General features: G+C 38.6%; 1 long non-coding RNA gene across 2 annotated transcripts; it reads right to left on the bottom strand.

Moving 5' to 3' along the window:
- Nucleotides 1-26,524: 26,524 nt before the first annotated feature.
- Nucleotides 26,525-62,642, bottom strand: LOC110742654. Of its 2 annotated transcripts, none has more exons than XR_002520569.2 (3): nucleotides 59,747-62,642; nucleotides 37,210-37,307; nucleotides 26,525-29,371 (listed from the first exon to the last, which is right to left on the bottom strand). It is a non-coding gene; the product is annotated as an uncharacterized LOC110742654 (long non-coding RNA). The 2 variants fall into 2 exon arrangements; XR_002520568.2 differs by lacking the exon at nucleotides 26,525-29,371 and adding an exon at nucleotides 31,176-31,214.
- Between the last annotated feature and the right edge of the window lie 9,447 nt (nucleotides 62,643-72,089).

The following is a 72,089-nucleotide window of genomic DNA, read 5'->3' as shown; positions in this document are numbered from 1 at the left end:
GGGGAAAGTCAGCAGTCACAGGCCTCACCCAGCTCCCACATAAACTGAAGGGCTGGTCTCACTCCCACTGTGCCCCCCTCCCCCACTCAACAGCCCCAAGTCTATTTCCAGGTGGAGGGTGTGATGGGCTTGAAAACTTGTCCTGGGCTACCTGACTCCCAGCTTCAAAAGAAAATGGCTTGTTTCTTCCCCCTGCCTGTGGAGTGTGCACACTGGATCTGCACCCTCCCCCGAGTCTAGCCAGGAGGCGTCTTGCCCTGTTCAAATTGTTACAAAGGTCAGCTACAGATTTCCTTCCCCTTGTTTTATCCCCTGCTCCTTTGGTCACCCTCCCAATGGATTCCTATAATGTCAGACGGGAATGGCCTGCTAGGGGGCACAGTGAGCTCCCAGGGCCTTTCTGTGGCTTTCTCTACCTCTGTATTTGGCTTGGCGTAAATTGAGTCAGCTCCAGGTAAAGTCAGAAACTTCTCAAGCAAACAGACCTTCAGCTTCTCCAGTGTGGGTGTGTGTTTGGGAGAGGAGGATTTCCTTTTCCCACTTCCACAGTTGGGGCACTCACAGTATCTGGGGTGTCTCCCAGGTCCTGCAAGAGCAGTTTACTTCCTTCAGAGGGTCTGTGGGTCCTCTCAGGATTGCTAGTTTGTTCTTACCACGGATCTGGAGCTAAAATTCACAATGCGAGCTTCTGCATGCTGCTCTGTCCAGAGTTGCAGAGTTGCAATCTAGTCCTGTCTCCCAACCACCGTGATGATCAAAAGCCTCCTTCTGCTTTTTGTACATTGATTTTGTACCCTGAATCTTTGCTGAAGTTATCAAATCCAGGATCCTTTGGACAGAGACTATGTGGTTTTCTAAGTATAGTATTATATCATCTGCTAAGAGAGATAGTTTAAATTCCTCTCTTCCTATTTAGATTTTATTTATCTTTCCTGATTGCTCTGGCTAGGACTTCCAGTACTATGTTGAATAGGAGTGGTGAGATTTGGCATCCTTGTCTTGTTCCGGGGCTCAAGGAGAATGCCTCCAGTTGTTGCCCATTGAGTATGATGCGTACTGTGGGTTTGTCACAGATGGCCCTTATTATCATGAGGTATGTTCCTTTAATGACTAGGTTGTTGTGACTGATTTTGCTTATCTGTGTTCTCTCAGAGCTCGGTGATCATCTTTAGGATGATTATTTTAACTTCCCTGTCAGGTAGTTTATAGATTTCCAAGTCCTTCGTGTCAGTTACCAGAGCTTTATTTTATTCCTTTCGTGTTGTCATTTTCTCCTGATTGATGATCTTTGAATCCTCACATTGTTGTCTGTACTTTTGGAGAAGCATTTACATATTCCAGTCTTTATAGACTGGCTTCAGCAGTAAAAGTCCTTCATCATTAAATCCAAAGACTCTGGGAGAGCCAATTGGCAAGGTCTACAGGCTAGCCATTTGGCAGGGTCCTTTAATGGTCCCAGTGCTAGGATCCACAGTGGGGCAAGCCCACCACTAGTGTTTGCAAGCTGACTACTGGGATCTGTGCTGTGGTTGTTGAGAGCCTGCACATTTTTTTGTTGTTGTTCTTAGCTACTTCCATGTGATTTAGATGTGTTGATTACCTCAGTGTTCTGGGTGAGGGATTACTTGTGTGTCTCTCAAGTAATGCGTCTAAATGCTGGGGATGTCCCAAACACACTTTCATCTATCTCCCATGGGAGAGCTCACAGGCCAAGATGATCTCTCTTGACATCGGGCTGTGCCAGCTTGGGAGAGGTGTAATGCAGGTAAAGTAAAACTGTTCTTCTTAGCTTTTCAATGCATTTCAACCATTTCTGTGGTCCACTCTGCTGCAACCTCTACCCTGAATTCCAGAGCTTTTATAAAAGTATTGTATCTATGGATGGTTATTAAATCATTGTTTCTGTTGCTGAAAAAGGTTAGGACCTCTTTAGTTCCCCCCCTTTCTTACTTCTTTCCTGTTTTGTTCATTTGTTTTGTAATCTGTGTATTTGCTTATTTATTATTTATCAATAATTCTTACTTATTACCTCCCCAAATTTTACCTCCAGTCCAGTCTTTCTTTTCTTCTCTTAAACATATGCATTTCTTAGATTTAAACATAAAATCACTTTCACACTCCAAATTTGATGTCTTTTTTCTTTCCTTGTTGTTCTTTTCATCAGTTCTTTTTCACATACTACAGTATGGACAAATCTTTCTAGACCATCTTCTAATTTACAAAAAGTCTTCCAGCAGTGTGTAGTCCACTATCAAAACCAGTCATTGAGATCTCATTTTCATTTTTTTATGTCTACAAGTTCTAATTGAATTTACATTTTTTATTTTAAATTTCTGAATATATTTCAACCTTAATTTTATTCCTTTAAACATACTAAGCATAGTTTCACAATTTTTGTCTATTAATACCAATATAAAATGTCTTTGTGCTTTTTTTTCTGTCTATTGCTTTTATTGTTTTGTTTGTTTATGGTATCTTATTTGAGTGCCTTACCATGTTTTATTGGGTAAAAATATTTTTACTTCAAAATTACTTGTATAGCTCACTTGAAGCACAGGACAAACGTACTGTTCTTTACAAAATAAATGCATTTGCTTCTGCCACATGTGTTGGTCAATACAGTCAGCAATCATTTTAAATTGAGGTTAACTCACAGGTTTTCAGGATCATGAAGACTATATGAACTTAGGCTGTAGAACCTCACATGGTAGAGTTTACTCTTACCCTGAGGGTGTATTAATGACATCCACAATTTAGGAAGAATCTTCTATTTCATTCCTCTAACTATGCAAGCTTGTTTATCCCTCTTATTCAACAAGGTCATTGAAAATAAAGTTCCAATTTCCCCAAATCAGCATATGCTCTCAAAGCAAAAGCAGTATTTCACTCTCATTTAACTTTCTGGATTTCTATTTTTACATTAATTTTGACCTAGTAATTTTTTACCATCTTGTTAGTTCTTCCATGTAGACATATCCATGAAATGCATATGTTTAAATCTAAGACAAGAAAAGAAAGACTGGACTGGAGGTAAAATTTGGGGAGGTAATAAGAATTATTGATAAATAATAAATAAGCAAATACACAGATTACAAAACAAATGAACAAAACAGAGAGGAAGTAAGAAAGAAGGGGAACTAAAGAGGTCTCAACCTTTGAAAGATTTTACCTTTTACAGTTTATCAAAAAATTTTGGCTGTTTTCAAAGTTAGAGTTTGTCAAAATTATATAAACAGCCATTATCAGAAACCAGAAGCCTAGGCTGGCAGATTTCTGTGGGGTATTTGTTAATGTATTCATGAAACAAACGTTTATCGAGCACCAGGGATCTACTATGCATTCTGTTGGTCATGGAGAAATTAGACTGTGGCTCTAGCAAAATTAAGTTTATAATCAAGGGCTTACTGTGCAATTCAAACCCCTCTGACCTCCTGTTATAATACATGATATCAAGAAAGATAAGACAAAATAGAAAAAGATCAGAGGAGCAGTAGAGTTGTGTTTAAGACCATAGACTATGAAATCCTGTCACTACTCTTACTAGCTATCTAACTTTGGGCAACTTGCCAATTCTCTCTATGCCTCAGAATCCTCACTTATAAAATTGAGATAATTATAGTAACCAACTTATTAGGTTTCGGTGGAGATTAAATTAATTAATACATATAAAGCTCTTGGAATACACAATCTACTCAAGCAGTCAAAAATGTTAGTTATTTTTATTATATTCTGTGCAGTACAGTGCCAACTAATTCTACAGTACTTTCTATTTAAGCTTTTCAAACACTACTTTTTAAAAAATCATTGACTTTAGCCTCTATCTAGACATACACTCCAGGCATTAATCAACATGTATTTTGTTTATTGCCCCCTATTTGGCATCAGGCAGTGGGGTTCACCTGGTTCTAAACTAAATATGCCAAATGTATTTTATTATCCTCTTGTTTGGACCTCAGGTGGAGAGGGCTGAATAGTCATACTAATTAGTTCACAATACAGGTGTCGAGGGTTGACTAATTATACTAATTAGCTCATACACACCATCCTTATTGGTCTATGCAAGGTCTCTCCTGTGTTATTTATTTACATATTCCCTTTTACCACCCTTCGTCATTTCTAGTCTCCCTTCCCCAAGCAACTAATCTAGTGCTTTTTTGTATCTCCTTGAATTTATGTGAACATTTGTGAATGCTTATTGGTATATGTGAAATGTGTCAAATTTATAGCAATTTAAGTAAACTCCAAAATGCACATTCAAATCCTTTTCCAATGCCATGCACAACAAACACTTCACAATAGCCTCACAAACACAAATACTAAGTTTGAGTTATTTACCCAATCAAGCCAGAAAATTCAGAATGTTATTTCCTCAACTCTCTCCACTCACTCAACCAAACCCTACCAATTTTACCTTAGAAATATCTGCCAAATTCATGTCCTTCTCTCATTTCCACAGCTATTGAATTATTTCAAGCCCTCATCAATTTATTTCCTTACAACTGCATCAGTATCATGTCTCCCTTGCCAAAGCTAACCTTCACATTGCCACCAGAGTAATTTTGTCAAGTAAAATTAACTAAAAACAGATCGTGATTCTGACTTAATCAATAATGTCCAGTAACCCCCCATTGCCCACAGGAAAAATTCTAAGCTCTGGGTAGGGCTTTAAAAATAATTTACATATTTTGGTGCCAAGATGGCTGACTAGAAACAGCTAGTTAGTGTGTGCTACTCTCTCAGAGAGGACACAGAACAACAAGTAAACAATAGCTCCTCAAGTGGATCATTCAGGAGGCCATGTTGTGATTCATCAAGGAAGCAATGGTGATCCATGGAGAGCAGAGGAACAAGGCAGGGCAGTCGTTCACCCATCACTGGCATGAAGCCAAAGGAGGCTCCTCAACACAAGAAACAGGTAAGTGAATGAGAGACCCCAAGGACTCACATCTCCCCAGTGGACCTTGCAATCCTGGACATGGGAGATTCCCCTGCCCTGCTTCCCCCTGGGGTATTCAGAATGACATAAAGAGTTGCATGGGGCCTGGGCAGAGCCAGTGCTCAGGACCACATGGAGCCCCAAAGCCCTTGGATCCCTGAGCATCCTGGCACCAGCAGCCCCCACTGGCTACAAACAAAGACAGGCTTTATTGCACATCCTCAGGATAAGGGCTGCATCCATGGTGGTGCAGATAGACTGTAAGCCTTGCCTCCTCTGCACCTCACACCAAGCAAATGCCACGGGCCTGGGGCCCAAGTGTAGCCACTGCACCCCTGCCTGAGCACTCTAGCCAGCTGAGACTCTCCATTTCTCTGGAATGGAGCTCCAAAGGTTGACAGGCCCACTGCAATTTCCACTGCTGCAGCCTCTGCCCCTACTGCCCTCAGGCTGCAGAGGGACTGAAGAGCCCAAGAAGGGTCTCAGACCTCCAGGACACTGCATTACCTTATAGAAAACTGGCCAGACTCTTTTCCACATGGGTCCTTGCCGCTGCTGCTCCTCACTGGACAGGTCCTCCTGACCTGGGTCCCTAGTGCAGCTGCCCTGCCTCTACCTGATTATTTAAGTGGTGGTGGCTCTGCCTTTCTCTCAGGTGGAATTTCCAGAGACAACAGATGATCTCTGCCATTGTCACTGCAGCCGCACCTGCCCTTGTCGTCTTTGTGCTGGGGAGCAAACAAAGACCCTGATCACTTCACTCACACTCCATCACCATGCAGCCACCCTATGGAAAGGAGGCCACTCTCTCTTCTTGTGAGCCCCTGATTCCCTGCTCTTTACCAAGCAGGGTATATTAGTCCATCTTCACACTGCTATAAGAAACTTCCCTGAGACTGGGTAATTTATAAAGAAAACAGTTTTAATTGACTCACAGTTCCACATGGCTGGGGAGGTACAATTATGGCAGAAGGTAGAGGGGAGGCAAGTACCTTCTTCACAAAGTGGCAGGAAAGAAAGAAGAGTGAAGGAGGAACTTCCAAACACTTATAAAACCGTAAGATTTCATGAGAACTCACTATTAACAGAACAGCATGGGGCAAATTTTCCCCCATGATCTAATCATCTCCCTCCTTCAACACATGGGGATTACAGCTCCCTCTCCACACACATGGAGATTGTAATTCGAGATGTGATTTGGGTGGGGACACAGAGCCAAACCATATCACAGGGCCTCAGTTTAGGCCCACAGTGCAGCCACCCCAACTCCAGCTGAACATTCCCATTGGCAATGGCTCTGTATCTTTCTGGGGTGGAGTTGTCAGAGGTAACTGGCAGCCCCTTTGTTACTGCTGCTGCAATGGTAACTGGCCCTGTTGCCACCAGGCTGGAGAAGAAACACAAAGCCTGAGTGTTCTACTGGCACTTCCAGCATGCCGTAGCCACCATCCAGAGAGGAAGCCAGACTATCTTCCCTGACAGCTCCCTGACTCTCCCACCCCACCCTACGCTCTCCCCGCCAGGCAGGGCTCCCTGGCTTGGACCTGCAATGTGCCTGCCCCACCCATGGGAGATTATTCTAATTAGCAGAAGCTCCTTTTCTCTGAGGTGGAGGTCCCAGAGACCAATGACAAGCCCTCTGCCATTGCCACTGCCAAGGTCCCTGCCCCTATTACTCTAAAGCTGTGGAGCTAACAGAAATCCAAAGTTCACTCAAGGTCTGCAGTGCACAGCTCAGGAAGACCAAGCTGAGATCTGCGGCCAGCACTCAAGCAGGAGAGGAGCCCACACGCTCAGAGCACTGAAAGGGAGCATGGCCTCAAATGCAAGAAAAGATGGAGTCGCATGGCTAAGTAGGAGCCTATCTACTGAACATTATGCTTAAGCATCTCTACTGGATTCGAGCCAAAACTACAACAACCAAAAATACTGTGCTAATATACCCAGCCTGTGAAAACAAGGGCAAGAATCCAGCCAAAAATAAAGACCCTATACAAAGTTTCAGTCTTCTAAAACCATCCAGAAATGAAGTAAACTAACTATACTCAAATTACATCACAGGTAAAGGAACATCAGCCCACACTGATGAGAAAGAACTAGCACAAGAACTCTGGCAACTCTAAAAGCCAGATTGTCTTCTTTCCTCCAAATGGTCACATTAGCTCCCCAACAAGGGTTCTCAACCAAGCGAAATGGCGAAAATGATAGGTGTAGAATTTAGAATCCGGATGGTAACAAAGGTCACTAAGATTCAGGAAAAAATTGAGCCCAATCCAAGGAACCTATAGAATTCACAAAAATAACTGAAAAGCTAAAAAGACAAAATAGCCATTTAAGAAATAACTAAACTGATCTGATAAAGCTGAAACATACACTATAAGAACTTTCAGGCACGGTGGCTCATCCAAGGGCCTATTTGCAGCATCCTTGAAGAAAAAAAATTCCAACCAAGAATTTCTTATTCAGTCAAATTAAGCTCCGTGGGTGAAGAAGAAATATTTTCAGACAAGCAAATGCTAAGAGGATTTCTCATGGCCATATCTGCCTTATGAGAGTCCTCAAGGGTGTGCAAAACATGGAAATGAAAGAACATTAATGGCTACCACAAAAACACACTTAAGTACCTAGATTACTGACCCTATAAAGCAACTACACAATCAATCTACATAACAACCAGCTAACAACATGATGAAAAGATCAAATCTACACATATCAATATTAATCTTTAGTGAAAACAGGCTGAATTCCCCCATTTAAAAGGAGCAGAGTGGCAAGTTGTATAGAAAAGACCCAACTGTATACTGCCTTCAAGATATCTATCTCACACGCAATGACACCCGTAGTCTCAAAATAAAAAGATGGATAAAGATTTATCTAGCAAATAAAAAAGAAAGAAAAAGTAGAGGCCGCTATTCTTATTTCAGACAAAACAGACTTTAAACCAGCAATGATCAGAAAGGACAAAGAGAGGCATTACATAATAATAAAGGGTTCAATTCAGCAACAAAACTTAACAATTCTAAGTATATATGTACCCAACACAGGAGCATAAAACAAGTTCATAAATTCATAAAACAAGTTCTTAGAGATTCATAAACAAGTTCTTAGAGAACTACAGATTCATAAAACAAGTTCTTAGAGAACTACAAAGAGACTTAAATAGCCACACAATAATAGTGGGAGACTTCAACACCCCACTGACAGTATTAGACAAATCACTGAGGCAGAATTCTGAAAAAGATATTCAGGACCTAAATCCAGCACTTGACTCAATACACCAAACCGACATCAATAGAACACTCCACTCAAAAACAACATAATACACATTATTCTCATCTGCAGATGACATATACTCCAAAATTGACCACACACTCAGGCATGAAGCAATTCTCAACAAATACAAAACACCCAAGATTATACCAACCACACTTTCAAACCACAGTGCCATGAAAACAGAAATCAATACCAAGAAAATCCCTCAAAACCATACAATTACATGGAAATTAAGAAATCTGCTCCTGAATGACTTTGGGGTAAACAATAAAATTAAGGAAGAAATACAAAAATACTTTGAAACTAATGAAAACAAAGAAACAACTTACCAGAATCTTTGGGACACAGCTAAAACAGTGTGAACAGGAAAGCTCATAGTGCTAAGTGCCCATATCAGAAAATTAGAAAAATACCAAATTAACCACCTAACATCACATCTAAAGGAACTAGAAAAACAAGAGCAAATCAACCTCAAAGCTAGATGAAGAAAATAACCAAAATCAGAGCTGAACTTAATGAAATGGAGATGAGAATAACCATATAAAAGACAAAAAAAAACAGAAGTTGGTTTTTAAATAATACTTCTGAAGTAATAAATACATTAGTGGACCATTAGCTAGACTGATAGAAAAAAAAAAAGAGAAGATCCAAATAAACACAATCAGATATGAAAAAGGAAACACTTCCACTGGCACCACAGAAATATAAAAAACCCTCAGGGGCTATTATGAACATCTCTATACACACAAACTAGAAAACCTAGAAAAAATGGACAAATTCTTGGAAGCATACAACCTCCCAAAATTAAACCAAGAAGAAATTGAATGCATGAACAGATCAATAACGGGTTCTGAAATTAACTTAGTAATAACAGACCTACTAACAAAAAAATAAAGACCTAGCTAGGCCAGATGAATTCTCAGCCAAATTTAGCCAGACATACAAAGAAGAGTTTGTACAGATCCTACTGAAACTATTTTTAAAAATCAATGAGGAGATCGGAGAGAAGGAAAATGGTGGATAGGAGGCAGGACTGAATTGTAGCTCCCACTAGGAGGGGGAGAACAGCATGTGGAGACTCACGTGAACTTTTGCTCCAAGAACTACCACAGGAACATGCCAGGAAAGCTGAGAGAATCCACAGACCCTTCGAAGGAAGCAGATTGCTCCTGCAGGCCCCAGGAGACAGCTGAAAAACTGAGTGCCCAAAGTGTGAAAGGGGGATCATGCTCCCCCAAACACACACCCTCACTGTGGAATCTGAAGGTTCACATCACAGGAGAAGGATTTGACCTTACCTGAAGCCGAGACAAATTTAGAAAGCTGACCAAAATACACAGATAGAAGCAGCAGCAGGAAGAGCCCCTGAGCTCTCCCGGTCCCCAGGTAAGCCATTTCTAACTTTGTCTGACAGAGGTCCTTGTAGAGGACTGCCAGAGGAACTGGGGAAAGACCACAGGGAGAAGGAAACTTCCAGCTGAACTTTGCAACAATTTCAAACGTGAAGTTTCCTGGAGAGAACTCAGGGGAGGGGGCGAATCCGGAGTGCAGACAGCACCTGAAGCCATAGCAGGCGGGGAGAGAGGAAACCTGAAAGCCCTGCTTGCTTTCTCAGCATGGAGTCTGGTAGCCTGGGGCAAGTTCTCAGCCCTGCTCACCTGCTGCCTGGAAATAAACTTGGTGCTGGTGGGGGACACTGTGAGAATGAGAGGGGCCTATTGGGCTGCATGGGAGCTGGATGAGACCTGTAACTGCCACTTCTCCCCCACTTCTCCCGTGACCTGCATGACACAGCAGAGGCAGCCATAATCCCGCTGGGAACATAATTCCATTGGACTGAGAACCACACCACCACCCCCACAATATCAGCAGCAAGCCCCACCCAAGGAGATTTGAGCTCAGACATGCCTAACTCTGCCCCCACCTGATGGTCCTTCTCTACCTGTCCCAGTAGCTGAAGACAAAAGACATAATGTCTTGGGAGCTCTAGCACCCTGTCCACTGCCTGATCCTACCTGTACTACTGTAGTTGCTGCTCTCTTGAAAGTACTGCCACCTGGCAGGAAGCCAACCAACACAAAATTAGTGCAATAAACAAAACTACCTCTAAGAACCCTCACAGAGTCCATTTCAGTCTTCTGCCACCACCACTGGAGAAGGTGCTGCTATCTACAGCTGACACACCTGAAGATGGTTCACACCACAAGGGGTGCAGACACCTCCCCATTACCAGGCCAGAGCTCAGCAGCTTCTCTGGGTGGCTAGATCCAGAAGAGAAACAATAATCACTACAGTTTGGCTCTCAGGAAGCCACATCACTAGGGGAAGGGCGAGAGCACTACATCAAGGGAGCACCCCTTGGGACAAAAGAAACTGAACAGCAGCCCATAAGCTCCAGAACTTCCTTCTGACATAGTCTACCCAAATGAGAAGGAATCAGGAAAACAATTCTGGTAATACGACAAAACAAGATTCTTTAACACCAACAAACGACCACACTAGTTCATTAGCAATGGATTCAAACTAGCACGGAATCTCTGAATTGCCAGAAAAAGAATTCAGAAGGTTGATTATTAAGATAATCAAGGAGGCACCAGAGAAAGGTGACTCCAACTTAATGAAATTTTATAAATGATACAAGACATGAAGAAAAAAATCAGTGAAATAGCATAAGTAAAAAACTATCACAACTTACGGAAATCAAGAACACACTTAGAGAAATGCAAAATGCACTGGTAAGTCTGGGCAAAACAACAGAAGAAAGAACTTCGGAACTCAAAGACAAGGTTTTTGAATTGACTCAACTCGACAAAGACAAAAAAAAAATTAATGAACAAAGCATCCAAAAAGTATAGTATTATGTTACATGACCAAACCTAAGAATAACTGTTCCTGAGGTAGAAGAGAAATCTAAAAGTTTGGAAATATACTTGAAGGAATAATTGAGGAAAACTTTCCTGGCCTTGCTAGAGATCTAGACAAACAAATACAAGGAGCTCAGAGCACACCTGGGAAATTTATTGAAAAAAGATCATTACCTAGGCACATAGTCATCAGGTTATCTAAGGTCAAGACAAAGGAAAGAATCTTAAGAGCTATGAGGCAAAAGTATCAGGTAACCTATAAAGGAAAACCTATCAGAATAACAGCACATTTCTTGGCAGAAACTCTTCAAATTGGAAAGGACTGGGGTCCTATCTTCAGCCTCCTTAAACAAAACAATTATCAGCCAAGAGTTTTGTATCCCACAAAACCAAGCTTCATAAATGAAGGAAAGATACAATCTTCTTCAGACAAACAAATACTAAGAAAATTCACCACTACCAAACCAGCACTACAAGAACTACTAAAAGAAGCTCTAAATATTGAAACAATTCCTCAAAATACACCAAAATAGAACCTCCTTAAAGCAGAAATCTCACAGGACTTATAAAACAAAAACAATTAAAAAAAAAAACAACAAGGTATTCAGGCAACAAATAGCATGATGAATAGAGTAGTACTTCACATCTTAATACTAATACTGAACGTAAATGACCTAAATGCTCCACTGAAAAGATACGGAATGGCAGAATGAGTAAGAATTCACCAACCAAGTAATTTGCTGCCTTTAAGAGGTTCGCCTAACACATAAGTTTTCACAGAAACTTAAGGTAAAGATATTCCATGCAAATGGACACCAAAAGCAAGCAGAAGTAGCTATTCTTATATCAGACAAAACAAATGTTAAGGCAACAGCAGTTAAAAAAAGACAAACAGAGACATGATATAATGATAAAAGGACTTGTCCAAGGGGAAAATATTACAATCCTAAATATATATATGCACCTAACACTGGAGCTCCCTAACTGATAAAACAATTACTACTAGACCAAAGAAATGAGATAGCAATACAATAATAGTGGGGGACTTCACTGAAAGCACTAGACAGAAAGTATAGTCTTCCAAACAGAAAGTCAACAAAGTAACAATAGATTTAAACTATACCCTAGAACAAATGGAGTTAACAGATATTTACAGAACATTCTAGCCAATAACAGCAGAAAATACATTCTATTCATCAGCACATGGAACATTCTCCAAGACAGATCATATGATAGGCCACAAAACAGGTCTCAATAAACTTAAGAAAATCAAAATTATATCAAGTACTCTCTCAAACCACAGTGGAATAAAATTGGAAATCAACTGCAAAAGGAACCCTCAAAACCATGCAAATACACGGAAATTAAATAATCTTCTCCTAAATGATCTGTGGGTCAACAATGAAATCAAAATGGAAATTAAAAAATACTTTGAACAATAATAGTGACACAATCTATCAAAACCTCTGGGATATGGCAAAGGTGGTGCTAACAGGAAAGTTCATAGCATTAAATGCCTACATCAAAGAGTCTGAAAGAGCAGAAATGGACAATCTAAGGTCACACCTCAAGGAACTAGAGAAATAAAAACAAATCAAACCCAAACCCAGCAGAAGAAAAGAAATAACAAAGATCAGAGCAGAACTAAATGAAATTGAAACAAAAAATCAAATACAAAAAATAAATGAAACAAAAAGTTGGTTCTTTTAAAAGACAAATAAAATTGATAGACCATTAGTGAGATTAACCAAGAAAAGAAGAGAGAAGATCCAAATAAGCTCAATTAGAAATAAAATGGGAAATGTTACAACTAATACCACAGAAATATTATACAAAAGGTCATTCAAGGCTATTATGAACACCTTTACAGGCATAAACTAGAAAACCCAGAGAAGATGGATAAATTCCTGGACATATACAACCCTGCTAGATTAAATCAGGAAGAAATAAGAACTCTAAACAGACCAACAAGCAGCAAGATTGAAATGTCAATAAAAACAATTGCCAACAAAAAAAAAGTCCAGAACCAGACAGATTCACAGTTGAATTTTATCAGACATTCAAAAAAGAATTGGTACCAGCCCTAATGACACTATTCTACAAAGAAAGAGGGAATCCTCCCTAAATCATTCTGTGAAGACAGTATCACTTTAATATCAAAACCAGGAAAGAACATAACAAAAAAAGAAAACTACAGACCAATAACTCTGGTGAATATAAATGCAAAACTTCTTAGCAAAATACTGGCTAACTATATCCAACAGCGTATCAAAAAGATAATCCACCATGATCAAGTGGTTTTATACTAGGAATGCAGGAATGTTTTATCAAACACAAGTCAATAAGTGTGATACACCACATAAACAGAATTAAAAACGAAAATTACATGATCATCTCAATAGATGCAGAACAAGCATTTGACAAAATCCAGCGTCGCTTTATGATTAAAACCCTCGGCAAAATCGGCATAGAAGGGCCATTCCTTAAGGTAATAAAGGCCATCTATGGCAAACTCACAGCCAATATTATACTGACCAGGGAAAAGGTCAAAGCATTCCCCCTGAGAACTGGAACAAGACAAGAATGCCCACTTTCACCATTTCCATTCAGCCTGGTACTGGAAGTCCTAGCTGGAGCAATCAGACAAAAGAAAGAAAGAAAGGGCAGCTAAGTCAGTAAAGAGGAAGTCAAAGTGTCACTGTTTGCTGATGATATGATTGTATACCTGCAAACTCGCAATTCTCATCAAAATACCACCATCATTCTTCACAGAACTAGGAAAAACAATCCTAAAATTCATATGAAACCAAAAATAAGCCCACATAGCCAAAGCAAAACTAAGCAAAAAGAACAAGTCTGGAGGCATCGCATTACCTTACTTCAAACTATACAACAGTCACTGGTATTTTTATACCAGCACTATGCTGTTTCGGTATAAAAATAGGCACATACAACAATGGAACAGAATAGAGAACCCCGAAATAAAGCCAAATACTTACAGCCAATTGATGTTTGACAAAGCAAACAAAAACAAAGTGGAGAAAAGACATCCTTTTAAACAAATGGTGCTTGTGCTATTTGGCAAGCCACATGTAGAAGAATGAAACTGGATCCTCATCTCTCACTTTACACAAAAATCAACTCAAGGTGGATCAAGGACTTAAACCTAAGACCTAAAACCATAAATAATCTAGAGGATAGCATCAGAAAAAATATTCTAGACACTGGCTTAGGCAAGGAGTTCATGATCAAGAACCCAAAAATAAATGCAACAAAAACAAAAATAAATACATGAGACTTAATTAAACTAAAAATGCTCCTGCACAGTAAAAGAACAATCAGCAGAGTAAACAGACAATCCAAAGAATGGGAGAAAATCTTCACAATCTACACATCTGACAAAGGACTAATATCCAGAATCTACAAGGAACTCAAATAAGGAGGAAAGAAACAACCTGGTATTGGAAGTCCTAACTGGAGCAATCAGACAAAAGAAATCCCAAAAGCAATCCCATCAAAAAGCATCATACTAAGGACATAAATAGACAATTCTCTAAAGACATACAAATAGCCAACAAATATATGAAAAAAATGTTCAACATCATTAATGATCAGGGAAATGCAAATAAAACCACAATGTGATACCACCTTACTCCTGCAATAATGGCCATAATCAAAAAACAATACATGTTGGCATGGATATGGTGAAAAGTGAATACTTGTACATTGCTGATGGGAATGTAAGCTAGTACAACCACTATGGAAAACAGTATGGAGATTCCTCAAAGAACTAAAAGTAGAACTAGCACTTGATCCAGCAATCCCACTACTGAGTATCTACCCAGAGGAAAAGAAATCATCATATGAAAAAGATACTTGTACACACGTTTATAGCAGCACAATTTGCAATTGCAAAAATACGGAACCAGTCCAAATGCCCATCAATGAATGAGTGGATAAAGAAAATGTGTCTTATATATACCATGGACTACTACTCGACCATAAAAGTGAATTAAATAATGGCATTTGCAGCAACCTGGATGGAACTGGAGACCATTATTCTAAGTGAAGTAACTCAGGATTAGAAAACCAAACATTGTATGTTCTCCCTCATTAGCGAGAGCTAAGTTATAAGGACAGAAAGGCATAAGAATGATTTAGCGGACTTCAAGGACTTGGGGGAAAGGGTGGGAAGGTGGTGAGTGATAAAAGACTACACGTTGGTTACAGTGTACACTGCTCAGGTTATGTGTTCACCAAAATCTCAGAAAGCATCATTAAATAACTTACTTATGTAATCAAACACTACTTGTTCTCCAAAACCCTATTGAAATTAGAAAAGTAAATGTTTATAATGCTAAACTTATTAGACATAAAAAAAATCAATGGGGAAGGATTCCATCCTACTCATTCTATAAGGTCAACATCATGCTGATAGCAAAACCTGGCAGAGACAGAATGATAAAAGACAACTTTTGGCCAATATCTCTGATGAACATAGATGCAAAATCCTCAACAAAATATTAGTAAACCAAATCCAGCAGCCCATGAAAAGGTGAATCCAATATAATCAAGTAGGTTTATTCCTAGGATGTAACGTTGGTTTGACATACACAAATCAATAAATGTGGTTCATTACATAAACAAAACTAAAAACAAAAACTACACGATCATCTCAATAGATGCAGAAAAGGGTTTTGATAAAACTCAATCTCTCTTCATGTAAAAAACCCACTACAAACTTGGCATTGAATAAACATATTCCAAAACAACAAAAGCCACCTATGACAGATCTACAGCCAACATAATACTGAACAGTCAAAATCTAGGAACATTCCCCCTTGAAACCCAGCACAAGACAAGGATGCTCATTTTCACCACTTCTATTCAGCATAGTACTGAAGTTCTAGCCAGAGCAAGTAGGCAAGATAAAGTAATAAGGGACATCAAAATAGGAAGAGAGGAAGTCAAACTATTTCTCTTTCCAGATGATATACTTCTATACCAAAAAATGCTATAGTCACTGGCTCCTAGATCAGATAACTTCAGAAAAGGCTTAGCATACAAATTTTATGAGCAAATATTAGTAAAATTACTTTTTTTTTTTTTTTTTTTTGAGACCGAGTCTTGCTCTGTCACCCAGGCTGGAGTGCAGTGGTGCGATCTCAGCTCACTACAAGCTCCACCTCCTGGGTTCACACCATTCTCCTGCCTCAGCCTCCCGAGTAGCTGGGACTACAGGCACCCACCACCATGCCCTGGGACTACAGGCACCCACCACCATGCCTAGCTAATTTCTTCTTGTATTTTGAGTAGAGACAAGGTTTCACTGTGTTAACCAAGAAGGTCTCGATCTCCTGACCTGGTGATCCACTTGCCTTGGCCTCCCAAACTGCTGGAATTACAGGAGTGAGCCACCACACCTGGCCAATATTAGTTAAATTTCTATACACAAATAACATCCAAGCTGAGAACCAAATCAATAACATAATCTCATTCACAGTAACCACAAAAAGAATCAAATATCTACAAATACAGGTAACCAGCAAGGTGAAAGACGTCTACAAGAATTACAAACACTGCTGGAAGAAATCAGAAATGACACAAATAGAAAAACATTTTATGCTCATGGATAGGAAGACTCAACATTGTTAAAATGGCCATACTGCCCAAAGCAATTTACAGATTCAATACTATTCCTATCAAACTACCAGAGACAATTTTTTACAGACTTAGAAATAATCATTATAAAACTCATATGGAACTACAAAAAGATCCTGAGTAGCCAAAACAGTCCAAAGCAAAAACACAACAAAACAAAAATAAAGCCAGAGGCATCACACGACCTGATGTCAAACTACACTATGAGGCTACAGTAACTAAAACAGCATGGTACTGATACTAAAACAGCCATATAACACAATGGAACATGTTAGACAACATAAAAATAAAACCACACACGTACAACCATCTAATCTTCAACAAAGCCAACAATAACACACACACAAAATGGGGGAAAGGACTCCCTATTCAGTAAATGGTGTGAGGATAACTTGGTAGTCATATGTAGAAGACCGAAATTTGACTCTTACCATTCACCATGTACAAACATCAACTCAAGATGGATTAAACACTTTAATGTAAAACCTAATACTCTAAAAACTCTAGAAGAAAATGTAGGAAGTAACATTTGGACTTCTGACTCCAAAAGCAATCGCAACCAAAACAAAAATTGGCAAGTGTGACCTCATTAAACTAAAAAGTCTATGCACAGCAACAGAAATGATCAACAGACAGCCTACAGAATGGGAGAAAATATTCACAATCTATGCATCCAACAAAGTCTAACATCCAGAAACTGTCAGGTCTCCAAGCCAAAGCTAAGCCATCACATCCCCTGTGACCTGCACGTACACATCCAGATGGCTGGTTCCTGCCTTAACTGATGACATTCTACCACAAAAAAAAAGTGAAAATGGCCTGTTCCTGCCTTAACTGATGACATTACCTTGTGAAATTCCTTTTCCTGGCTCATCCTGGCTCAAAAGCTCCCCCACTGAGCACCTGGTGACCCCCCAACCCCTGCCCGCCAGAGAACAAGCCCCTTTGTAATTTTCCTTTACCTACCCAAATCCTATAAAACGGCCCCACTCCATCTCCCTTCACTGACTCTCTTTTCAGACTCAGCCCGCCTGCACCCAGGTGATTAAAAAGCTTTATTGCTTACACAAAGCCTGTTTGGTAGTCTCTTTACATGGACATGCATGACATTTTGGTGCCGTGACTCGGATCAGGGGACCTCCCTTGGGAAATCAATCCCCTGTCCTCCTGCTCTTTGCTCCATGAGAAAGATCCACCTATGACCTCGGGTCCTCAGACCGACCAGCCCAAGGAACATCTCAGCAATTTTAAATCCAGTAATTGGCCTCTTTTTACTCTCTTCTCCAACCTCTCTCACTATCCCTCAACCTGTTGCTCCTTTCAATCTTGACACCACACTTCAATCTTTCCCTTCTCTTAATTTCAGTTCCTTTTCCTTTTCTGGTAGAGACAAAGGAGACGCGTTTTATCCGTGGACCCAAAACTCCGGCGCCAGTCACAGACTCGGGAAGACAGTCTTCCCTTTGTGTTTAATCACGCAGGGACACCTGCCTGATTATTTATCAATGTTTCAGAGGCGTCTGACCACACAGGGACATCTGCCTTGGTCCTTCACCCTTAGTGGCAAGTACCACTTTTCAGGGGGGGGCAGGAACCCCCGACCCCTTCTCTGTCTGTCTCTACCCCTTCTCTGCTTTTCTGGGGGCAAGAACCCCTCAACCCCTTCTCCACTTTTCTGGGGGGCCAGAACACCCCGACATCTTATTTCTGCACCCAGACCACTTATCTTTGTATCTCTACCCCTTTCCCGCTTTTCTGGAGGGCAAGAACCCCCTGACCCCTTATCTCCTGTCTCTACCTTCTCTTTTCTCTGGGCTTGCCTCCTTCACTATGGGCAACCTTCCACCCTCCATTCCTCCTTCTTCTCCCTTAACCTGTGTTCTCAAGAACTTTAAGCCTCTTCAACTCACACCTGACCTAAAATCTAATGCCTTATTTTCTTCTACAATGCCGCTTGAGCCCAATACAAACTTGACAGTAGTTCCAAATAGCCAGAAAATGGCACTTCCGATTTTTCCATCCTACAAAATCTAAATAATTCTTGTCTGAGGTGCCTGATGTCCAGGCATTCTTTTACACATTGGTCCCTCCCTAGTTTCTGTTCCCAATGCAACTCGTCTCAAATCTTCCTTCTTTCCCTACTCCAAGTGTCCCTGAGTCTTTCTAATCTACCTTTTCTACAGACCCATCTGACTTCTCCCCTGCTCGCCAGGCTGAGCTAGGTCCCAAATTTTCCTCAGCCTCTGCTCCCCCACCCTATAATCCTTTTATCACCTCCCCTCCTCACACCCAGTCAGGCTTACAGTTTCGTTCCGCAACTAGCCCTCCACGACCTGCCCAGCTATTTCCTCTTAAAAAGGTGACTGGAGCTAAAGACACAGTCAAGATTAATACTCCTTTTTCTTTATCTGACCTTTCCCAAATCGGTCAGCATTTAGGCTCTTTTCCATCAAATATGAAAAACCCAGCCCAGTTCATGGCTCATTTGGCAGCAACCCTGAGACACTTTACAGCTCTAGACCCTAAAAGGTCAAAAGGCCGTCTTATTCTCAATATACATTTTATTACCCAATCCACTCCCAACATTAAATAAAACCCCAAAAATTAAATTCCAGCCCTCAAACCCCACAACAGGACTTAATTAACCTCACCTTCAAGGTGTACAATAATAAAGAGGCAGTTGAGTAGCAATGTATTTCTGAGTTGCAATTCCTTGCCTCCACTGTGAGAGAAACCCAGCCACATCTCCAGCACACAAGAACTCCAAATGCCTGAAGCGCAGCTGCCAGGGGTTCATCCAGAACCTCCTCCCCCAGAAGCTTGCTACAAGTGCTGGAAATCTGGCCACTAGGCCAGGGAATGTCCACAGCCCACGATTCCTCCTAAGGCATGTCCCATCTGTGCGAGACCCCACTGAAAATCGAACTGTTCAACTCACCTGGCAGCCACTTCAAGAGCCCCTGGAACTCTAGCCCAAGGCTCCCTGACTGACTCCTTCCCAGATCTTCTCGGCTGAGCAGCTGAAGACTGATACTGCCTGATTGCCTCGGAAGTCTACAGGACCATCACAGACGCTCTAGGTAACTCACAGCGGAAGGTAAGTCCATTCCCTTCTTAATCAATACGGAGGCTACCCACTCCACATTACCTTCTTTTCAAAGGCCTGTTCCCCCAGCCTTCATAACTGTTGTAGGTATTGATGGCCAGGTTTCTAAACCTCTTAAAACTCCCCAACTCTGGTGCCAACTTTGACAACATTCTTTAATGCACTCCTTTTTAGTTATCCCCACCTGCCCAGTTCCCTTACTAGGCCAAGACATTTTAACTAAATTATCTGCTTCCCTGATTATTCCGGGGCTACAGCCACACCTCATTGCTGCCTTTTCCCCCAGTTCAAAGCCTCCTTCGCATCCTCCCCTTGTATCTCCCCAACTTAACCCACAAGTATAGGATACCTCTACTCCCTCCATGGCGACTGATCATGCACCCCTTACCATCTCATTAAAACTTAATCACCCTTACCCCGCTCAATGCCAACATCCCATCCCACAGCACACTTTAAAAGGATTAAAGCCTATAATCACTCACCTGTTAGAGTATGGCCTTTTAAAGCTTGTAAATGCCCCTTACAATTCCCCCATTTTACCTGTCCTAAAACCAGACAAGACTTGCAAGTTAGTTCAGGATCCGTGCCCTTACCAACCAAACTGTTTTGCCTATCCACCCCGTGGTGTCAAACCCATATACTCTCCTACCCTCAATACCTCCCTCCACAGCCCATTATTCTGTTCTGGATCTCAAACATGCTTTCTTTACTATTCCTTTACAGCCTTCATCCCAGCCTCTCTTCGCTTTTACTTGGACTGACCCTGACACTCATCAGGCTCAGCAAATTACCTAAGCTGTACGGCCATAGGGCTTCACAGACAGCCCCCATTACTTCAGTCAAGCCCAGATTTCTTCCTCATCTGTTACCTATCTCGACATAATTCTCACAAAAACACACGTGTTCTCCCGTGCTCTCCCTGCTGATCATGTCTGGCTAATCTCCCAAATCCCAATCCCTTCTACAAAACAACTCCTTTCCTTCCTAGGCATGGTTAGTGCGGTCAAAATTCTTACACAAGAGCCCGGACCACGTCCTGTAGCCTTTCTGTTCAAACAACTTGGCCTTACTGTTTTAGCCTAGCCCTCATGTCTGTGTGCAGCGGCTGCTGTTGCTTTAAAACTGTTAAGAGGTCCTACAAATCACAAACTATGCTCAAATCACTCTCTATAGTTCTCATAACTTCCAAAATCTATTTTCTTCCCCCCATCATCGCTCAAGACAACGCTTATGCTGATAAGGTAGCTAAAAAAGCAGCCATCAAAAGGCATCAGATCCCATCGCTCAGGACAATGCTTACGCTGATAAGTTAGCTAAAAAAGCAGCTAGCGTTCCAACTTCTATCCCTCACGGCAGTTTTCCTTCTTCACATGGTCACTCCCACCTAACTCCCCTGCTGAAACTTCCACCTATCCATCTCTTCCCACACAAGGCAAATGGTTCTTAGACCAAGGAAAATATCTCCTTCCAGACTCACAGGCCCATTCTATTCATAACCTCTTCCATCTAGGTTACAAGCCACTAGCCTGTCTCTTAGAACTTCTCATTTCCTTTCCATCCTAGAAATCTATCCTCAAGGAAATCACTTCTCAGCGTTCCATCTGCTATTCTACTACTCCTCAGGAATTTCTCAGGCCCCCTCCCTTCTCTACACATCAGGCTCGGGGATTTGCCCCTGCCCAGGATGGGCAAATTGGCTTTACTCACATACCTCAAATCAGGAAACTAAAATACCTCTTGGTCTAGTTAGATGCTTTCACTGGATAGGTAAACGTCTTTCCTACAGGGTCTGAGAAGCTCACTGCGGTCATTTCTTCCCTTCCCACAATTCCTCGGTTTAGCCTTCCCACCTCTATACAGTCCAATAGCAGACCAGCCTTTATTAGTCAAATCACCCAAGCAGTTTTTCAGGCTCTTGGTATTCAGTGAAACCTTTATATCCTTTACTGTCCTCAATCTTCAGGAAAAGTAGAACGAACTAATAGTCTTTTAAAAACACACCTCACCAAGCTCAGTCACTAACTTAAAAAAGACTAGACAATACTTTTACCACTTTCCCTTCTCAGAATTCAGGCCTGTGCTCAGAATGCTACAGCTTCCAGCCCATTTGAGCTCCTGTGTGGACACTCCTTTTTATTAGGTCCCAATCTCATTCCAGACACCAGCCCAACTTGAACTGCACCCCAAAAACTTAGAGCCTAAAAACTCACCAAGCAAGTAATTATGCTGAACCCCCTTAGGCTCTCTCTAATTAGATGTCCTAGGTCCTCCCAATTCTTAGTCCTTTAATACCTGTTTTTTCTCCTTCTCTTATTCAGACCTTGTGTCTTCCTTCAATTCATACAAAACCGCATCCAGGCCATCATCAATCATTCTATACGACAAATGCTCCTTCTAACAATCCCACAATATCGCCTCTTGCCACAAAAGCTTCCTTCAGCTTAATCTCTCCCACTCTAGGTTCCCATGCCGCCCCTAATCCCACTTGAAGCACCCCTGAGAAACATCACCTGTTATCTCTCCATATCACCCCCCAAAAATGTTCACTGCCCCAACACTTCAACACTATTTTATTTTTCTTATTAATATAAGAAGACAGGAATGTCAGGCCTCTGAGCCAAAGCTAAACCATCATGTCCTCTGTGACCTGCATGTACACATCCAGATGGCCGGTTCCTGCCTTAACTGATGACATTCCACCACAAAAGAAGTGAAAATGGCTGTTCCTGCCTTAACTGATGACATTACCTTGTGAAATTCCTTTTCCTGGCTCATCCTGGCTCAAAAGCTCCCCCACTGAGCACCATGTGACCCCCCACCCCTGCCCTCCAGAGAACAACCCCCTTTGACTGTAATTTTCCTTTACCTACCCAAATCCTCTAAAACGGTTCCACCCCTATCTCCCTTCACTGACTCTTTTCGGACTCAGCCCACTTGCACCCAGGTGATTAAAAAGCTTTATTGCTCACACAAAGCCTGTTTGGTAGTCTCTTCACACGGACACGCATGACAGAACCTACAGGAAATTTAAATTTACAAGCAAAAAAACCCCAATAAAAAATGGACAAAGGACATGAACAGACACTTCTCAAAAAGAAGACATACATGTAGCCACCATGCACATGAGAAAATGCTCATTAATCATTAGAGAAATGAAAATCAACACAATAAGACACCACACCAGTCAGAATGGTAATTATTAAAAAGTCAAAAAATAATAGATACTGATGAGGTTATGGAGAAAAAGGAATACTTATTCAGTGCTGGTGGGAATGTCAATTAGTGCAGCCACTGTGTAAAGTAGTTTGGAGATTTCTCAAAGGATATAAAACAGAACTGCCATTTTACCCAGCAATCCCATTGCTGGATACATACCCAAAGGAATATAAATTGTTCTACCATAAAGAAACATTCATGCCTTTGTTCTTCACAGCACTGCTCACAATAACAAATAATGGAATAAACCTAGATGCCCATTCATAGTAGACTAGATCAAGAAAATATGGTACATTTAAAAAAAGAAAAGAAAATATGGTACATATACACCATGGAATACCATGCAGCTGCAAAAAAAAAAAAATAATAATCAAATGTTGGGATCCACTCAGGATGGTGGCAGAAATATTAAAGGGAAATATTAGGGAAAGTTATAGGGAATAGTCACAAACCTTTTTGGAAGGCCAAAAGGTTACATAGCTTATAATAACTGAACAGGATGAAGGCAGTGGTTCTTACCTTAGAGCATTAGGTCATAGGGTAAATATTAGGGACATCAGAGGCTCCTCCAGTTAAGTCTGACTTACCCTACCTCCAATAACTAACCTTTGAGCCAGATGGCCCTCTCGCGGAGGGGAGGTCGACCAGGGATATTGCCCCCTAATAGTACTTACTTTAGACCACAGTACCTGAGTCACTCACAGAACTACTCTCTTACCCATGTTAAATTACCTCTATTTGTGCTGACTCAAGCTTTTGTTAACTAATCTTAATGAATAAATGCAAGGCTCCCAAGCTGATGGAGGCCGGCTGCAGTGACAAACCTCTCTTGGTGTGTAGGCCGTCGGACATTCTGCAGGACTGGCAAAACAGAATATCTGCATATCAGTGTACGTTTTATTCATCCATCTTTTGGGTCACGGTCTGCGGACAGACCCCCGCAGCTAGTGCCCTCAAGAAAGGAGCGCTGCCTCAATCAAATCATGTCCTTCACAGCAACATGGATTCAGCTGGAGGCCATTATCCCAAGTGACTTATCGCAGGAACAGAAGACCAAATACTGTATGTTATCACTTGTAAGTGGAAGCTAACCTGTGAGTACACATGGACACAAAGAAGGGAACAAAAGACATTAGGGCCTACTTGAGCTGGAGCATGGAAGGAGGGTGAGGATCAAAAAGTTATCTCTAGGGTACTATGCTCATTAGCTGGGTCACAAAATGATCTGATCACCAAACCCTCATGACATGCAATTTACCCATGTAACAAACCTGCACATATATCCCTTGAACCTGAAATAAAAGTTGGAAAGAAAAAAAATCACTTACATTCTTTTCCAGTCTTGAAGCTCACTTCCTCTCATTCTTTCCCACAACCTCCTCAACTGAAAGACCTGTAGAACGCTAAGGAACCAGGAACTTCTGTGCATCATTGATTGTGTCTGTGCTGTTCCCTCTATTTAGAAAGCTTTCTTTGCTTGTACTCAAGGTGAATTCTTTTTCTTAATTTCATTTTTAAATAGCATCTTCACTGAAATGCCTATCCCTCCAGCTGCTACCAAAACTTCCACTATCACTGCCTAGCGAAAAGTACTCCTACCTCTGTTTCCTCAGAATTGTGTATAAACTATTGTTATTACCGCACATGTTGTATTATATAGAACTAGGCTGGTGTTATGTACTGAACTATGTCCCCCAGAAATTTTCATATGTTGAAATTCTAGTACCCAGTAACTCCGAATGTGGTCATATTTGCAGACAAGTTATTTAAATAGGTGAGTAAATTAAAACAAGATCTTGAGGACGGCCCTAATCCAATATGGCCAATGTCCTTATAAGAAGGAAATTTGAGGCTGGGCACAGTGGCTCATGCCTGTAATCCCAGCACTTTGGGAGGTCAAGGTGGGCAGATCACGAGGTCAGGAGATCAAGACCATCCTGGCTAACATGGTGAAACTCCGTCTCTACTAAAAATACAAAAAAATTAGCCTGGCGTGGTGGCAGGCGCCTGTGGTCCCAGTTACTCGGGAGGCTGAGGTAGGAAAATGGCATCAACCCAGGAGGTGAGGCTTGCAGCAAGCTGAGATCGCAACATTGCACTCCAGCCTGGGCAACAGAGCGAGACTCCATCTCAAAAAAAAAAAGAAGAGGAAATTTGAACACAAGTACATACAAAGGGAATCCTGCCTCTGGGTTGCCTGTGGACTCAAGCTACATTATTCTCTCTGCCCATCTATACATAAAACAAATATATATGTTATATGTAACTTACATATAGTTATATATATAAATGTATATATATGTGTATATATGTGTATGTATTCACACATCCTATTGGTCCTACTTTCTTAGAGATCCCTAATAGAGACTAATAGAGATAGCATCTATCTTTATCACTCAATGCCAAGTTCTAACATCAGAACCACATCTAGTTAAATAATATAGTATAACTACAGGTGCATGTGTATAAAGTTTTTCTCAGGTAGTATCCTAATTTATACACACACACACACCACACACAACTCATTTGATCCTTACAAGAACTTCATGAAAGAAATATTATTATTACTTCAACTTTAACTGTGAAGTTCAGTAATTTGCCCAAAGTGAGTCATCTAGTAAGTGACAGTAGTACATTTTGAAACAAAGCAATCTAGCTGGAGGGCCTCTTATCATCACTATCCTAAGCTATAAAACATTATGAAAATATTTTTATTCTGTTAAAAAGAAAACATAGTATGTAACCCAATGCCTGGTACAATATTGATATTCCATAAATGTTTATTGAATGAGTGAATAACATCATTAATAAATATTCAATCATAAAATGAGATAACAGTATCATTATATAATTGTTCTACATAATTACAAAAATACAAACACTCATACTTGGAGATTAGGCCATTTGTGAAGTGTTGCTCGGTTTCAAAGACCAAGGTATGACACACACAGCACTATTTATTAATCTGCTCAATATTATATGGTGATGGAAGGATAACATGTGTGCAAACTACTTTATAAGGCTTGTAAGTATCAAATAGTAATATATCCTTTAAGTAGTTTCTTTAAGGACAGAATGAGATTCCACTAAATTATTTTTCATATACCTAAGGATATTATCCAAAGCTCTACTTTTTAAATCAAACATAACTAAATTATAGGAAGATTTATCATATGGTCATCATTGATTTTATTCTGGAATGTTTCACAACTTTTTCTTCATAAATTTTTGTAACTTGCTGTGAGTTGTATAGGGGCTACTAGATGAATATGTATTTATTTCATGCCTGGGATTTTTTTTTTTTTTCTTTGAGACAGTCTTGCTCAATTGCCCAGGCTGGAGTGCAGTGGCACCATCTCGGCTCACTACAATCTCTGCCTCCCAGGTTCAAACAATTATTGTGGCTTAGCCTCCCAAGAAGCTGGGATTTCAGGCATGCACCACCGCACCTGGCTAATTTTTATATTTTTAGTAGAGACAGGGTTTCACCATGTTGTCCAGGCTGGTTTCAATCTCCTGGCCTCAAGCAATCTGCCTGCCTCGGCCACCCAAAGTGCAGTGAGTGCACCCAGTGCCTGGGATTTGTTAGAAAACACAGTTTTATCCCAATAGAACTATTATGTTGACTGTCTTAAATTCAAAAAATTCAAATATAGAGACGTAATGTGAGATATTAAAAATTATAAAACTAACATCCAAATAACTTAGGTATTTAATCTTGTTCTAAATGTTAGTTTAAAAACTAGAAATAATGCATCATTGATCCCTGTCACCTACTTTAAAGTTGTCAGACAGGTACATTGACTAATACTAAGTTGAAAAGAAAGAAAACAAAAGCCTGACTGTTTTGAGTTTCTTGCTTCTCCAGTCCAATTTTCTGTCTCCCTTTTGTCTGCACACAGATTGTCCAGGCCTGGTGACAAGTTGAACAAATTGCCTTTTACTGTTCCTTTGATTTGTACAATAACACGTTAATTGCAACCCTGAGCTCTTCTTCTGCCCTATTGATTACATAATCACCTTTGCCAATTGATGCTGCCCAGAATGTCAAAAGGCATCCAGTAAAATGAAATACAAAATAAAATCTTTCTCTGCCTACCCCCCTCCAAGTAAATATAATTCCAACGCATCTGTAATCTCACATTGTTGGCAGGCCAAAAAGCCAAGTTTTAAAACTATATCCTGAAGTACTCCCTTCACCACCTCCAGCATTTCAGATCAGTCTTTGTTTCCTACTAACCCACTGATACCCAAGGGCTAGATTTGCCAGGAAGAATTAATGGTGATCATTATAATACAGAAAGCAACAGCTGCACCTATTCAGCTCTGTGTTAGTGATGCAGTTATGTAAAGCAAGGAGAAGCCAACCTAGACAGAAAAGCTTAGTAGTCTCATCTCTCACCTTGAAACAAACACCTTGCTACTTTAGTAAATATATGCATATAACATGTTTGACATTTACGTTATTTGAATAAAAATATTGATAATAATTTGTCTGTATTGAATCTGAATATGTAAGAGACACAAAAAACACACAACAAAGTTCTAATACTTACTAATGGGTTTGCTAAGTACAGTAAGAGCTCAGCTATCAGAACCCTCATCTGGCAACAATTCCTAACCAGAATCTACCAAAATCCAGGAATCAAACAAATACAAAAGATACTTCGAAGAAACACAAGCATTGTCACATCTTCTATGTGTCAATTTGATACACTTATCAAATAGGAATACCTTAGCCTTTTACTCAACACCTAACATATTTAATCATTACATTTTCGCCTCAGAGTCGATTAGAATCATCAAAGAAAGGCACTGTGGGTATCTGTCCCCTCCAAATCTCATGTTGAAATTTGTTCTCCCATGTTGGATGTGGGGCCTACTGGGAGGTATTTAGGTCTCCACGGTGGATCTTTCATGAATGTGTTGGAGCTCTCCTATTGGTTATGAGTGAGATTTATGTTTTTTCTGTGGTAATATATATCTGAAGTGTTCATACTGGGACAGAGGAGGATTCCTCTCACCCCTGAAATAGTAAGGCTGTGATTTATCTAGGTTGGTTGTCCACTCCTCCATCCTAAACCAGAGGCACATGTCTCAGAAAGTCCTACAACGTATATATATCACTTACTGTCCTTCAGTTGCACATGTAAGAGCTGAAACCAGCAAGAACTACTGTCAAAGTAGAATTATCAGTTTACCTAAAGCTACTTTATTCTCTACAGTTATCTTGATATGTATCTGCTAGCTGTGTGACCTTAAGCAAGATACTTCTTTGTGCTTCTGTAAAATGGATCCAACAAGAACACATAGTAGGAATCTTACGTGGGATAAATAAAACACCACTGTAAAATATTTAGCATGGTACCTGACACATGGCACACACTCAATAAAGTTATGTTTCGAAGTCAAAGAATTCAGAGAATTGCTATTATGTTATCGATAAGCACTTTTCAAAGCATCTAATGAAGGATCATATTAACCCTACCCCTGTCCCTCGTCCCACCCCAGGTCATCATAGACCAACTTTTCTGCATTGCACTGCTTGGAAGTCATGATAATTTCCAATTACTTTAAAAGTTTCAAAATGTGTGCCTTCAATTTCTGAACGTATGTCATTGTAGACCGCTATGTTTGTGGACCAACATCCACCCACAAAACATACTTTGAGTAACACTTTAATAGAACACCATCATTGTCTCCTAAGACAGTAAAGTTAAAATAATGAATTGTCACCATCTTTTTTTTTATTCGAATTCTTTGAAATTATCTACACAGAATAGGTGGGGCTCCAGTGTATAAACACAAAATTGAATGTATAAATGCTGGTAATATGTGCATATTCAAGCAAATACATTCACTTGATCAGTTTCTATAATTGAAGAAAAAAGAATTTAGGGAGTCAGAATTATCAAAAATCATATATAAATTATCTCAAGGATTATGTATCAAAGTCTTTTCAACTTTATTTATATTCACTTGCCAGTGTCAATTCCTCCATTGGAAAAAAAAAAAAAAAAATAGGTGAAGTACTCTACGTAGCAGTGTAATGTTATTTAAAAAAATCAGAAGACTACAGTAAATTGCATCATTTATCAATATAGTTGATAGTAATTCTACACCAGACCTGCACTTGACACAGCCATGTAACTTATTACCAGTCCCTAGCCATCAGAACATGCACAGAAAAGTATTTTCAAAAGCACTTACCATTTATTCAAAGTGTTTTGAAGTACGAGAAGAGCTAAATTCCTAACGCAGTCAGTATATACTTCAAGCCAAGCACTTAAAATCATACATGAATAGTTTTGACTACTAAAAGAAAAATAATAGTCAATAATTAATTCTACAATTACTTTTTATGTACACCAGTACAAAAATATTTGAAGTTTATAATATTGCATATAAATTACTACTTATAATGAAAATGTAACCAGTTGATTTTTTAGTAGTTTTGACTTACTATTTCTTAGAAAACAAAACCACCAACAAAACAAATACTTATTATGCTTTGAAATTTTAAATTAGGATGACTTCAAAGAAATTAACAGATGTTGTATTTATCTCCTTAAGTAGTTTCCTACTCTTGAAGTATAAACTCATTATATTTCTGCTAACAATAATATATATTACTTTATGTATAACGTGTTACATAATCTTAGAAGAATCAAGTTGAAAAGTTTTAAACTATTACCTAGTTAAAACTGACCATCAGTCAGCTTTTTCAGTAACAGAAATCTTCAAGTTCTGTGGCTGGGGAAATAAAAATGTAAACCGCACTGGATACCCCTACCCATCTACTAGAACAACAAAAGGAAACAAATAGGCAACACAAAGTGCTGGCAAGCATCCAGCACCACAAAAACTCATACATTTCTAGTGGGAATGAGAATGATGCAGACCTTTTTAATAACAGTTCGAAAGTTCCTTACAGTCACTTATTACATAATTCAATAAATTTATACCTAGGTATTTTCCCAAGAAAAATGAGAATATATGTAAGATTGGAGAGTTGATACTATGTGTGGTTGTGACTGGGTAACAACTATGGTTTGTAACAAATACCAATAGCACCAAGAAGGCCTGCAATGCTTAGCTTTCTTTAAGTAAATATCATAGCAATTTTTAATGTTTTTTATTTTCTTTATTGAAAAACAAAAAAATTACATATTTACTGTGTAAAACATTATATGTTGAAACATATACATTGTGGAATGGCTAAATCAAATTAACATATGTATTACCTCACATAGTTATCATTTTTCTGATGAGAACCCTTAAAATCTACTGTTAGCATTTTTAACTATAGTCACCACATTGTACAAATGATTTCTTGAACTTTTTCTTCCTATTTACAGGAAATTTTTTGTCCTTTGACCAAAGTCTGCCCAACCCTCACTCCCTCATCACCACCCCAGCCTCTAGTAACCATCACTCTACTCTCTACTTCTATGAGTTCAACTTTTTATGATTCCACATGTAACTGAGATCACGTGGGGTTTGTCATTCTGTGCCTGGCTTACTTCACTTAACATAAAGTCCTCCAGGTTCATCCATGTTGTCACACGTGACTATTTTATGGCTGAATAGTATTCCATTGTGTATATATGCCTTTTTTTTTAAATTCACTCATCCACTGACAGACACTTAGTTTGATTTGCTATCTTGGCCATTGTGAATAATGCTGCAATGACCATGAAAGTGCAAATATCTTTTCAATATACTAATTTCACTTCCTTTGGCTATATACCCTATAACAGAAATGCTGGATCTTATGGTAGTTCTGTTTTTATTTTTTGAGGAGGCTCATACAGTTTTTTATAATGACTACACTAATTTTACATTCACAGCAATAGTGTGTAAGAATTTCTTTTTCTTGGCTGGGCACGGTGGCTCACGCCTGTAATCCCAGCACTTTGGGAGCCCGAGGTGGGTGGATCACCTGAGGCTAGGAGTTCGAGACAAGCCTGGCCAACATGACAAAACCCCATCTCCACTAAAAACACAAAAATTAGCCAGGTATGGTGGCCGGCACTTGTAATCCCAGCTACTCAGGAGGCGGAGGCAGGAGAATTCCTTGAACCCCGAAGGCAGAGGTTACAGTGAGCCAAGATCATGCCACTGAATTCCAACTTGGGCAACAACAGTGAAACTCCATCTAAAAAAAAAAAAAAAAAAAAAAAAACTTTATTTTTCTTTACATCCTCACCAACACTTATCTTTCATCGTTTTTAAAAAGCCTTTCTAACAAGTGTGAGCTGATAACTCCTTGTGGTTTTAATGTGTATTTCTCTGATCATTAGTGATGTTGATCATTTTTTCACATACCTGTTGGCCATTTTTATGTTTTCTCTTGAGAAATGTCTGTCCATGTTCTTGCCCCATTTTTTAATCAGGCTATTTATTTTCTTGCTATTGAGTTGACTTCCTTATATATTTTGGATATTCACTTCTTACCAGACTTTTGGTTTGCAAATATTTTCTCCCATTCCATAGGATGTCCCTCCATCCTGTCAATTGCTTCCTTTTTTAATGCAGATTTTAACTTTGATATAATTCCATTTGTCCTTGCTTTTGTTGCCTATTCTTTTGGGGTTATAGATAAAAAGAAATCATTATGCAGATCAATATCATGGAGCTTTTCCTCTGTATTTTTTCTGATGGCTTTATAGCTTGGCATGTTATTTCTAAGTCCTTAATTCATTTTGGATTTATTTTGGTATATGGTATGAGATAAGGGTCTAATTTCATTCTTCTGCATGTGGACACAGTTTTACCAACAAAATTTTATTTAAAAGATTGTCCTTCACACATTGTATATTCCTGGCATCTTTATAAAAAAAATCAGTTGGTCATAAATGCATGGATTTATTTCCAGTCTATTCTGTCCCATTGATCTATGTGTCTATTTCCATGCCAGTACCATGCTGTTTTTTTATTACTGTAGCTTTGTAGTATATTTTAAAATCAAATGATGTAATAATTCCAGCTTTATTTTTCTTGCTCAAGATTGCTATAGGTATTTGTGGTCTTTTGTGGTTTCATATGAATTTGGGGATTGCACTTTATCTTTTCAAAAAACCAACTCTTAGTTTCATTGATCTTTTACATTGTTTTTCTACTCTATTTCTGCTCTAAGCTTTATTATTTCCTTCTTTTTACTAACTTCGGGGTTAGTTTGTTCTTTTTCTAGTTCCTTGGGGTACAGTCTTTGGTTGCTTACTTGATCTCTTTCTTATTTTTTGATGTAAGCATTTAGTGCTATAAAACTCCCTGTTAGAACTACTTTTGCTTCATCTCATAAGTTTAGTATGTTGTGTTTTCATTTTCATTTGTCTCAAGTTTTTTAAATTTCCCTTTTAATTTCTTCATTGACCCACTAGTTGTTTAGGAGTAAGCTGTTTAATGTTTACGTATTTGTGAATTTTTCCACAAATTCGAGGTGTTTTGGATACCCAATTTCATACCATTGTGATCAGAAATGATACATAATATAATTTCAGAATTTTAAAATATGCTAAGACTTACTTTGTTGCCTAACATATGATCTACCCTAGAGAACGTTCTGCGTGCACTTGAGAAATATGTGTATTCTGCTGCTGTTTGGTGAAATGTTCTGTATTTGTCTGTTAGGTCCCATTTGGTCTAAAATATAGTTTAAGTCTGATATTTTCTTGTTTATTTTGTATCTGGATGATTGGTTCACTGCTAAAAGCAGTGTATTAAAGTATCATATTATTGTATTGCAGTTTATTTCTCCCTTCAGTTCTATTAATTTTTTTTTATATTTAGGTGCTCCAATATTGAATGTATCTACAATTGCTATATCATCTTGCTGAATTGACCCTTTTATCATTACAAATTACCTTCTTTGTAATTACCTTCACTTTACAGTTTTGACTTAAAGGCTATTGTATTTGATGTAATTTTTAACCTATGCTCTTTTTTGGATCTATTTGCATAAAATATCTTTTTCTATCTCTTCACTTTCAGACTACTTGTGTCCTTACAAGTGAAATGAGTTTCTTTTAGGTAGCAAATGGTTGTATTTTGGTTCTTATATTCATTCAGCCACTTTGTGCCCTTTGTTTGAAGAATTTATTTACATTCAAGGTAATTACTGATAAGCAAGAACTTACCACTGCCCTTTTGCTAATTGTTTTCCATCTTTTCTTAAGTCTTTTTTCATCTTCTTCTCTTGCCGTCTTCCTATGTAAGTGTTTTTCTCTAGTGGTATCCTTTGGTTCTTTACTATTTATCACATATCCACGATAGGTTTTTGCTTCATGGTCACTATGAGGCTTATGAAAATATCTTATAACAGGCTGTTTTAAGCTGATAACAACTTAACTTTGATCTCATACACACACACACACACACACACACACACACACACAGTCCACATTTTTACTCCACTCTCTTTCTATATTTTGAATTTTGATGATATAATTCATATCTTTTATATTGCATATCCCTTAACAAATTATTGTAGCTATTAATACTTTTAATAGTTTTGTCTTTTAACCTTCATACTGAAGATATAATGGCTTACATTCCATTAGAGTATTTGAGTATTCTTCTTCTGACTGTGTGCTTACTTTTACCTATGAATTTTATATTTTCATATGTTTTCATGTTACTAATTAGCAACCTCTTCTTTCAGCATGAAGAGCTCTCTTTAGCATTTACTGTAAGACAGATTTCATGGTAATGAACTACCTCAAATTTTGTTTGTCTGGAAAAGTCTTTCTCTCTCCTTTATTTCTGAAGAACAGACTTTCCAGGCACAGTATTATTGACAGACAGTGCTTTTTTTTCCTTCAGAACTATAAATATATCATCCCACTCTCTCCTAGCCTGTAAAATTTCTGTTGAGAAATCTGCTAGCCTATTGAAACTCCCTTAAATATTACTTGCTTCTTTTCTCTTGCTCCTTTCAGAATCTTCTCTGCTTTGATTTTTGACAATTTGATTATAATAGGTATTGGGCTAGGCCTGTTCAGATTGAACCTAATTGTAGACCTTTGAGATTCCTGTACCTAGATGTTTGTGTCTTTCCCTAGGTTTGGAAACTTTCCACTATTTTTTTTAAAATAAGCTTTCAACACATTCACCTTCCCTTTCTCTTTCTTGAAGTCCTTTGACTTGAAAATTTGCACTTCTGATGCTGTCCCACTAATCCCATAAACTTTTTTCATTACATTTCATTCTTTTTTTCTTTTTGCTCCTCTGACTACATGTGTTCAAATAACCTGTCTTTGAGTTCAGATGTACTTCGACTTGATCAATTCTGCAACTGATTCTCTCTTGCTCTCTTTCTCTCCCCGCTTTTCTCTCTCTCTCTCTCTCTCACACACACACACATTTTTCACTTCATTGATTGCATTAGCTCCAGAATTTCTATTCAATTTTTTAAACATTTATAACTCTATTAAATTTCTCATTTTGGTCATTTATTGTTTTCTTCATTTTTTTGAATCGTTTCTCTGGGTTTTTTTTGTTTGTTTGTTTGTTTTTTTAAGTTCACTGAGCTTACTTGAAACAGTATTTTGAATTCTTTTTCAGGCTACTCAAGCGTTTTTATTTATTTAGGATCATCACTGGCACTTTATTTCCCTTCAGAGATACCATGTTTCCCTCATTGTCCTTGATTTTTCAGGCCATGCATTGGTGTCTGCCCATTTGAAGAAGTATACACTTAATTATGTCTTCATAGGCTGGCTTTGTCTGAGAAAGCCCTTTACTTGCCAGCCCACTCAGAAATTGTGGGCAGGCCTTCTGGCATAGTTTATTGGAAGGCTTGCTGCTGGAGTCATCTAGCTACTGGCTTGGTGCCTGGGTCTGCCACTGGGTGGTTCTGGATCCACTGGAATGGGCCTGTCAAGTGGGTCTACGGGGGTGGGCCTGGAACCTATACCCTTGAGAACTAACCTGACACCCATGTCCACAGGGGCTGACTTGGCACTGACGTGGGCTGTGAGTCTGAATCTGAAGGGGCTGGCCAGGCAGTAGGATGGGTCTGAAGTCTGTGTCCTCTGGAATGGGCCTGGATCCTAAGTCTTCAAGGGTAAACCTAGGCCTTAGGTCCACAGACTCTACTCTTCATGAAGCTTGGATATGTAAGAGTGTTGCTGGAGCCTCTCTCTGCTGGGGAGCCTGGAGCCTGTGTCCATGTGTGTTGACATAGTGCCTAAAGCCATGTGCAAATCTGGCATTGGAACAGGCATGACACCTAGGTCTGTATGGATCAACTTCGTTCTGGCCTCGTCAGGATCCTAGGATGGGCCTCATGTCTGGAGGTGCAGGAGTTGTCCTACTGCTAGATGCACCTGGAACTTTCATCTGGAGGGCTGGCCATGGGTGCTGGCCTAATGACAAGGGCTTTGGGGGTAGACTTGGGCTATGACAAGCCTAAAGCCTAGGGCCATAGGGGTCAGCCTGATATTGGGGGTGGTTTGGAGCCTGGAGTCATTGGAGTCAGCCTGGCCCTGAGCAGGTGCTGGTGCCACTGGTATAGGCCCAAAGCCCAGCTCCACTAGAGCTGGCCTGGCACTGAGGGTGGTCTGAAGCCTGGAGCCACTGAGGTTGGCCCAGTGGTAGGGAAGACCAGAGGTTGAGTTCAGCAGGCAGGCCTGGAGCCTGGTGCTATGTGATATAGTGAAGCCCTGGGGCAAGTGTAATAGCTCAGTCTGCAAGTTTCAGTCTGGCACCTGGGTCCACAGAAGCCTGCCCCATGCTGGGTTTTACTAGAGTGGCCTATGTTGGGGTCCAAGGCAAAGTCTAGTCCTCACTTCCCTGTCCTTCCCACATGCAGAGAGCATCCTTCTCCACACTGTGCTGCCTGCATTTGGGAAAAGGGTAATGCAGCTAATGTGAAACTGTTCTTTTTGACCTCTTCAATGCACCTTTTTTTTTTTTTTCCTGTGCTACATCCAGGTGTTGTGATCTCTTACCTGGTTCCCTTAGCTCTTGTGAAAGTATTTTCACACATGAATGGTTGTTCAAATTAATGTTTCTGTGGGGAAACAAGAGTGGGAAAGTCCTATTTCTCTATCTTGCTCTTTCCCTTCTACTATCACAGAAATTCTAGACTGCTTTCAGGCAAAAGCTATTACAACAAAAAATTAGAAATAGGTGTGTGCAGATACAGACATGTCAAGAATATGAAGGCATGTGGCCACAATACAATGACCTAAGACAAAATCTTTGCAGGATTTTTTCAGTAACAGGGCAATAAATGGAAAAATCCATATTCCAGATATTATCCCTCTCAGAAATACATATTTCTAGTTTGTGTCAACAAAATAAGCACATGCATTTATTTAAGGAATTAATGTGTTTTTGCATCAGGATGATATGAACTATGTAAGTTCAAATTTACTTCATCAAAAATACATGGCACAAAAAAAAAAAATAATGTGACCTTTGGAGCAAACACACCTTCACCTTAACTACCCAAATGAATCTTCAGAGCACCAACTTTTAAAAAGATCTATTATTAAATGATATCCCTGTGTCCAATATCTTTTTTAGTCATTCCTTTGCAATTACCCTCAGAACTTCTTCAAAACCTACACGAAGTGGCAATCTTTATAATCTGAAAATTTCCAAAAGTAAAATCTATCTCAGAGCACAACAATTCACCATCTGGTTTTTATCCCAAGAAGGACTGGTTATGTAGTGAATCTAAGTTCATATAACCAGCCAAGGAAACTATTTTAAAAGGGAAAACAAAGCTTTAATAAATACATACTTGCTTCCAGCACGGAGAATATAGTAAGGTGGGTAGGCACTTCACTCAGGCAAAACACTTAAGATATGCTCCTCAAACACACACACACACACACACAATTAGCTATCAAGGTAAATAATATAATAATGCAACCTTTTTACATAAGTTTTGATTTTAGAAATCTAAATTTGATTATTTTGTTAATCGCAATTTTTTGCACCAATTTAAAAAAATTAAATCAAAGTTAATGCAAAAAATTATGATTAACAAAATATCAAATTTTAAACAAACCCATCGTTCAAATCCGCACTAGTATAAGTCACTTCACTTGCCTGATTATTTGTTGGTAGAAGAGAAAAGAAACCCCAAAGGCATACAGAGGAAAAGTAAATCATCAGATTACCTTGTCATTATATCTTACCTCATGGAGACAGGTATCATGAGCTCAACCTGAGCTGTCAGAGGAGAGATTCGAGATTTTACACAAAGGAGGGATCCAACCGCACTTCTCCAACACTACTGGGAATACAAATGTGGTTTTGTGGATGGTAAATTCAAATTGCACCAGCTTGTTCCCCAAACGAGGTAGTATAGAATTTCAGACTCTTGCAATTACCCTGCAAGGATAGCTCATGTGTAGTCAGGAAGAGAACTTCCTCAGGGACTGCCTTACACATACTCGAAGTTGGAGCTGGAAAACGTTATATTACACCTACATTCACATACAAAATTCTCTTTGAACCTGTGGTGATCACCGGTCTCTCACACTCCACATACAGGCTTAAAGGCAGTGGAGGGACTAGGCAGGGGTACCTTTCTTAATCTAGCAGCTGTTTTAAAATAATATCGCTCTAATAGTATGAATGCTCATTCTGATAGTATGCTTGCTCATTCTGTAATACCATCCTTTTCTGTTCTGCTCCAAACTAACTATATCATTCCCACTGGACTGCTCCCCATCCCTATTCATTTGCCATCATTCTAGAAATAGGTGGTTTTGAGTCACATGATAGCTGTATTCTAATCGTTCAACTCTTATCCACACATTCTGTGCTGAGTCAATCTTGGTATTTCTTTATCTGCAGAAAAGAATGATGGGGTCCTCAGACAGTAACTTGGGTTGGGTGGCTGCAAGGTCTGAACTGGATTTTCTGTTTCTCATGTAGTATTCCTGCTGAGTCAGACTTCTTCTAGTAGGGTTAATGGAGGAGCTAACTTACCTTAGAGGGGTATTGAAAGGAACAGTCAGCATGATTAACACTGAGACTGGCAAAACACTGGAAATGAAGACCAGTTCTCTTCAGCATGTCAGGTAAAACAGACTATCATTTCAAATAATTCAGCCTCTTTACCTCTGTTACACCCACAATTATCTGAGTTATTTTTGTCATTTTTAGAGGGTCATTCAAGGTCAGGACACACTGGATTCGTAACCACAAAATCTCAAGAATGCAAACAGGTCTCTGTGTCACTCAACTTCCCGGTGGAATTGCACTGAAATGTTCTGACATTATTCACCATCCTATTCCCACGGGTCTGAGTAGGAGAGTCTTCATTCCAAAGTGTGTGTTTTATGCTGAGTCCCAGAGCTTCTCCTCCTCCTAGCTACAACATCTTAGCCCCAGGCTCTCTTAAAAGTTTGTTCTTACTTGGAGTCCAGCACCTACACTGAGTCTCTTTTTTTTTTTTTCTATTGATAAATAGACATCCTCATGTCTCTCCTATATAGTTTATGCATTCATTTAACAAATGAATTCAGTGCCAGACACTGTAAAAGAAATTTACAACAGTCAATAAGGCTAGGGGTATATCTGCTTTCATGGACTGTATTTTTAGAAATAGCTGGTGCTTTACTCCATGGCTACTATGACTTTTCCTTCAGACATAAGTGTCTTGGACAAAATGCACCCTACCATCCTCATTTCTCTCCACAGCCCGCTGAATTCTAGCTTTCATTTCCACACAATCCCATTATGTCATCAAAACTGGTCACACATTTTGTTTCAATCCAAGTAGCTATTTTAGTTTTATGTATCATTTATCCTTTTGCCTTCTCCTGGCCTCACTGAAGCACTTATTAATATTAACAATTCCATCATTCTAGAACCTCCACTTGGTTTCTGTAATACCATCCTTTTTTGTTTTGCTCCAGCCTCATCGGTCACTCATTCTTGACATCCTTTCTAGTTTTCTGCTTCCTTACTCCTCCTCATTTTATCCTTTACATAATAGGATTCATTGGGCTCCATTTTAAGCAATTTTATTCACTCTTTCCAAAGTGTCTTTATCTAGTTCTTCACCTATAATTGGGTGTGGATTTGTAATCAATTTCAAACTTGAATTTCCCAACTGCTTTACTGACATATTTATTTGGATCTTCATTTTAACCGTAACATGCCCCAAACTAAATATATCATTCCCACTGGACTGCTCCCCATCCCTATTCATTTGCCATCATTCACCATCATTTGCATGTAGGAAATGGCACCATCATAAGCCAAAAACAAGGGTGTCTCCTTCGGAGTCATTCCATGTCACATCTTGATTCTTCTTTATACCCACTGTTCCTGTCTGAGTTCAGGCTATGTCCATTTCCAATAAAAATTCCTGTAAGAAACTCTAGTTGATCTTTTTGCCTCTAATCTTATTTTCTTCTAATCCTTCTTTTCCACAATGTTTTCATAGTGATATTTTATGAAGGCAAATTTGATGATGCTGTTCCTGCTGTTCCCCTGTTTGAAACACTTTAAAGATTCCTCCTACCATGTATATAGCTTAGCATGACATACAAGCCTCTTCCTATATGACTCCCCAGCTGCCTATCCAGCACTGAATATTAACTGGCCACCCTCACTGCTGACATTCAGGTCACACGCCCCAAATTTGCTAAACTGTTTCTCAGGTCTCTGGGTCTTTGCATAGCTAGTCTCTACTCAAACAGTCATCCCATGCTCCTCATCCTTTTTTTCATTGTCTTTTCCCACACATCTTTTCAAACCTGGCTCAAGTTTTCCCATCAGAAGCCTTCTCTGACTCTTATACCCAGCCCTCACCACTGCCTTATCTAACTCTGATTCTGATGCTCATTTAGTCTGTGTATTTGCCTTTTACTATGACATAATTTTTTCTTGACAAGCAGACATAATGTATTTGGTAACAGTAACTGTGAAAATAGGCCTTTAGTAAAGTGGTGAACAGGTGCTGAGTGGGGCCTATATTTCGGTTTTAGTCTCTTTGTGAGCTTGTGCCCCTGAACTATGAACTTCACAAGTGCTTCTCAGTATTTCCCTCCCTTAGGTTGGGCAGGATGGCTAGACAGGGCTGCAGTTGGGTATTTCCCTTTTCCCACGTGGAAGGCTACAGAAGGCTGGAGCTGGGTATTTTCCTTCTCCCAGATCAGTTAGGCTCTGATAAAACCTCAATAGTTTAGACTCTGGTAAAACAGTTTCCCCTAAGGCAGGCCTTGTTAAGAACAGAATGCTGTAGTATATTTCGAAATGCTTACTTTTCGCCTCCTTCTGCCAGAACCATGAAGGGATTTTTCTCTACTCTTTACTATGAGAACCTGGTTGAACTCCTGGAAATAAAACTCACAAAAGACCCCAATAACTAGGTCCCCCTAGAATTTTCATCTCTCAGCCTTTTTAATTCAAGTCTTTAGCAATTTGTCAATTATACTTAGGTTTTTCTACCCTGGCAGCACTGATTACTGTGCTTGTGGATTTCTGCTCTGGTTAACTGTCATTCTCTGTATTTGTCTATCTGTGTCTCCAATTTTAGAAGCAGCGGTTTGCCCTGTGACCTCACTTTTCTCAATGGATATAAGAAAAGTTGTTGGTTTTTCAGTTTAAGTTTTGTGCTTCTTAGAATGGGATGATGAATTCCAAGCTCTACAGGCCAGAGCAGGGGCTTGCCCCTGCCTTTAAAAATTTTTTCTTCATCATTGTGACACTACCTTAGTGAAGTTAATAGTAAGATACTGATTATTAACATAATTTCTTCTTGTTGTGTATTTCAGATTGCTAAATCAGAAGAAAATTTTCCTTCTTATTTGAAAACATGTATATTCTGATGATCTAAAAATGTAGAACAGTTTTTTGAGAACTCCTAAATTGATTTTTGCTTAGTCTCCAAGAATTGCATTTGCTGGGTAAGAGTCAGTTCAAGTCATAAAACTTGTAAGTTAAATGCATTCAGAGCTCTCTCTCTGTAAAAAAAAATTTAAAAAAAAAATCTTGTGGAGCTCTGACATTGCCTTGTAGAATCACTTTTAAACTGCTCAGTACCTTTGGTCTTAAAGTTATATTAGGTTTTAGTTCACACATATTTTATACAAAAATTTCTAGTAATAGAATGCCATGTATCCTCAGGGAGGGAAAAAATGATTTTCAGGGAAATCCAGAATTTGCCTGCCATTAGAAACTTTGTTTTAAAAATATGATGCTACTCTTAAAATTTCTTTTGTTTAAGACTAAAGAATGCTGGTAAAATTAAAATATTCATAACTTGGTTTGTACTTGGCAGGATGATTTGTGAATGACTTTGTATACCTATTTCAATTCTGTTTTAGTGACTAATTCCTGACTTTCCCACATGTGGCAAGCATTGTGCTAGATATTTCGAAAAGCAAGTTAAATAAGATATAGATTCTTCATCTAGAGGACATGTTTAATAGAATAAGACAGAAAATAAAAGAAATGATGAGAGTACAGGATGCTGTGTGTAATGGAGGTTTGTTTGCACAAGGTATGCAGTAGGCACACAGAAGGGAATGATTAGCACTGTGAATAGAACAGAGTGAGTAACTATTTAAATTACAGCAAATCCTGTAGGCTAAAAGTCAGGAAAACCATTACTTCAAAGTGCATATATTGAGTTCTTACGATTTAATGAATACCAGGTAAAGTTTTAGATAGAGACATACAAAAAAATGAGATACGAACCATGACAACAAGAACTTTAAGGTCTGTTAAAGGAAAACCAACAAAAAAAAGTGAATAGGTAATTATATTATATAAAGTTGTGTGATAAAAATATAACTCAAAAACCATAGGAACATTTCATTTCTTATGAATTACCCAATTTCAGGTATTCTGTTACAGGCAACAGAAAATGAACTCAGACACCTAGATAGAGGGGCAAATTAAGAATCGCATTGGACTTCTCCACAGGAAATACGCAAGCAAGGAAATATTTAAAGTGTTGAGAGAAAGAAAGCACAACCTAGAGTACTGTGCTTTGTGAAATTATCCTTCGAAAGTGAAGAAGAAATAAATACTTTTTTGGATAAATAAAAAATTGAGAAAATTTATTGACAGTAGATCTGGCTTACAAGAACATTAGAAGAAGCGCTTTTGCAGCTTTTTTTTTTTATTTGCAAAGTATTTCACAGAAAATGGTTCATTCAAAATAAGAATGGCAAGATTATATACATGTATATGAACATATTATATATATAAATAAATATATCCTTGTCACTTTATTTTGAATATATATATGTATTATATATGCTTATGTAGAATTGAGATGAATGATAGCAAAGACACAAGGGACAGGAGGAAGAAATAAAGATAATTTGGTTATTATAAGATACTTACACAACCCATGAAGTGGAATAGTTTCATTTGAAAGTTGACTTGGATTAGTTGTAAATATAAATTGCAAACTCCAGGGTAACCACTAAAAGAAATATAACTAATATGCTAAAAAAGAAAAATGGAATCATGAAATTCTAAATTAAAACCACAGAAGAGAGAAAAAAGGGGAAGACAAAACTAAGAACAAAAATAAGGGCAACACATAGAAAACAGTAACAAATATGGTAAATATTAATCCAAATATATCAGTGATCACTTTGAACATCAATGGGCTGAATGCACCCAGTAAGAGACAGAGATTGTCAGAGTGGATCAAAACACAAGTTCAACTATATGTTGTATTTACATGTAAACATACATATAGATTCAAAGCACAGAAATGGAAAAAGATATACCATGCTAATGTCAGAGGCATTCGAACCAGTGCGACTCCATTTTGAGTAAGGGCTAGGAAAATGAGGCTGAGACTTGCTGGGCTACATTCCCAGAAAATTAGGCATTCCTAGCCTCTAGATGTTTATGGATAAGGGAATGAATTAATAATGTTTACTAAAACAGACCCAGACTTGAGAGTGTCCAAATATCCTGATATCTGGAGAACGAAGACATTCCTAATTCTGCTTTAAAGATAATAATATTGATTCTTGCAAAATGTAGTAATTAAGAAAATTAATTCTTTATCATAAACCCTTGTAGCAGAGCACATCTCCCCAAGGTCTATTTTTAACCTGTATATATACAAGCGTTGTACCGAGGGTGGACATGCTCCTCCTCTTACTCTCAGGAATGTCCTACTCTATCTATGGAGTAGCTGTCATTTCAGCACTTTACTTTCTTAATAAATTTGCTTTTACTTTTCACTGTGGACCCGCCTTGAATTCTTTCTTGCACAAGATCCAAGAACCCTCTCTTGGGGTCTGGATGGGTACCCCTTTCCTGTAACACTAGCACTAATCAAAAATAGTAGGGAGAACTATGTTAACTTCAGACAATGCAGACAAGCTTCATGATAGAAGACAATGCAGACAGCAGACCAAGGAAAATTTTCAGAGACAAAGAGGGACATTACGTACTGATAAAGAGATTAATTCTCCAAGGAGATATATAGCAATCATTAATGTATATGTGCCTAATTTAAAAGTTTCAAAATACATGTGGCAAAAACTGACAGAAATGAAAGGAGAAACAGATGAAGAGACTATTATAGTTGGAGACTTCAACACCCCTCTATCAGAAATGTACAGATGATTCAGCAAGCAGAAAATCAGTAAGAACATAGTCAAACTCACCAACACCATTAATCACCTGGATGTAATTGACATCTACAGACTACTTCATCCAACAACAGCAAAATACACATTTATTTTAAGCTCACATGCAATATTCACCAAGATAGACCACATTCTGGGCCATAAAACACACCTAAACAAATTTAAAAGAATACAAATCATGCAATGTCTACTTTCAAACCACAACAGAAATAAACTAGAAATCAAGAACAGAAAGATAACTGGAAAACCTCCAAATAGCAGGAGATTAAACAACATGGTGTAAACAACACATAGATCAGTGGATTAGAGAAGAAATCTCAAGATAAATTTTAAAATGTTTTGAACTAAATGAAAATAAAAACATCAAAATGTGCAGGATATAACAAAAGCAGTATTTAGATGGAAATTTAAAGCATTGAATGCATATAGTAGGAAAAAAAAAGATCTAAATCAATATTCTAAGTTTTACCCTAGGAAACTAGACACAGAACAGCAAATTAAACTCAAAGCAAGCAGAAAACAAGAAAAAGTAGAGGCCAGACGCAGTGGCTCACGCCTGCAATCCCAGCACTTTGGGAGGCCAAGACAGGCAGATCACTTGAGGTAAGGAGTTTGAGACCAGACTGGCCAAGAGAGTAAAACCCCATCTCTACTAAAAATACAAAAAATTAACTGGGTATGGTGGCTCACGCCTGTAATCCCAGCTACTTTGGAGGCTGAGTCAGGAGAATTGCTTGAATCTGGAAGGTGGCAGTTGTAATGAGCCGAGATCACACAGTGCACTACCCTCCAGCCTGGGCGACACAGCAAGACTCCATCTCCCAAAAAAAAAAAAAAAAAAAGACAGAAAGAAGAAAAAGAAAAAGTAGAGATGGTATCAATAATATTTAAATAAATAGGAAAAAAAAACCACCAATATCACAAGCTAATTATTTGAAAAGATTAATAAAATCAATATACCTCTGTGACATTGTGATATAATAAGAAATATATATTTGGTCTCTGCCTCTGGTTCCTGACAGGAAGGTCCTAAGTCCCTTGAAATTTCCTAAACAGGAGCATCTTTTGTTCTAATTAGGTGGATCTTGGTGGGCTCTTACATAGCCTCAGGATAAGGGCTGGTTACCAGGAAAAATGATCATGTGATCAGATGGTAGGAATTTGAAGTCCTACTCACCAATCTCAGAGGAGGAGAGAAGGGTTGAAGGTTGAGCTGTCCAATGCTGGCTAATGGTTTAATTAATCATGCCTACATAATGAAGCCATGACAAAAACACAAAAGCACAGGGTTCAGAGAGTTTCCAGATTGCTAAACACATGGAGTTTCCTGGAGGCTTGTACACTGAGAGGGCATAGAAGCTCCATGCCCCTTTCCTTCCAGACCTTGCCCTACACATCCCTTCATCTGGCTGTTCATCTGAATACTTTGTAACATCCTCTATAATAAATGTGTAAATATAAGTAAAGTGTTTTCCTGAGTTCTATGAGCTACTCTATCAAATTAACTCAAGGAGGGGGTCATGGAAACCTCAGTTTATAGCCAGTTGGTTAGAAGCACAGGTCATAACCTGGGACTTCCAACTGGCATCTGAGATGGGGGCAGTCTTATAGGACTGAGTCCTTACCCTGTGGGATCTGATGCTATCTCGTAGATAGTGTCAGAATCAAGTCACATTATAGGACACCCAATTGGTGTCCTCTAGAGAATTACTTGATGTGTGCCTGGGAAAAAAATGCACACATTTGGTGTCAGAAGTGTTCCACTGAGTAGTGCATGACAGTATGATAAACACTCTTTTTTTCTATGTCTTACAGCCAGGTTAACTATGAAAAGCGACACAAATTATGAGTATCAGAAATGAAAGTGCTCCATGGTAGGTTCTACCAAAGATTTAAGAAAAAAAATTATACCAATTTTAGACTCTCTCTCTCTCAGAAGATAGAAACAGAGGGAATAGTTTCTTATTGTATGGGGCCAGTATTACTCTAATACCACTACCAAAGACATTACAAGAAACGAAAACCACAGACTAATATCTCTCATAAATATAGATATAAAAATTCTCAACAAAATATTAGCAAAAAAAACTAACAAATCTATAAAAATCTTATACATACAACTAAGTGGAATTTATCCCATGTATGAAAGTCTTGTCCAACACTCAAATATAAATTAATGTAATCCATCATATCAACAAGTGTTAGAATAAAATATTTAGAATAAAAGCCACATGATTATACCAATAGATGTTGAAAAAGCATATGAAAATTCCAACACTGATCCATCATAAAAACTCTCATATAAATTGGAAATAAAGGTGAACCTCAACTTGATTAAAAAATATTTACAAAACACCTACAACTAACATCATACTTAACGGTGGGAAACTAGAGGCTTTTCTACTAATCACAGGAACAAGGCGAGGATGTCACCTCTCACTACTGCTTTTTACAATATCATACTGGAAGTTCTAGCAAATGTAACAGACAAGAAAAGAAAATGTATACAGATTTAAAAAGAAGAAATAAAACTAGTCGTTGCTGACAGATAACATCATTATCTATGTAGAAAATCTGAAATAATCACCAGAAAAAAAATCCTGGAACTAACAGGAAATTTATCAAGCTTTCATGATACAAGGTTAATGTACAAAAATCAATTACTTTCCTGTATACAAGCAGTGAACAAGTTAAATTTGAAATTAAAAACATAATGCCATTTACATCAGCATAACCAAAAATGAAATATTTAAGTACGGATCTAGTAAAAATATGTACAAGACCTATGGGAAGAAATACAAAATTCTGATGAAAAAAATTAAAGAACTAAATAAATAGAAAGATATTCATCTTTATGAACATGAAGACTTGGTATTTTCAAGATCTCAGTTCTTGCCAACTTGATTTATAGATTAAAAGTAATTCCAGTCTAAATCCTAGCCAGTTATTTTGTGGATATCAAAAAGCTTATTCTAAAATTTATACAGAGAGGCAATAGATCCAGAATAACCAACACGATATTGAAGAAGTTGGAGAACTAACAATACTCAGACTGAAAACTTGCTGTAAAACTGCAGTAATCAAGACAGCATGGCATTGGTGAAAGAACAAACAAATAGATCAATGGAACAGAATAGAGAGTCCAGCAGTAAACCCACATTAGCATAGTCAACTAATCTTTCACAAAGAAACAAAAGCAGCACAATGAAGAAATTACAGTCTTTTTAGCAAATGGTGCTGGAGCAACTGGACATCGTGAAAACAAAACTGAACACAGAGCTCACATCCTTCACAAAAATTAAGTCAAAATGGATCACAGACTTAAATGCAAAATGCAAAATTATGGAACTCCTACAATAAAACATAGGAAAAAATCTAAAAAACCTTCGGTTTGGCAATCACTTTTTAGATACTATACCAAAGACACAATCCATGAAAGAAGAAACTGATATGCTGGATTTCATTAAAATTAAAATTTTTTGCTTTGCCAAAGATGCTATCAAGAGAAAGAAAAGAAAAGCCACAAGTTGGAAAAAAATATATGCAAACAAGATATGTGGATCTTTATCCCAAAATATACAAAGAACTCTTAATATAGATGTTTCTTGATTTACAATGGGATTACTTCTCAATAAATCCATTATAAGTAAACAAATCATAAGTCAAACAATCTTAAGTCCAGATGGTTACTGACTTAAGATACTATTGGGTTATGTCCCAATAAACCCACTGGAAAGTTGAAATTTTTAAGTCAAACCGCCCTACATTTGGGGACCATCTGTACTCAACAATAAGAAAACAAACAAACTGATTAAAAACTGGGCCGAAGATCTTAATAGATTTCCCATCAAAGAAGATACACAGACGGAAAATAAGCATATGAAAGATGCTCCACATCATATGACATCAGAGGAATGAAAAATAAAAGGACAATGAGATGCCACTGCTGAGTTATTAAAATGGCCAAAATCCGTATTAGTATCAGTATTAGATAACAAAAATGCCAGCTAGCATATGAAACAACAGGCACTTTTCACTATTGCTGGTGGGAATACAAAAACAATCTTGTTCCTTGTTATTTACTCAAAGGAGTTGAAAACTACATTTATATACCACCTGCATGTGGATGTTTATAGCAGCTTTATTAATAACTGCCAAAACTTGAAAGCAACCGATATATCCTCCAGTAGGTGAACATATAAATTAACTGTGGTGCACCTAGACAATGGAATATTGTTTAGCACTAAAAACTGCACTATCAAGCCGTGGAAAGACATAGAGAACATTTAAATGTATATTACTAACTGAAATAAGTAGATCTGAAAAGGCTACATATGATTCCAACTATAAGACGTACTGGAAAAATCAACACTGTGGAGACAAAACTATTGTTAAAAGGTCAGTAGTTGCCAAAGGTTAGAGGAGAGGAAGGGATGAATAGTCAGAACACAGAATTTTTAGAGCAGTGAAACTACTTTGAATGATACTATGGTGAATATATGCCACTACTCACTTCTTCAAATTCATGGAGCGTACAATACCAAGAGTGAATCCTAATGTAAAAACTTTGGACTTTGGGTGAAAATGTTGTGTGTCAATGTAGATTCATCAACTGTAACAAATGTACCAATCTTGTGGGGGAGATGCTGATAACGGGGGAGGCTATGCAAGAGGTATGTGAAACCTCTGTACCTTCTGCTCAATTTTGCTGTAAGCCTAAAACTGTTATTTTTTAAGTGTACTATATTTTTAAAATGCAATGTCAGTTCAACTTGAAATTTTAGGATGTCTTCATAGGTACAAGTTTGACCTAATTGGTTGCCACAAAATCATAGGCAAAACCTAATATTTATTGCATCACAGATAGACATATGGATAAAAAGGAGTGGAGAATTATTTCTTATGATCAGATCTTTTAGTTAGAAAGACTTACACACAAAAATGCCTACACAAGTAAAGCCTAATTTCCATTGACTTCAGTTATTTAGATAATTGTCAAATAATTCATTAGTTACATACACAGTGAGTAAAAACAATTAAAGTAAAACATGATTTATAACTATAAAACTGTGTATGCCACAAATAATATACACTTCCGTGTTACAGTGAAGTATACTGTGCCATACTAAGATTGTTAGAAGATAATTTTCATAATAATGTTTAATGTCCTACATGGCAAAGAGTTTATTTAAGTCATCAATTGATGAGAGTAAGATGATGTTATAACTAGTCCAAAGGAGAACTCAAAGAATGAATATATATGGGAAATCAGGAATACTTGAGTTGACAAATAGATAAAAACTAGTTGCTATCCATGGGGCAATAATTCATTGAACTTATTTGCATACAAGTTATTTGCATTTGTATGAACAAGCAAAATTTGCATCATCATCAATTTTCTATATTTGCAGACACTCAGTAATGACTTCTGCTAATTTCAAAGACTTTCACATTTTTTTCTGACAGTAAACAATTTTGCTCTATTTTGTTAAAGAGACTAAACAGTATCTCCTAGACTTTGTACGAAAATAAGATGTCCCTATCTGTTCATTCCCATTTTTCCCCAGCCGACCAAACTTTATTCTTTTTATAAGCATAATTTCAGAAACTATAAGAAAAATTATCCTTACCCAACATCTGCAAGAACTCTTCCACCAGCTGACTGATGTGTGAATTTCTTACATAGGGAATGTCAAAGACTAAAACAAAGACTACCCAAGGAGAAAGAAAAAAAACCCCTCAGTTTATTAACTTGCCAGACAAGAGAACATACACAAATGTCAAACTTCACTAAGTAGATCACCTAGGAGTGGGAGGTACTCAAGGGCTTCAAGAAAGGTAGATTGGAAAACCTAGCATGAGATAAATCCTCAGGTCTGCACATAATTGGTTGAAACAAATCCCATCATCCATTGGTCAAAAACAGTTTTCCATTAAGTCCAATAAGAGTCCGGTATACTGGAGTCATTCAAACTTCATGATTCTTAGCTGCTTAGAAAAGTTAGTGTTTAGCTTTGATATCTCCTGAGCAGATGTTGAAATAAATGGAAAATTTTCATTCTCGCAGTATAGCCTCTTAGGTCAGAAGACAGAAAAATATGGCTGTGGGCCAAGTCTAAAACCCTTTTTAGTATGGCCTGTGATCTAAGAATGGTTTTTACATTTCTAAACGGCTGTAAAAAAAAAATCAATAAAAGAAAAAATCTGCCACAGAGACCATATGTGGGTTACAAAGCCTAAAATATTTACCATCTGGCTTTTTACAGAAGAAATTTGCTGACCTCTGTCTTAGATCACAATGTGAGATAAGGTTTCTGTTCCAGATATCCCTAAATATACAAAATGGAATGAATTTTATAGTAAGATACTAACATAACAGCCTTTTCTAAATTATAAAGGATAGAAGATGTAAGTTACAGGGAAGCACTAATTTCCTAGAAGGAAAGTGAATTTTTTAAAAACTCATAGAAGGGATATCAAACATGGAAAGTGGAGTTAGCCAGGCAAACATCACAACTGGCCTAGTGGGCAAGGATTAGAAAAAGAAAGAGGACTAACAGGAAATTAATGAAGGTGAGTTAACTCATTATGCAAGTAACATCTTGTGTAACATCTCTCTAACAACTAACCACAGCGCATGCTCATTTGTAGACAGAAGAGGAAAATCACAGTAAGAATAAAAGCCAACTCACCCTAAAAAGTACTAGCCTGTATTAAACTTAAAAATACAGACTAAGAGTGTAAATTTAAGGATAAATTGAAAAGTTTTTGTAGAAGCAGGTGCCCCATCTACTACAAAGTCGAGGTTTAGGAGAGGGGTAATTAGGTAGACCTTTTGAATCAAAGTATTATGAATCATCGCGGTCCCATGTTAGGAAAGCCATGTTTTGGGGTGTTGCTGTTTGGGTGGCCATACTTCAGCTTTTCAGTTAGGCAAGCACTGGGCAGGCTGGAGGTAGAATGGCTACACTATCACTCAATGGCCCTTCTGGGATCATTGCCTCCAATCAGGTCTGCATGCTATTAGCATACAAAATGGCTAAGATAGGGTGTGTCAACAGTGAAGAAAAAGTATGGTTTCTCCTGCAGACCTGCGCATCTAGTCTCTTATTCCTTATCCTAAGGGCTTTTTCTGCCTCAGCTTATCTCTTTCATTTCTTCTACAACTATTTTCATTACAGTTTTCATCTACCCATCACTAAACCAGTATAACATCCCCATGACAGGCTCTCATGTTTCTTTCACACAGAATAGTCTTCCTTATTATCATTCTTTTCATAATTGTTACAGAATTTGCTGTGGTTCCTAAGAAATATACAACTCTGAGGACAGGAAGAGAGATGAACAAAAATGCTTCAGCTCGCTCGCTCTCTCTCTCTCTTTTCTCTCTCTCCCTCACCACCTCCCCCTCCCACCCCGCCCTTTCTCTCCCTTTCTTGGTCCAAAGAAAGGACTGAAGAGTTATTTTTAAAATAATATAACTGTACTCCAAACCAAGAAAAGGTGTTATTAAGAGATCAAAAATGTTAAAGTAGAAGATATGAGAAGATGGGAATTCTTACACCTCTTGACAGAGATGGAATTTCTGATGGTCAATCTAATAAAATGGGTCAGAATTTGAAATATGTATATCCTTTGATCTAGAAGTTTTAGGAATTTGTCCCTAAAGACACAATAAGAGAAGTGCTTGAAAGTATAAGAATAAGGATGTTTACTGCCATAATGTGTATACTACTGAAATAAGGGAGAAAACCTACAAAAATTGATGACATAAATCATGGTACTTTCATATAAAAAACATGCTGAAATCATTAAACTGACAAGGCTTATATTTATGTTTGATGTAGAAAGGACAGCCACAATGCCTATGTTGTTCAATCAAAAAGCAGGTTTAGCCAGCATGTGTAGTGTATACTAATAATTCGCCACAATCAGAAGAAATGGATTTTCACATTCTATTTCTTAGATCGCATTATGATGTGAACTTCTTACAGTGATCATGTATTACTTTTGTAATAAATTTTAAAAAATAATTGTACCATTATTCACAGTCCTCTGCAACCCAACACAAGCTGATCCCATTGCTGCTATTTTTCCTTCCACTTCTCCCTCACTCCAAATTGGTTTAGCACTGCGCAACTATGCTTTTCAATGTCCTATCTTTTACAGTTTTTTTCTCAGGGTTTTTCCTGTCTGAAATGCTCTCTGCCCCAGCCTTGCCCTTTTCCCTTCTGTTCATCTTTCAAGACCTATCTCCAGAAGTCTCCTTGATCAGTCCATCTAGAGTCAATCATCCAAGTCTTTCAACCCCTATGGTACTTTCAGTCTGGACTAAGGCTTCTTAATTTGAGGTCCGTATCTCCCATGGATGGGTTTTCCTAAGTTCATGAATGCAGAGAAATAGTAAAGAAATATTAGTATACATATATGTCCATTTCTTTAGACAGAGTCCACAGCTTTGAGCAGATTTTCAAAAGAGCACCAACATAGCCATTTGTCTAAATACCTTTAATTTACCAATGTCTCATGTTCAGCTTTATGATATTACTTCTACTATTTTCTTAAAATGTCACTTAAATCCTATTACTTACTTTTAAACATATCTGTTTCGTCTCTCCAAACACTAAGAAAATTGAGAATAAGAACCAAGGTATACACTTTTTTCAATCCCTGATCAAAACTTCCACAGTTCAAAGAACACAGGTGGAATTTTTAAAATGTATGTTGATTTGATGAGAATTTGTACCCACAAGAAAATGTGTAGTCAATCATGCAAATTAATAGACCCAAAGCTTGAAAGAAAAATAATCTGTAGGGGAAAGAACCAAAATAGATACCTTGTCCTCAGTTCTAAGACAGCAGTTCTTCAAGGTCTTGCTGACCCTTGATAATCAGATGACTTACCATCAGGACAAAGGAAAACACAAAAATACCTGAACAGGGCTGGGCGCAGTGGCTCACGCCTGTAATCTCAGCACTTTGGGAGGCCGAGGCAGGCAAACCACCTGAGGTCGGGAGTTTGAGACCAGCCTGACCAACATGGAGAAACCCCATCCCTACTAAAAATACAAAATTAGCCGGGTGTGGTGGCACATGCCTGTAATCCTAGCTACTCGGGAGGCTGAGGCAGGAGAATCACTTGAACTCAGGAGGCGGAGGTGGCGGTGAGCCGAGATCGTGCCATAGTACTCTAGCCTGGGCAACAAGAGTGAAACTCTGTCTCAAAAAAAAGAAAAAACAAAAAATACCTCAACAGGATCTGGCAGATAAGAGAAACCTTCCCACATGATGGTATATAAGTTAACAGAACATTGAAGTTTCCTGCAGGTAATATTCCAAAAGAAAATTATAAACAGGTCAGTGCAGGTATAAATGAAAGAAAAACATGTATGGATATTTAACATGGATATTTTTAGAATACAAAATTTTTCTTAAAAGATTGGGCACACAATTAAGGATCCCCTATCATAAAGTAGAGATGTACTTGTTTGACACAATTTCACTAATGAGAAGAAACTTATTCCATCTTGAATAATCAGAGAGCAGAATTTTGTATTCCCTATTAAATGTTCTGAGTTTTGGAACATTGGGAAAATCACTTAGCAATTCTGGATTTCATTTCTCATAAAATGAGAGAGGCTAACATAATAGAAGAGAGTCTGAGAAGTAGACTCATACTTGTGTCAGGAGATAGATCCATTCTTTTCAAACCGAATTTTTAGGATATATAGGGAGGAAAGCACAAAATTATAAGTTAAAAATGGTCACATGTAGTTGAAGCAGAAAATGTACTAAATATATAAGAGAAACAAAGCTTTTTAATTAAAATCAGTATAACATGGAGGAAATAAAGGAAGAGATTCTTTATGGAATTCTTCTATGAAATCAAATAATCTTTTTCAAGGAGCCACCTTGATGGAAAAGGTTTATGACACAAAGGTGCCTAGTGAAATAGCCTCAGTTTTCTGGAACTAGACAGGTACCTAAACCATTCTAGATATTATTAGCAAAAATGTGTGACACAATTCAAAGAAGAATGGAGTCTGGAGGGAGAAAAAATGAGTGAGATGAAATAAGGCATGGGTGGCAGGAGGGGAGCCTACAGATCAATGTTAGCTGGTAAGAGGATTCCAGAGTCAGGGTGACAGAACACTTTTAAGATCAAAATTGGCTCACATTTACTCTTAAGTTTTTGCTATGTGGTGCTGTGCTGCAAATTCATTGCCACTCAACTGTTTTTTTAAATCAAGATTTAGTATTCCTACATATACCTTGTATGAGTTACATTACGGGTAGATGAATGAAGGAAACCCTATTTTTTGATCTTCATGGAGGTGGGAAGAAAACAGCTGAAGATGGTAAGAGTCGAAAGAGACTTAAAATTCAGTGGAAGCAGGAAATCGGAGAGGCAGGTGACCAATGCAACATTAGCCCCTAGGAATGTACACATATCATGAGAAAGGCTTTGAAATTCTGACAGGTCATGGGAATGAGGGTATTAGGCCAATTTTATTTAATTCATGCAGACAAGGAAGCTCAGCCAAGCAGAAATGTTGGTTCAATGAACACAGGTATACTATGGATAAAGATTCTAAATCTTATGACCTCAAATATGACCTTGTTTATTGGTTTTAGGTTCCATTCCCAGATTTCACGATTTAAGTATTTACCCTCCTCTGACATTAGAGAGGTTTTGACAAGTATTGGACTTGGAAATATCAAATGATACATTCAAGCCTAACATTCTACATCTCTGCAAAACATGGTGCAGCTACTGAGAAAAACTAATCCTCCACTTCATAAAGCAGTTGCAGATAAAAGACATGATAATTGTAAAAAAAATCAATTTTCTGTAAGAATATGTCTACATGATACCAAATTAGAAGCTGAAATTTGTTCTTCTAGAGAAAATTCATAGCACAATTTGCTGCATGTTTACTACACCTTATATGGGGCTTAACTCAAAACTCTCATGAAGAAATTTTGCCTCATGAGTATTACCATGACATGGATTTGTAAGTTGAAAAACCAGTCCCTTAGATGCAATTCCATGGGCACTTTCTGAAATTATCAATATCCAGTATCTTTAAACCATTCATCAGCATTAGTGTCAGGTTGCTAATTTGTCCAGTCAGACATATCAATCACATATAGCAATGATGACAGCAGCTGCAAATCAGAGAAAGCCAAATTACCTGCCAAGGCCTCCCACACTCAGAAAAACATTTAACAAAGACAGCTGATTAGCTCATTCTCACATAGTCATTTACTCAGGCTTGCAGAGTTCATTCAAAAGTAATTTCCACTACTTTAGTAAGCAATCTATATAACTTGCTAATGAGAATGTGTCAGAATATGTCTTTACAGAGTCATTATGTGAAATGTCATAGATATGTGATGAGATCTTCAAAATATACATGGGTCTATCTCAAAAAAAAATTCACGCAGGCTGCCTAGTGAAGAATCTTTTAGAAATTTGTCATAATTCTATCACAGTTTAGATGTGATTATCCAGAAGTAAAAAACCTATATTTATTCTAGCAAATTAATCAGAATTATATGTTATTCTAGCAAAATTATTTGATAACAAGACTATTCTAAGTATCATTTTAATAAAATACTGAGTTAAGATACTTAAATACACTTGCTTCATTTTCCCCATCTTTGTGCACCTGTGCTGGGTTGTGCATGCTTGTATTGACATGTTCACCATTTATTTACCTTCATTCTATGGATCAAATAAAACTAAGAGGGAAACTACCAAATCATTTTCAGAGAGTTGGCATAGTGAAGAGCCGGGGCAGATATTAAAAACGAGAATAACTGTCTTACAATGGCAAAAAATACAAAAAGAAAACATGCAGGTAGGTATATTCAATTTTAGCATGGGAAGCAAAGTCAGGAAGCACAAAGCCCTTTGTGAACACTGTTATGATGGTGAAATCTAACTGAAACAAGGACGAGAGACATCACTATTCATAATATGAAAGGATTCACCTGTCTGTAATTAACTCCATTTAGGCTCCAATTAACAGAAGCTGCTAGGAATTTTAGCCAACGGTATGGCTATCCGGGATATAGTAGGTACCCAAAGATTTATTAGTGGCCAGATTTATGAGTAAATTACCTTCAAGAATATGAGTAATGTTCAGCCCCGTAACACCCCCTACCGACTTCATCTTTTGCATAGAGAAGATGTGACTTTCATTTTCCTAGGAAATGCAACCTAGAAATTCTGTTCCACCTGACACTGCTAGTGATAACTCTTCTAACTCTGGGACATTTGCCCAATACTAAAACTGTTCTCTGTCGCAACTCCTACCGAACACGTAATATACACACACAAAAAAATTATCATATTGTCATATTTGGGTAAACATTATAATACAGTACCCACATATGTGATGGCACATTCCCTGATTGGAATTAAACACTTGCTAAAGAATTGCAGGTGTCTTTTAAATAATCAAGTTAGTCCCAAATGCAGGAAGAAAGAAAACAAATAATGCAGCAATCAATACAGCATCAGCATCATTAACTCTAATCTCCAGAGTCTACTCTTTTTAGATGGGAGAGGAAAATAAGAAAATCTCAAAGCTATACTATTATGACAGTCAATTACATTTTGATAGAACAGTTTCATGCTTCCATCTGTAATTAAAGTCAGCAGTCTTATAAATTAAATTCCTACGAAGGGAAAATTGTATAGGAGCAGAGGGAGCACTTAGTTGTTCCTAAGATAAAAGCTGGGAAATAAATTGTGTATAAAACAAACTATCTCTTAACAGCACAAGTTATTAACCTACATACTGGGTATATTGTGATCAGGACATACATATACCATCACCTGCATGCTAGGAACTATTTTTTTTTTAATTGGAAGACTGCATGATGGTTCACTTTCATTAATTTCAGTTCAACCATAGCTCCAAATAATATATCTCAATGATGAAAAAGCTTAAATGTTTTATAATAATCCATTAAAAAGCCTAAAACTGCTGACAAATGTAAAATAACATTCCCCACATGATTCAATTTAAATTTGCTCCTCCTCCTATGAGCAGAGTGACTTCCCTGCTTTGATTTGAGGCATAATTTGCTGTGGCCAATGGTATGTTGGCAGACATGATGCATATGGAGGACGGCAACCTGCTGGCACAGGCAGTCTTGCTCTCATTTGGGTCTGTCTTAACCATGAGGGGATAACACCCCGGCTGGTCCACTGGTCCCTGAAGATGAGCTACAGACACAAGCTGACTACAGATACATGAAGTGAGCCCAACTAAAACCAGTATAACCATCCTATCGAGCATAGCCTCAATTAGCCAACCATTAGCCACTGATCTGCAGATGCATGAGAAATAAATGATTATTATTGTATTATGATAATGTATTTTTATGGGAGTAGTAGACTGATACAGCTATCAAATAAAGCCAAAAATTCCTTAATTCAGAATCCAATGTCTTTCATGTTCTTCTCCATGATGCTTTTACATAATTATCTAGTCATTCATTCAACCAACAAAATATATATACTATATGTCAGTTACAATTCAGGGCCTTGGCCAGGTGCGGTGGCTCACACTTGTAATCCCAGCACTTTGGGAGGCCGAGGCGGGCAGATCACAAGGTCGGGAGATTGAGACCATGGTGAAACCCAGTCTCTACTAAACATACAAAAAAATTAGCTGGGCGCAGTGGCAGGCGCCTGTAGTCCCAGCTACTCAGGAGGCTGAGGCAGGAGAATGGCATGAACCCGGGAGGCGGAGCTTGCAGATTGCGCCACTGCACTCCAGCCCGGGGGACAGAGCGAGACTCCGTCTCCAAAAAAAAAAAAACCATTCAGGCACTAGGCATAGAGTGGTTAACAAAAATTCACACTATTATGGAGCTTACATTCTAAGAAAACAGAAAATGAAAGAAAGAAATGTATAACACGGCAGGTAGTGATTGTTTCAATGAAAAGCAGTGATAAGTAAAAGTAGAGAGAGGAACGGCAATAGTAGTGTGGTCAGGGAATATTTCTTTGATGAGGTAACATTTGAACATCTGAATTAAAGGAAAGAGAAAGCTATGAGTATATCTTAGGGAAAAAAATTCCAACTGTCAAAGGAAATAGGAAATGCAAAAAACTTTAGGGAGAACATACTAAATGCATTTCAACAACAGCATGGAAGCTAGTATTTTAAACATAATAAGAAAGGAACAGGATAGGAGGATACAGTGTTGGGAATGGCAGGAAGCTAGACCATATAGACCTTGAGGCCCTTCTTTAGCTTTTACTCTAAGAGAATGAAAACATCTAACTCACTGATAGCTACCTACCTAATTATCTATCTACCTACCTCTCTGTCCATCCATCTACTTATCTGTCCATCTATCTAACCACCTACTTATTAATCTCATGTATCTATTGTCTGTCATCTATATATCTTTATTTATTTATCCATTTACCTATTACAGTCTGCCATCTGTTGTAAACATCAGTCTCTGCTATAGCATTCCTACCAGATTCTGAGACTCTTGGTGGGAAGGGCTGTGTCTTACTCATGTCTTTATTCCACCCAATGCCTAATACATTGTAAGCTATTGACAAATAGTCATCAAAAAATAGAGGAATTCATGCACAAACATAAGTAGTACAATAATCTTTTTCCTAATATTTTAATATCCTAATACAGTAAGTATTCCCTTAGTATCATGATTCTTGGGATCAAAGACTATGTACTATGTGACACTGAATAGAAGCAGAAGATTAGGAGAACTTCAGTAAATGCTATTGTTAACCTGAGGCTGTACTTAGGAAATTCATGTATAACATGTGGATAATTCAGATGTTTATATTCCTACCGTCTTCTACATTTCCTATAACCTTAGAACCTAGAAATTTTTGACTTAACAGCAATATTGGTAAGTGTTCTGGAGAACAATTTCTTTTGATTATACGGCTGAACAATATAAATAATAAGCCTAATGTGGGAATATACCTACATGGTAGCTACCTGCATTTCCAACCAGTTAGCCCTATTTTCAGTCCATGCTGAAAAACACTCTTAAAAATCCATGCAGAAATTTGAGCTAGATGAGAGAAAATGCCAAAAATAAATTGTGTGGCCCAGAAGAAATCAATATAGCTTTATTTACTTTGCAGGAGGCAACTTTCAGACACAGTACAGTTACATGATGTGTACAGAGTTTTTCCGAGCTTTATGGACTTCTTTATGGAAAGCCAATATATGAGCTATCCAGATAGCCAAAAGTTATTGAGACCTTCCAAAGACCCAAAGATGCCCTCACTATTGTCTCACAAACAAAATCTATGTAAATTAGTTTGTTTCAAGCAGTAGAGGGGAAACAGAAGCAAACTTTTAGAATCCCACCCTACAATTTTGCAATATTGATAGCTGTTCTTTAAGAACAATTTCTTCCGTGAACCAGATGACTCAAATATACTGGGACTCCACAGCATAAGGTGCAAACAGATTTTCTGTGAATTTGTTTTGTTTCCCTGCAGAAATTGCCCTAAAAACGCAAATGCCCTTCAAAATGTATTTTGGGTAGCAAAATAGTATTTGCCATGAATTCTGAAAGGAATGATCAGGCTTTTTGATAACAGATATTTGGGTCTACATGCAGAGGCTCTTCTACTTTATCCCAAGCCTGATTCAAAATCCAGGCTATACAGGCGATAAGAGTATTTTTTTTTAAGACTTTCGACTTTGAAATGAGGTTATTTCATGCTTTTAAATCACAAAGAGAGAGCTTTGTAAGCAGTTCCTTCACAGCAGCCTCTACTAGATCTTCAGAGATTGAATTCTTTCCTAGCTGGAGCAATGTCTCTGGAACAATAGTAGGAGTTGATTTTTCTCCTCAGTCAATTCTCTCTGTTAACAATTAGGATGTAGTGAGCTGCATTTGATCAGGTTGAAATGGCAGGTCAAAATCTATACTGACTAGATTTCATTGGATTTCCCAAGATGTTGCTCTTGCTATGCCCTTCAATTGTGTGTGTAGGGTCACTGAGGTTTCTTCATCAGACCATTGTATTTCGAGTCTAAGTTGATTGTTTTTCTGGCTGAAGTGTACTCACCTTAGAAGAGGAAAAGACTATCTCTGCGTATTTGATTACTTCCATGTTTACATTTTTTCACCACAGCTTCCCTGGACTATAAATTATTACTGCAACAATCCACAATATCATTACCATTAGCATGCATGTGGGCCTCTGTGTTCTATTCGCATACGACTCACAAAGCCATATGCAAATGAGAAGTGTCATTAAGGTACCAGTGTCAAACTGTGTACCTTCGTTTCAACTAAATGAGGTTTTGTCTTTTCATTTGTAATTAGTCTTTCCTGTGTGTTTCTAAGCCCATCATGTGTGCCTCTTGTTTTGCTTTTCTTTCCAAATCCCCTCCTGCTTTCTCCTTACAGAATATAAATTATTCTTTAAAGATTGGTTCTGATGGCAGCAGCGGCCCATCTAGAATAGCCACTGCCAAGGCGGCAGCTGCAGCGTGCAGGCACTGCTGGCCTCCCACTCCATGGAGCAGGCAGGACCCCCATGCCCCTCTGCCCTTCCTGGGTGCCCTGGGTGCCGCTGAGGCCACCCTGGCATGCCTCTAGACCCAGCTGTCTCTGTGCTCTTGGGGGCCTGGGAAGGCCCGCCTGCCCCCTGCAGGCTCAGAAGTGCCTCCTCCCACTGTCTGGCTTCTCCTCACTGTCAGCACCCACTCAGATCTCAGAGGTATGGCCAGGGCTGCACACTCCATGGAGCCGCAGGAGCCAGGGACAAGCAGGAACCACCTTTTCCAAGTTGGTAGGGCAGGAGTTCCCCTGGTGCAGCTTCAGCCACCCAAGCACTGTTGCGGACCAGGCATCCCTGTGCTCTTGGGGGCCCGAGAAGGCACCCTACTCCCTGCAGGCTCAGAAGTGCCTGTCCCCACTCCCTGACCTCTCCCTGCTCCCAGCACCCACTCCCCGCTCCCATCAATGAGCAAGGCTGAGCCCAAGCCCAGGTGCTGGTGCTGCGCAGCTGGATGGTCACACGCTTGGGGCTGCACTGACAGCCAGGTCCCTGCCACCTTAGCCCCTTCTGGACTTTGGGTGACAGGAGCATGGAAGGGAAGCCAAAGTGGGGCTGAGGGCAGCTCAGCATTGGCCTGCAGGCACCCCTTGGCACCAATGGCCTGGGTGCCATGAAGGAGGGGCAGACAGGCTCCTGGACAGAAGGGGGCAGGTCCTTGGTGAAGCCCCACCTTGAGGCCATGGAAGGCCAGGAGGGCTTGAGGTGGCCAGGCTAACAGTCCCGCAGACTGGAGAGGGAACTGGCTGTGCTTTTTCCTGGGCCCACCCATGGCTGCCCACGGACCAATAAGCATGCACTTCCTGCTCTGAAGACCATAAAAACCCTAGACTCAGCCAGAACAGAGCAGATGTCTAGAAAAGCAGCTGCAGAGAAGGGTTACCCTCTCTGGTGACAGCTGAACACTTCTCAGGATGACCCGCCTGCCGAGAGGAGCCACAGCTCCAGGACCTCCTCTTTGCTGAGAGCTGAGCACTGGACAGGATGACCTGTCTATAGAAAGAAGCTACCCACTACAGGTCTCCTCTGAGCTGTTCTAACAGTCAATAAAGCTCCTCTTCATCTTGCTCACATTCCATTTGTCTGCCCACCTCATTCTTCCTGGACATAGGACAAGAATTCAGGCAATGGTGCCACTGGCCACAGAAGTTTTCAGCCAGAAAAGCAACACCCCAAAGATCTTGTAACAGTTCTATGTCTTAAACACCTTTGCATCTTTTCTCTAAACTTAGTTCAATGCCTGGCAAACAATCACCATTAATAAACCAAAAAACCTAAAAAAAAAAATGAAGAATAAATGAATGAATAAATGATGGCATCATACATCTTTAGTCACATTGCATAGCCAAAGCTATTTTATCAATGCCAGCTGTCCTTGATGACTGAAGAAAAAGTACCTTTCTCTTTTTCATCTTTTTCTCTCAGATTGCCCAGCTGAACTTTTTAACACTTCTGGGCTAACCAGAGCTTCTGTTTCTTTTCTGATCCTAATAATTAAAATCAGTTACTCTCACTCTTGAGGATGCATCAGAATCAACTGGAGGGCTTGTTAAAATACATATAGCTGGGCCCCACTCCCAATTTCTTATTCAGCAAGTTTGATTTGGGAGCTAAGACTCTCCATTTCTAATAAGCTCCCCAATGATCCCATGCTGCTGGTCCAAGGACTGCACTTTGAGAACCACTGGATTAGTCAATCACCTAGGGAAATTCTGTGCCCAGTTTGCTCCCTTGGTTGTTAATAATTAGTGCTCAAGGAGTCCAAAAAAGAGAAATGGAGCCAGTTACAACATTTTTTGTCTTTCTAGTTGCAAAGTTCGAAATCATCATTGACTACAAATGGAAAGTCTGAGTGAAGACATGAATCAAACTATATTCCTTTTGGCCAAGTCCCAAACAAAAGGGATCGTTAATAAAGAGAAGGGAAATTGGAAAGGCTGTATCCTGGTATGCTAAGGTTGCCCAAAATTTCTCAATAAACAAGAAGGCACACCTCTCCATCTTGCTGCTTCCTAAACCACCTTGATTGAATTACATGCTCTAAACCTGTAATGAGTTTAAATGCTAATTCTGCAGAGGTCCAAAGAATATCATGTTTGGACCTTACTTTCTCTTTGCCTAGTGGAAATCTCTACTCTCCAGTTATTAAAAATGGTAAAGTCAAATCATCTTCTTAAAGTAGTTTGGAAACCAGATGCATTGATATCCAATTATCAATATATTTATTTTTAAAAGTTAAATTTATAAGTAAATATAGAATAAACGACAAAAATGATTCACTCATTAAAACACTGCAGGTTTGGGACGGGCACGATGGGTCACGCTTGTAATCCCAGCAATTTGGGAGGCTGAGGCGGGCAGATCTGAGGTCAGGAGTTCGAGACCAGCCTGACCAACATGGTGAAACTCCGTCTCTCCTAAAAATACAAAAATTAGCCAGGCATGGTAGTGGGCACCTGTAATCCCAGCTACTCAGGAGGCTGAGACAGGAGAATCGCTTGAACCCAGGAGGCAGAGGTTGCAGTGAGCCGAGATCATGCCATTGTACTCCAGCCTCGGTGACAGAGCAAGACTCCGTTTCAAAAAAAAAAAAAAAAGACATTCCAGGATTTAAAGTAGTATCTAGATAATACTTCCTTATATGGAAGTTATAAATTCATGGTAAAATAGCAATGAAGGGATGGGAAACAAATCTTACAAAATATTAAGATTGGCTGTCAGACAATATGCAAAATCCGGGAGGTATTTCCATTGCCAAAAGGCTGTCAGATCTATAGTGCAAGTTAAAATTAGTCATAACTAGATAGAAAATTAATACACTTTGTATCAATTAGCAATCACATTTGACTATGAGTAACAGAACATTTGACAAAACAGGGGCTTACACAAATAGGTTTTGTTTTCTGTTTTGTTTTTTTTTTTCCATATAAGAATTTTGGAGATGGGTAACTTCTCGTGTTAGGAGGGCCAAGATTGCTGTTTTCCTTCGGGTCACAAAATGGCTATTTCAGCCTCAATAATCATGGAAAAAATAGAATCAAACAAACAAAAAAGATTCCAGAACTGTGTGACATAACCACACCTGGATTCAAAGAAATCTGGGAAGCATGTTTTTAGTTCTGCAGTCTTCACTGAGTCAACACAAAGGAGGGATTGGAATAGATGTGAAATGATTTTATGTGTCATAGCTGGAAAAGCAAAATGATATACACAAAAAGAGAATGTGATCACTGCTTCACATGACTTAAATGTGAGCAATATTAATATTAGTATAATAATAAGTATATTCTGGCTATTGATTTAACAAAAACTTAAAATATAACTGTATTTGGAGGTAGGAAAAAAGTGAAGATTTGTGGCAAGGGCAAAGGACAGTGAAGAGCATTAAATTATACTCTTATAAAGCCCCTACCTGCCCACCTCAGTGTTCTTTCTTTTGTCCTTAGAAATAAAATCTTGGCTGGGTGCGGTGGTTCACACCTGTAATCCCAGCACTTTGGGAGGCCGAGGCGGGCGGATCACAAGGTCAGGTGATCGAGACCACGGTGAAACCCCATCTCTACTAAAAATACAAAAAATTAGCCGGGCCCGGTGGCAGGCGCCTGTAGTCCCAGCTACTCAGGAGGCTGAGGCAGGAGAATGGCGTGAACCCGGGAGGCCGAGCTTGCAGTGAGCCAAGATCGCACCACTGCACTCCAGCCTGGGTGACAGAGCAAGACTCCATCTCAAAAAAAAAAAAGAAAAAAAGAAAGAAATAAAATCTTGACTTTTAACTGAGATAATTGCCAGAATAAAAGACTAAATTTTCCAACCTTTCTTACAGTGATCAAGTGACAAAATTCCGGTCAAGGACATACAAGTGGAAATACTTAGGACTGCCACAAAAACACCTTACAGGGCTATAAGTCTGCTAGGAGGGCCTCCCGTCTGTCTGCACTTCCATCTTTCTTCCTTCATGCAGACTGCAACTGTCATACAACTGGCTAGGGCGCTAGCAGTCATCTTAAACAAGAGGTGAACAGAACGTGAATACCTTATACTAGGATAATAGAACAGAAATCAGGATCCATGATAACTCCAAGAAGCTACTAAGCAAGCCATTGTGCCTTTTCCTCCAGACATTTTTACACAAGGGAAAAATGATAGAAAAAACTTCTTATCATTTTTAAGCCACTGTTATGTTGTGAAAGTCATATTTTATTTCACAATATTAAAAACTGAGAACCAATAATAACAATGTTAGCAAAATAAAACCTCTCTTAAATACATTTAAACTCTTTTTCAACTAACTTGTACATCCCAAAACACAGAATCAGAACTAAAATTACTATCTGCTTAGACAAAAATGAAAGAAAATACTACATGTCAATACTTATGGGAAAGTAGTAAAAGCTGTACAAAATGCCTACTTTTTCTCCATCTATACTGTCAGATTTTCTACAGTGAACACACTCTTTTAAACAGAAAAAAATTAAATTTGTTCCTAAAAGACAGATGAGAATATTAATTGCTTTCCTTATTTTAAAAAATTAATAAAAATATGTAAGTTATGGATTTGACTCAAAATGGAGTAAAAGAAAAAGTAAATTAGCAAGAGTATAGGAATATAGAAATTAATCTGAAAGCACAAAACAGTAAAACTGATTAATTCAAAAAATGATTCCTTAAAAATGTTTATATAAAAGGCAAAATTTCTGACAATCTAATTCAGGAAACCTGAAATTCACAAAATAGAAATGTGAAAAATGTTCTGCACCCCCCTAAACACACACACACACACACACACACACACACACACACACGCCTTTTTCAATGGCTAAGGACTCCCAAGAGTCATCACAATAAAGTAATAAAAACAGAGATGGATGCTGAAGTCTTTTAATGACTTTGTGATGCATACTGACAAGGGGAAGGAAAATGAGATAATGCAAATGTAGTTCAAAAAGGTAAACTTCCATTTAACTATGTGAAAAACCAAATCCTTCTCCATGTTGTAACATTTTCCCCAATCTCTTATTATACCTCTTTCCCATCACCATGGCAACACAATCTTTCAATAAACAGTAAGGAGATGGAGTAAATAAGCCTGAAAATGTGACTTTTCTCCCAATTTCTTGGAAGTATCCCCTGTATGGGTGGGCTCGTAGACTTGGTATGCTCCAGCCACTCAGGACTAGAAAAGCTACCTCCTGGGCCTGAGCCTCCAGATTTCTTAATTAGTGATATTTTATTCACAACCATATACACTCTCCCAAATCAAGCGTAAGTTGAAAAGTCCCATACCAAAGTGACTTTAAATTATACATGATAGAGACAGGAAATGTATCTAAGGAAATGACTTTTTACCTTATTCATTCTTAAATATAATAGTGGGAAGAAATTATCAGAGTTGCCCAGGATATTTTTCAAACATTTGGCTTCCCTGTCTTCCCACACAAAGATTTAGTTTCACCATGTCTTTTCCCCCAATACCAAAGCCCAGATTTATGGACATTGTTACAGTATACCCCTGCTCAAGTTGGGATGAGAAAAAAATTGTACCTAAGGCCCAACTAATACCACAATCAAAATGGAGAACTAAAATAGCATAATATAAAAGAGAATGTTGGAGATCACTGAGTTGTTTATGAGTATCAAAAAGGGACTAGTCAATCAAAAGAGTAATATTCAGAAGAACAAAAGAGAACAAGGAATGCAGGCCAAATCAGAAAGATAAACTTGACTTATCCTCCAGAAACCTATTATATTTCACTAAAACTATGTTTCACTATTTCATTTAAACATTTCAAAAAGATATAATCATACATATAGAAGTAATTAAGTGTCAGTATGTTGGGAACAAGTGAATATATATAGGCTTTCCTTGTTCTGCTTTAGCAACTTTTGTTTAACTCTAAAATTATTTCAAATAGGAAGACGATTTAAAAGAGAAAGTACCAAGCTAGTAAATGTATGAAAGCATTTTCAATTTAACCACTCAGCAACAAAATATAGAAAATAAAGTATACTATCTAAAAATTATAATATTCAATACTGATGGCTTCAACAATGAAATGACAGAACCTCTTAAATGTTCATGTAATTTTACTTAGTATAATTCCACTTCTAGGAATTTATCTTCAGGAACTACATAAATTCATTCAAAGCTTAATATGGAAGAATATTCGTCATGGCATTACTTATAATGGGAAAAAAATAAAATTGATGTAAACATACAGCAGTATGAAAATATTCAAAAGAATTATAATTTTCCATAATATTATTTGTTGAAAATCACAACATTCGAAATGCAGAATGATGTAGTTTAAAATAATGAATTTTACAAGGTAATAGAAGGTAATAGAAAAGGGTAGGATACAAATCTGTATAAAAAATATGGGTCTAATGTACAATATATGAGAATACCTCTGGATTATGAGCTGCTTGGTTTTATTCTTTATGTCTTTATTTCTGGAGATTTTTGTTTAATGGAGATATGATGTTTTACTAATTAAAAGAACAAGCTGACAAAAAAATTAAGATACTTTTAATCCTAACTGCAACCAATGACTGATTTTCTAAACACATGTTGTGGTGGTCCTAAAGAGACAGGAGGCAGTATCTAAACATTAATACTGAAGCCATTAAAAATTGGAAAATCTGAAATATAAGATAAATTTTATCCCTCATTACTTCTATTTTATAACATATTTGTCAACTTATTCAAGATTATACTGCAATGAACTCATAATAAATTAATAGAGTAATATTATCTTTAATTTTGAAATTGAAATTGCAGATTCTTCCAAACCAAAAATCCAGCTGATTTAAAGGGTCACTATATTCAAATGAAGAAATCAGTATTAAAATGTATATATATTAACCTAGTACTTAGACACAGAGAGGGAAAAGAAAACAAACTTTTTTTTTTTAACTCAATTGCTAAATTTTTTATTTTGAGGGGGTCACCAGTGTGATAGCTTTACCCTCATGATTACTAACTTGTCCATTAGACTAATCCCAGAGTTGTGTCCCAAGCACACTGTTCAAGTGGTTGTGACAAATTTACACTTTTCTGTAGGAGCATCCAATGAGCAAGTAGATATAGGATTCTGAGTTTCTAGATCAGTGGTCTCCAGAGGATTTTGATTGTATACCTTTACCAATTTAAAAAAATTGAACATGTCCTCTCCCATATTTTATACATGAACTACTCTATTTAATATTCCAAATTACAATACAGGACAGAATGAATTGTTATTAATGATGGGTGTATATAAGTAATTCAAATAGCCTTTTTGATTGCTTGAATTTTTGGCATCTTTTCAGAATACTGTTTTATTCTCTATGGGACTGGTAAACACCTCATTCAACTCATAGAAAAGATGCAGCAAGGCCTCTTCAGAATTTCCATATCTGTTCACATTATTGGGACACTCTCTTCACATTTTCTCTGAAGAAATCTTTTTAAGCTATGTGTTCATCATCGAGGATTACTTCAAGTTGAAACTACACAATATTATATCATGCATTATTCCACCTAGCCAGTCACAAGCAAACAGCATGTGTCACAAAACACTGAAAATAAACAGAATGTGGCAACTCCCCTGGAATTTGGCAACTCTCCTGTAGTTTTCCACTCTGAATTATTCAGTAAACCTTATATGGTAGTTCAGGTCTGTTTCGTTGCTATTGGAGAGAACCACAAAATTTATCTAGCTTAATACAAAATTCTGAAATGGTTATTCAGCAGCAGCTCTCCTCTAAGAGGTGATTAAAAGACCCATCTCCTTTCTACTTTATGCCTCTATTATTTCCCACATTTGTCTCCCAAGGCCTCCATGTTCATTTCCATTAAGCCATAAAGATCGTGCATGGGAGGTCTGTTATGGGACAGGCCAGGAATGATGTGCATCACCTATTTCCATATTCTGTTGACCAGAGTTCAATCAAATGACCACACCTAACTACACAACTGTCTAAAATGTAGTCAATCTGTAGCAGGACGAGCTGCAGACAAAACCCCTCAGACACTGAGTTGAGGAAGGAAAGGGCTTTATTCAGTCAGGAGCATCAGCAGACTTATGTCTCAAAAAACCGGGCTCCCCAAGTGAGCAATTCCTGTCCCTTTTAAGGGCTTACAACTGTAATGGGATCCACGTGAGAAGATCATGATCGATTGAACCAGTGGGGGTACGTGACTGGGGGCTGCACCGGTAATCAGAATGGAACAGAACAGGACAGGGATTTTCACAATGCTTTTCCATACAATGTCTGAAATCTACAGATAACACAAGCAGTTAAGTCAGGGGTTGATTTTTAACTACCAGGCCCAAGGCACAGCACTGGGCTATCTGCCTGTGGATTCCATTTCTGCCTTTTAGTTTTTACTTCTTTTTTCTCTGGAGGTAGAAATTGGTCATAAGACAATATGAGGGGTGGTCTCCTCCCTTATTCCCCCCTTTGAGAACCTCACTCATTAGTGGGAGTTCTCACTTTCATCCTCACTACCCATGTCCTTCTTGTAAGACAGATAGTGATTCATATAGTACACTTGTGCTGAAGCATTTTGGTGAACTAAGGTAGCTAGGAAGCTTTTTATTATTTGAAGGAGTACAGGTAGCAAACAAGGGACTAGTAAGCAGGTTCCTATTACTATTATAATTCCTATTATAAGAGTTTTAAATCCTCCTAGTACTGGGAACCATTTTCTAAACATGGCCCCAGGATGAAATCCATGCCACACTTGCATGGGCCAATTTTGTCATATCTCTAACTATGTCTTCAACTACTTGCCCTTGATAATCTATGTGTAGACAGCAATTGGTTAGGTTAAATTTCCCACAAACTCCTCTTTCAGCTGCTAGCAAGTAGTCTAGGGATAATCTATTCTGATAAATGGCATTTCTCATCAGGGTTTCTTGCTGGGCTAAAACAGTCAAAGCTCTGCCAGTTTCATTGGTGATTATTTCTAAGACAGCTTATAACCATATAATCCAGTTAAGCATGTAGATAGGGGTTCAGTATCCCTACGAGCCATCTTATGCCCATGTGGCAGGCCCATAGTACTGTATGATTCTTCAGGGGGCCACTTGTCATTTTTCCAGTCACCTATGGTTATGCTCCTCTTTTTCTCGGGAAGCATAGACAGGGAAGCCTAGGAGCTCACCTGTTTTTATGAGCAGTAGGAAAAAAGGATGGCTTAATGGTGCTAACGACAAAACTACCTGCCCATTGGTTAGGTAGCTTGGTGTAGGCTCTATGCCGGCATATCCAGTATAGTCCAGCTGGAGCCATCCAGTCCCAGTGAGACTCTGGATGGGCCCAAACAGTTTATAATTTAGGAAACTTACTAAATGGATTCTTCTTAGTATGGTTTAGACCCTACTAGGTGACTGTTCTTAATCTTATTTCAGAAACTGTGACCATAGGGGGCTCAGATGTGTTATAACACACATCAAGCTGGTCACTTCCTGGGCTACATACCTTGTACTGGGTGGCATTATACAAACAAGTCCCATTTAGAGTTCCAGCACATTTATAATAACTATAGAACAAAAAGACAGTTTTAACTTTTTGCCCTACCTCGGTGACCTGATGTATACACTGGGAACAGTCCCTGGTTTGAGGAAGGTCAGTTGAAGTCCTTACTTTACGAGTCCAAAATTTAAGAAAAACAAGTCCCACAGTGAGTTTCTTCATACTTTGGTCATGCATGGACCAGTCGGCTTCCAGGTGTGACTGGAGCAGGGCTTGTCATCTCCTTTAGAGTCACTTTGCAAGGATTGGGCTTGGTCTCGCCTCCCAGGTCTCAGTTGCTGTGGGTTTCATGTAGCTGTGGTGGGTCCAGGCTGGGATTCCTTCTACCTTCATGGCTGTGGGAGTGGTCAAGATGATGGTCTGGGGTCCTTTCCACTGTGGCTGCAAGGGGGCTACGTTCCAATCCTTGATTCACACCTATCACCTTTGCTGTCCTCTGTACCAAGTCAGCCACAAATGCCTGCCTGTTGTCCGAGCCAATTCGTAAGGGAAGTCCAAACCTAGGGATGAGATCTCCACTTCTGGATATCTCGGTGAAGTCTACTTGGGGATCTTCAAAGAGAGCTGCTCCATAAGCCTGTATACTGGGAGGGATGGTTGGACTTTGCCTAGCATTGTGCTGCCGGCAGGTAACACACTGCTGCACCACTGTTTTGGCAAGGGCTGACAGATGTGAGATGTAGAGGTACCGGCCTAACAGCTTTTTAAGTGACTCTTGGCCTAGGTGGGTGATCTCATCATGCACAGGCAGTACGACTGCAGCTCCTAGCAGTTGTGGCATGGCTATTCCTCCATCTGATAACCAGATCCATCCTTTTTCTACCACCTATCCTCCCTCTGGTTGATGAAATGCCAGGGTGAAAGGGATAGCCCATTGGGCTAAAGCACAAGTGCTACTCTAGTTATTTGGCAGAGTGTCCAGTAAACATCCACCACAATACCACCACACATCTGCTCGAGGATGAACAAGGGCTGACTTATTGGTAAGCTCTTGAAAGTTCTTAAGTTAACTGCATCCCTTCAGGTCTCCAAAGAATGCTAAGTTTCCTCCCCATGATGAGAGACATGAAGTGAACTTAGTGTTGGGAGACAGAAGCTGGATGGCCCTTGGGGGCTGACCTGCAAAGTGCTGAACTTCGGGATATAGCAGAAAGAGAGGTTGGCACGACTTATTACTCCAGGTTGTAAAATCCTGGAGAAGAACTACCATGCAGCCCATGCCTGGTCCACTGGAGGACCACCTTAGTGAAAAGGGGACAACCTGGACCTCTGGCCTGCCATGTGCACAAGCATAACAACTGCTTTTGTTTAACGTGCAGATGGAATATTTGATCCATTCCAACCAGGCATTTGCATCTTGGTATCCTGTCTTAATTGCCAAAGTTTGTTGTAAGTCTTTAACTTCTATGATCCTCTAGTAAAATTAATGTATGGCTTTAGGAAATTACAAAAACCAGTTGGGGCAGTCCATTCTTGTTCTTTAGTGGTACACAGGACTTCGGACCAACTACACAGAACATTGGCATAAAAGTTCCACACTGGGGGGCAAGACTCCTGGTTGACACTGGGGTCTTTATCGAAATCTCTCCAGATTAAATAGTCCCAATTTACTAATGCCCAGTTTGAGGAGAGTCAGGAGGGACAGAGGTACTTTTCTGAAGTAGAGAGCTGTCTTTGACTTGGCAAGTCCCGACAGGGTATATAACAAGGCAAGCATTAAATGCAATAGTTTGAGGTGAAATTGACTTGGTTATGTTAACAACTAGATCATCAGCAATAGAGTGAGCAAAGAAGAAAGAGTAATAGAATAGAAAGAGTTAAATTTTTCTTAGCTTTAGTTTGGCAGGGTTTTCCCCTGGGACTATCGCCCACAACTCCGGAGGGGGTGGCACTTTCTTGACTCAGGTGTGATGAGTCCATCCCTTTTTCGCTGTATGAACAGCAATCTTGGTGGTTATCAGGACAAGGTAGGGTCCTTCCCAGGCTGGCTCGAGTTTTTCCTCTTTCCACCCTTTGATGAGAACGTGATCTTCAGGCTGGTGCTGGTTTACCGGAAATTCTAGGGGTGGTACATGTGCTAAAAGATTTTTAGTTTTGAGGGAAAGGAAAGTGGAAGATAAACCAGGTATATAATCTCTAAGAAACTGACCTTTTGTTTTAAATGTGGGGACATCAGCAGTGGACTTTATAGTCCTTGGTGCCTTCTTACTGAGAAATTTCCTTTAACATCTATTTTTATTAGTTTTTAGACCAAAGAAAGCCGAACACCACTTTGTATTTGACAATGCTTTCTGTATGATTTTTATATCAGATAAACTAAATTTCACCT

Source organism: Papio anubis, chromosome 2, assembly GCF_008728515.1.
Source record: "Papio anubis isolate 15944 chromosome 2, Panubis1.0, whole genome shotgun sequence".
Taxonomy (NCBI): Eukaryota; Metazoa; Chordata; class Mammalia; order Primates; family Cercopithecidae; genus Papio; species Papio anubis.
The sequence above is the reverse complement of the archived record's forward strand: the minus strand, read 5'-3'. Positions and strand labels throughout refer to the sequence as shown.